Source organism: Salvia splendens, chromosome 11 (genome assembly GCF_004379255.2).
Source record: "Salvia splendens isolate huo1 chromosome 11, SspV2, whole genome shotgun sequence".
Classification (NCBI taxonomy): Eukaryota; Viridiplantae; Streptophyta; class Magnoliopsida; order Lamiales; family Lamiaceae; genus Salvia; species Salvia splendens.
Window position 1 is genome coordinate 3815090 of NC_056042.1, and position 72089 is coordinate 3887178.

The 72089-nt window shown below is 39.3% G+C and overlaps 4 protein-coding genes and 1 pseudogene across 5 annotated transcripts; 3 read left to right on the forward strand and 2 right to left on the reverse strand.

Annotated features, from left to right (window-relative positions):
* The first annotated feature begins 11275 nt into the window (after positions 1-11275).
* Positions 11276-14136, forward strand: LOC121756216 (probable protein phosphatase 2C 66). Of its 2 annotated transcripts, XM_042151708.1 has the most exons (6): positions 11278-11481; positions 11567-11818; positions 12064-12447; positions 12897-13014; positions 13200-13423; positions 13522-14136. In XM_042151708.1, the coding sequence occupies exons 2-6, from the start codon at positions 11804-11806 to the stop codon at positions 14041-14043; spliced, it is 1263 nt and encodes a 420-aa protein (XP_042007642.1). In that variant the 5' UTR covers positions 11278-11481; positions 11567-11803; the 3' UTR covers positions 14044-14136. The 2 variants fall into 2 exon arrangements, with proteins under 2 accessions (XP_042007641.1, XP_042007642.1); XM_042151707.1 differs by having other exon boundaries at positions 11276-11818.
* A 6596-nt stretch (positions 14137-20732) lies between these two features.
* On the forward strand, positions 20733-22480 carry LOC121756217 (scarecrow-like protein 18). The gene has a single exon (XM_042151709.1). The coding sequence runs from the start codon at positions 21077-21079 to the stop codon at positions 22265-22267; it is 1191 nt and encodes a 396-aa protein (XP_042007643.1). The 5' UTR covers positions 20733-21076; the 3' UTR covers positions 22268-22480.
* A 12880-nt stretch (positions 22481-35360) lies between these two features.
* Positions 35361-45050, reverse strand: LOC121756299 (peroxisome biogenesis protein 5-like). The gene is made up of 15 exons (XM_042151803.1): positions 44806-45050; positions 44060-44188; positions 43821-43977; positions 42386-42579; positions 41797-42045; positions 41017-41139; positions 40549-40716; positions 40178-40371; positions 38021-38267; positions 37679-37763; positions 37348-37457; positions 36982-37206; positions 36562-36627; positions 35864-35958; positions 35361-35792 (listed from the first exon to the last, which is right to left on the reverse strand). Exons 1-15 carry the CDS (start codon positions 44923-44925, stop codon positions 35711-35713), a joined length of 2244 nt encoding a protein of 747 aa, XP_042007737.1. The 5' UTR covers positions 44926-45050; the 3' UTR covers positions 35361-35710.
* A 3046-nt stretch (positions 45051-48096) lies between these two features.
* LOC121755141 lies at positions 48097-50498 on the reverse strand (annotated as a pseudogene).
* Positions 50499-65600: 15102 nt separating this feature from the next.
* On the forward strand, positions 65601-69642 carry LOC121753844 (COP9 signalosome complex subunit 6a-like). Its single transcript, XM_042149110.1, has 9 exons — positions 65601-65959; positions 66095-66183; positions 66617-66710; positions 67722-67783; positions 67858-67936; positions 68041-68133; positions 68354-68454; positions 68791-68846; positions 69307-69642. Exons 1-9 carry the CDS (start codon positions 65725-65727, stop codon positions 69386-69388), a joined length of 891 nt encoding a protein of 296 aa, XP_042005044.1. The 5' UTR covers positions 65601-65724; the 3' UTR covers positions 69389-69642.
* Positions 69643-72089: the final 2447 nt, after the last annotated feature.

Genomic DNA, 72089 nt, shown 5'->3' on the forward strand with positions numbered 1-72089 from the left:
AATTGGTGCCAAGAGCTGAACATTCAACAGCGGTTCACTTCGGTCTCCCATCCCCAAGCAAACGGACAAACGGAAGTAACGAACCGGATTCTGGTGAAAGGGTTAAAAGCTCGGTTAGAACAAGCCAAAGGACAATGGGTAGAAAATCTCCCTCAAGTCCTATGGTCCTACCGAACTACACCCAAAACCTCCAACGGTGAAACTCCGTATAGTCTGGTGTACGGCACTGAAGCCGTAATTCCGGTGGAGATCGGCGTACCCAGTCCCCGAACTCTAAATTTCTCCTCAGAAATGAATGACGACGGACTGAGAGCAGAACTAGATCTCGCCGAAGAAAGAAGAGAATTGGCGTGCATAAAAGCAGCCAAGTATAAGGAGCAAGTAGCCCGGTATTATAACCAAAGGGTGAAAAAGCTTCAATTTCAAGTGGGAGATCTCGTCTTGAGAAACAACGAAGTAAGCCGAGCAGAAAAGCTGGGCAAACTCGAACCCACATGGGAGGGTCCATATCGGGTGTCAGAAGTCCTCGGCAAAGGGTCTTATAAATTGACTCACATGTCAGGAGAACAAGTACCCCGAACATGGCACGTCTCCAACCTCAAGAAGTTCCACTTGTAAGAGACAAAAGTCCGGTCAGTCCGTCTCGTGTCTAGTTCGGTCATAGGGGTATATGTTTTTATTTGTTTGTTTCTTACTTGTACCTTTTACTTGTCGTTTTTTTAAAAAAAAAAAAAAAAGTTTAAAGTTTTTTTTCTTTCATCTTTTTCATTTTTTCTCTATGTGTTTTGTCTCTATGTGCTTGTCGTCTCTTACAAATGGTACCAAGGTATATCGTTCTTTAAAGACTGATCCCCTTTTTAGATCGATTATTAAAGACTATTGTGAGTCCAAGCTTCTAAGGAGGATATAAGACCACAATTCAGCTTAACAAGCAGTCCGTCTGAAACGAACTGCAATAAGCCAACGATTGTGAGTCCAAGCTTCCAAGGAGGATACAAGACCGCAATTCAGCTTAACAAGCACTTCGTCTGAAACGAACTGCAATAAGCCAACGATTGTGAGTCCAAGCTTCTCAGGAAGATACAAGACCACAATTCGGCTTAAGAAATAAGCACTTCGTCTGAAACGAACTGCAATAAGGGAAAGTCCGATCCACGCGATAAACCTCGCCGAATTAGGGCGACCAAGTTCGGTCAAAGAAGTTTACCTCATAAGACCGAGGACGACCATGTCTAGTCAAAGAGGTTTACTGCATAAGACCACTTCGGTTAACTGGGAAAGTCCGATCCACGCGATAAAACTCGCCGAATTAGGACAAGGGAAAGTTCGATCCCGGCGACAAAAATCGCCAAATTAGAACACAAAGACGAGTCCGGTCAAAGATGTTTATTTCATCAGACCAAAGACGAGTCCGGTCAAAGATGTTTATTTCATCAGACCAAAGACGAGTCCGGTCAAAGATGTTTATTTCATCAGACTAAAGACGAGTCCGGTCAAAGATGTTTATTTCATCAGACCAAAGACGAGTCCGGTCAAAGATGTTTATTTCATCAGACCAAGGACCAAGTCCGGTCGAAGAAGTTTACTTCATAAGACCAAGGACCAAGTCCGGTCAAAGAAGTTTACTTCATAAGACCTAGGACAAGTACGATGAAATTTTTTCGCTAAGCTGTAAATACACAGTGTTAGAAGCGAAAACAAAATTTCATTTTTTCAAATCTTGTTCGGCATACAACTCCGCTACCCTACAAAATGGCGTTACGCTATTACAAAGGACTATTCTACTGTCCGGGGTTGCTAAAGTTGAGCCACCTATTCACAAAATCCTCTGGAAGCCGAGTTCGGTTGTTCCGAGCAGATGAAGAATAAGCAGGTCGACGAGATGCTATCCTCGACCCAACACCTCTTCCGCGAGCCCCAGAAGCTCTAACCTCTCGGCGATGAAGAGTCTCTGCAATAAGCATCTGCTGATCTTGCTCGCTCATAGTCACAACTCCTCGGCGAATTTCAGTCCGTCCCTGTCTTGACGATTCCGGTTGCTCCTGAGCCCGTTCTCGTCTTGACGTTTCCGGCTGATCCGGAGTTCGTTGTTGACTTGGAGTAGGATTTTGAACAAGGGAACCAGAGGCTTGATCTGGAGTGCGAGCATCTGTTGGCGGGAAATGCCTAAGGAATCTCTCGATTGCGGGACTCCGGGAAAGAATGATGTCGTACCGAGAAGCCCAGCGCCGTAATGATTTCACAACTTGTTGGCAAGCCGAGCTCTCCAGCGCATTGTTCCTCCGGAGTACATGATATTCCTCCCACAGTTCGTCAACTCGACTCTGAACATCTGATATGGTCACTCCCCCGCGCACACGGATGTAATCCTCGTACGCAGTCCTCTCAGCAACGGTCGTATTCAGCTCGGCCTCCAGATCCTTCTTATCGGACTCTAAGTCCTTATTATCGGCCTCCAGCTTCACTAAACGAGCCAGAAGCTCGTCATTCTTCGTCTGATCGGCTATAGCTCTTTTCTCAGCTTCGTCTAAAGCCGAAGAGTACAGCCGTTTCCAGTGAAGTATCTCCATCTCCTTGAGTACAAAGCAGCTATATTAGTTCGGCAGCTGTACCGAGCAGATAGTAAAATACAACAGGAATAAAGGCGAGTACGAAAAGCTATACGAAGACAAGTGTAGAGAATTTTTCATTCACAAGGAAAATTTTTTTACACTAGGAGGGCTTCAAGGCCATTTTACAAGGAAGAAACTAGACTAAGAGAAGGGAGACGAAATCATACTCCGCCAGCTTCGTCTCCGGATCCTCGGTCTGGTTCAGCTTCTTTCTCCTGAGCTACCTCAGCCTCGGCCTCGCCTCCGCCTCCTGATCGGCTTCCTTCTCCGGATGCCCGGCCCGCTCGACTTCGGGCTCCAGCTCCAGCGGCTCGGCCTCACCCTCTCCGTTGTAAGTCGAAGCGGGTGAAACGGGTCCCACGGAGGCAAAGATAGCCTCCAGGTTCTCGTCCCGATCAGCTCGACAACTCCGGACTCGGTCTGCAGAAAGCAGGACCGAGGATGAAGCGAGCTCCTCAAGGAGCGGCAGATTCTGAAGCCGAGCTGCTATCTCTCGGCTGTACAGAGGCAACACGACGTCGGCCCCCTGCTCGCCCTTATCGGTAATTAGCCTTACCAGACTACCGACAAAGGCCGAGAACTGGCTGCTCAAAAAGAGTTTCTCCGTGTAAACACGGAGAGCCTCCCCCTGGGCAGCCACGGCGGCAGCCTCCTTCTGAGCCTCCCGGTGCTTCGTCTGCTCTTGCAGGATGATGAGCTGGTTTTTGGCTGACCGGGCTTCATCCTGAGCCGAGATCCTAGCAGCTCGGGCCCTCTCAAATTTGGCCTCAGCCTGTTCGGCCAGACTACGAGCAAGATGCAACTTCTTCTGCATCTCCTCGTAGTCGTGGGATGCTTTGGAGAGCTCCACGGAGACGAGCTTGGCTCTCTGAAGATGAACAAGGAAAAAACTCAACAGAATGGCCATCAAAAAATGTGGAAAAGAAGCCAAGTCAGAAAGCTTACCTCCACAAAATTCGTCGGCCATTGAAAAGGCTCAGGGACGTGTTCCGGGATGTCTGCAACCACCTCGGAGATGACCAGGTCTTTCCCCGGCACTCTTGGGGACTCATGAAATTTCCCCTTCCCTTTAGCCGAACACGGCTCCGGCTCTTTCGGATCCGAAGAAGAGGTTCTTTGCCTCTTCGGATTCTTCTCGGCTTCAGACGCCGAGCGAGGGGCTCTCTGCCTCTCCGGCTCCACAAGCTCGGAGGACTTTCGGATAGCCTTGTTCAGCATATACACTGCCAAAAAGCAAGAAAGCAAGGTTAGTTTTCTTCGTTAAAGCAGTAGAGCATAAAGATAAAGAGAAATCCTCACCCTCGGCCTCTTCGTCCGAAGACGAGATGTCGAACACGACGTCGCCCTTGACGAGCTCAGACTCCGTGTATTGTTTCCTAACTATGGGAATCTTGTTGAGCTCGCCATCGAGCTCGTCCAACGGTTCAGGCCGAGGATGACGGATAACGGACTTCGGCCCTCTCCAGGGAAAACTAGGAGCCGCGGTCCTATCATAGTAGAAGAAGCGGTTTTGCCACTTCGGCCACTTCGTTTTACAAAAGGCCCTAAAGGGCTGTACAGGGATCAAGTAAAACCAAGACCCCTTCCTCTTAAATTGAAAGAATTTAAGGATCGCCTTCAAAGACAAATCCCTTCCTAACTTACGGAGTTCGGCAGCGAAGGCCGACAAGTGCCTCCAAGAGTTCGGAGTCACCTGGCTTAAAGGAAGCTGAAAAAAATCTAGTAAATCTATAAAGGCAGAAGGGAGGGGGAAACGAAGCCCGCATTCTAAGCAGGCCTCGTACACGGTGGCGTAACCCTCCGGCGGGGAGTCAGCCCTATGATCACCGTCAGGTACCACCGCCTTCCCCCCAGGAAAAAAGTATTTTTCGGGTAGGGATATCACAGTATCCTTACTCAAAATACTATGGAAATACTCTACGGTCTTCTCCCCGGACTCTTTCTGGCCAGAAGACCCCTTACCGCCTCTCCTACCGATACCCGACTCCGAAGAAGAAGAAGAAGACATTTTTCTTACTTTTTGAAGGTGAAGAAAGTCTGAAGAAATTCTTGAAAGCGGAGAGAGAATTTTCGCAAAAAAGAGAGAGTGCAGAAGAAGCAGTCGCAAAAGTGCTTCAATGATGAAGAAAGGAGATATTTATCAGATTCGGCGAAGATTTCAAAATCGTCGCACCGTTTCGAATCCCACCTTTTCAGGATTCAACGGCCGGATTTTACTGTCGCATTTAATGCAAGGCACGTCCCCTGACATCAGCCTCCCCCTTGCCTTTATCCAGAATGCCGAAGTGACTCACTTCGCCGAAGTGATTCACTTCGCCCTTCGGGGGGGGTAGTGATGGGGTGCGTACTAAACAAGCCCAACAGCAATGACGGCCCATCAGCCCAAAGCCCAAGGAAGAGTATGAGTTCGGCATTACCAAAGAGTTCGGCCTCAGCCTACAGCTCGGTAAAAGCCAACCAATCAAGCTCTGCTCTCAGGTCGGCATCAAGCTCTGCTCTCAGATCGGCAACCAAAGCAGTTCGGTCTCAGTATTCGACCGAACAAGGAGTTAGTGGACCCATACAGGATTTCCACAACTTCCAACACACCCACTACCACTTGGTGTCAACTCAGGCCACGATCGTAGGCCATGACCTACGCTACATCCACGATCTTAGGCCATGACCTACACGACATCCACGACTTAGGGTGGTGATGCAAGCCACGATCTTAGTTCAATATATAAATAGAACTTAGATCAGATAGAAAAGGGTTAAGCTCTCTAGAGATACAATATCATATAGCAAGTCTGTGTTGTAAGCTGTAATCCCAGATCAAGCAATACAATCTTGCCCTCCCTTCTTCCCGTGGACGTAGATTTACTTCAGTAAATCGAACCACGTAAATTCTTTGTGTCGTAGTCTTTATTCTCTACCAGCATTTACTAACATCATAAATTCGCGGATCCATCAGTCAAATACCTTTGCTTTATTTTTTATTTGATGATCAGATTTGATGCTTGCAAAATGTGTTTTGATTATTCTGAATGCTTACATAAAGATTGAATAATGTTAATCATTTATGTTAAATATGTGCCAAATTATTATCTTGCATAATGTAACTTATTAGATTCTATGCGTAAATCTATTATCTATGTTGAAACAACACTATCAAAATACGCGCTAAATATAGTAGTTTTAGAAAATTGAATATGTTTTTTTTGTAACAAGATAGTAATAATTATCAAGGGAATTCATACAAATGAAAGTATTTCTCTAAAATGTTCTGGCTCAACACATAAAAATCAACAAGATAATTATACTGTTATATAAAGATTGGGAATAGAATTAAATTATTATTGTTATATTAGGGATGTTGATTGCAAGGGAAGACAATTTGGTTGGGTTTAATTAGCAGCTTTCTGATTTTATGCTATCTGTTCAACCTCTTCTACTTGTCATTTCCTCTTTCAACTTTCAACTAACTATTTACCTTTTTGTTTAACATCTACAGTTAATAATGGTCGCACATTCATAAATTAACTTCAATCATCAATAATCCGGTTGAGCAATCCTACTTTCTTTTATTGGTTCTACCATTCATACATCCAAGCATTTTCGTTTCAATTAAATAGGAAAATCGTTTACAATTTATTACTACATGATAATTGATCTAGATTGATTTTTAATTAAGTTTAACAAAAAAATTTATTGGACTACCTTACCATAATTTCATATATATAATTAAGTTTAGTTATTTCCACGGCCATAATATATAACGCACAGCTCATGCCATTTATATCATGCCGTTGATAGTTTACGAGAAGCAAATTCTCATTAATAACTTTTTTTTGCATAATTGGTTCTATCGTATTCATTCATTTATTTATTAATTTATTAGAGGATGTTTTATCTTTACTAATTTATTAAAGTCAATGCTTCGCTGAGGTACCAAATAAATGATGGAATTATATAAATTAAATGATGTCGACCTCCCTTTGTTCGTTTCTCAAATTGATTAATGCATAGGACTATTAGAGTTCTTTTAATCAATGGAAATTTTTTTATTATTTGTATGGATTCGAAGTTAATTTGAGTGCCCCAGTATTAATTTTTTTAATAATTTTACGTCTGGCTGATTTGGATTGAACTTATGTGACAAAAATATTTGGATTCGCATTGGATTCCAACCGGGAGCCACCAAGGAGAGAAAAAATATTGCATAAGTACTTACTCCACAAAAAATACCTAGGTGTATAAACTAGTACTTCATACACATTCATTTTTGGCATGTGGTTTAGTAAAATTGCGTTTAATGAATTAAGTGGAATGAGAAATAAAATAGGAGAAAAAAATAAAATACTAAGGAATATATTAAATATGTTATTTTTTTCTAAAAAATAAATGCTCAACTATAATTAGACAATAAAAAAGGAAAATGATTCAGCAATGGGATATATAAAGTACTTATAGTATTAAATAGGATCATATATTGGAAAGAAATATACTCCATACTTAAAATAGGTTCACTATGCACCATACACTCTAAAAAGTCTAAAACACACTGTACACTGTTTATAATATGCTAATAATGTGTTACATTAATTGGAAATTTATTACCACCACCAAAGCTCATCGACCTCCCCCTACTCACTATAAATTACGACAACCCAATTTTTAATCCATATTCCAAATAAATGGAGTAGTAAATGAAAGAGTTACTTATTGGTAAGAAATACTACTCTGTGTTATGATATTTAAGACAAGTGTTCCCATGAGAAATAGTATCATATTTTTTGCACAAAATTGGCATGTATTTCCAATAGAAAAATGTTTTGGAGACATAATGTCTAAGACATAATGAGGGTTAAATAGTAATATTACATTATATTCTACTTTTAATAAAATTTGAATTTTATAAAGGTACTTTTTTGCCCCTTACATCTAGAAAATGGAAATTTTGAATAAGGGGTATTAATTACGTATGATATCAATAAGATTCCTTCATTATGGGAAATGTATGTGGAATATATGGATTAATATTCAAATACATTCCTATAAGTTCGAAGATTATTTGTCTAAGGGAGTAATTTTTATAAGTAGTTGATTTTTTTTAATTTGCTGGAAAAATAAATTAATGAATGTATAAGTAAAAGTTTATCCATTTTTAGCTATTTATAAAATTAATAAATCAATTTAATTGCTTGAGTTCTTATAGCATCAAATAAAGATTCGAAATTTATTTATGCTTTATTTTATTAATGGACAAAATGTTAGGGAACAACAATTTAAATTTGTATACTAGAATTAAATAGTTACATGGTGTCAAAATAATGTGTTTTAGAATTTTACAATTTAGAAATTTAAACATTGTTATAGAAAAAAAAAGTTGTTGTGAGTGACTATTACTATTTCGTTGAACTATGACACTAAGAAATTAAGTATGTATATGCATGCAATCATTTTTATGATTCAGAATTTTAGTAATTATTTAATACTAATAAAATAATTTGACGCAAATGACTTTATCCTTTCATTAGATGGTACAAGTAGAAATTAAGTATATAACATATGTATACTACTGGAATACTATTTTACAATTTAGAATTTTAAACATTATTATAGAAGAAAAAAAAGTTGATGTGAGTGACTATTACTATTTCGTTGAACGATGACACTAAGAAATTATGTATATGCATGCAATCATTTTTATGATTCAAAGTTTTAGTAATTATTTAATACTAATAAAATAATTTGACGCATATGACTTTATCCTTTCATTAGGTGGTACAAGTAGAAATTAAGTATATAACATATGTATACTACTGGAGTACTATTTTACAATTTAGAATTTTAAACATTATTATAGAAGAAAAAAAAATTGATGTGAGTGACTATTACTATTTCGTTGAACGATGACACTAAGAAATTAAGTATGTATATGCATGCAATCATTTTTATGATTCAGAATTTTAGTAATTATTTAATACTAATAAATTAATTTGACTCAAATGACTTTATCCTTTCATTAGATGGTACAAGTAGAAATTAAGTATATAACATATGTATACTACTGGAGTACTATTTTACAATTTAGAAATTTAAACATTGTTATAGAAGAAAAAAAAAGTTGATATGAGTGACAATTACTATTTCGTTGAACGATGACACTAAGAAATTAAGTATGTATATGCATGCAATCATTTTTATGATTCAGAGTTTTAGTAATTATTTAATACTAATAAAATAATTTGACGCAAATGACTTTATCCTTTCATTAGATGGTGCAAGTATAAATTAAGTATATAACATATGTATACTACTGGAGTACTATTTTACAATTTAGAAATTTAAACATTGTTATAGAAGAAAAAAAAGTTGATGTGAGTGACAATTACTATTTCGTTGAACGATGACACTAAGAAATTAAGTATGTATATGCATGCAATCATTTTTATGATTCAGAATTTTAGTAATTATTTAATACTAATTAAAAATTAAATATATTTCTGTACGTATATACTTTTTACATTCTAGAACTTTAATGATTATTTAATAATAAAATAATTGGATGCGAATGAATATTTTTATTTCATTGGAGGATAATATTAAGAAATTAAGTATTCCTATATGACTATTAGATGATTGAATTCAAATGTGTTTATATAATGCAAATTTTGTAGAAAGTCAATTTATGATATGGAGTATCTTACCAATTTATTGGCTAGCGCTTAGAATCAGAAAATATAGACAATTGCAAAATTAGAGCATTGATTTGAAATGTTCATATCTTTACAATACTAGTGAATTAATTTGACAAATGCATTAGTTTCAAAAGTTTACATCTTACCATCCGAAAATGGTGAATAAAATCATAGAGTTTATATAATCGTTTATATGACTTAAAATTTAAATGTTACTATTTAATGGAGTATCATTTTAATTTATTTTATATTAGACATGAAGTATTTTTTATAACTTGCAAATTTTATAAATATTTGATAATAAAATAATTAGATGACAGTGACTAGTATAATTATAATTTACTTCTAATTTTTATAAAATTAAATTTAGTTTTTTTATTTAGAATTTTAAGAATTATTTAATAATAAAATAATTGAATATAAATATTATTTTGTTGGATATCAATAAGAAACTAAGTAGTGAAAATAGTTGAAATTTTGTTAAAATTTTGCTAATAAACGTGAATCTTAATTGATACTACTATGTATTAATTAGTTATAGATAGTTAATTTGATTAGATTTGACTTCCCTTCCCTAATAATCAATTATACATAACTACTAATTTTCCTTTTATCTAAAATAAGGGTATATTAGTACATATTTAAATTAAGGTTATGGCAAAGTGACATAGCGGCATTATGTCATAGAGACATTATGTCTCTAAATCACTACTCTTTCCAATAATACACTTTAATAATAGGTGGTTCATTTCATACTTTAGAGTTAAAACCGAACTATGTAGTTCTATCATCACGTAGGTGGTCCACTGCTGGACTCCACCCTTTAAATATAATCTGATTAAATTTTATTACTAATATTTAATATCTTAATTCTACCAATACTACTTTAGATTATATTATCTAAATAGACATATGACAAGTAATTCTAAAAACTATTGGACTATCTACCTTGCATTTCTCTGGACTTATGTGAATCGTGACATACTTTTTGTTGTTAAAAATCATTATAGAAAGATTGTGTTATGTTTTTTCTAGTAAGATATGAACGGTTGAACCAAACGGCCGTTAAAATAAATCACCGAATTCTCTTTTTGTAAAGTTTTAAATCATCGAAGTTGAAAGTTTGAAACTACCCAAGAAAGAATAAACTATTACTACTATTAATAGAATAATTGTAAAAGGGGCAATTGAAGCTAAAGCTCATATCTTTGAGTAAATTTTGATTTATCGATCTCATTATTTTTATGTTTAAATGAAAATTTATGAAATTTTGATTTTTCTGCTTTGATCTATCAAGTAAAATTGAAATTCGAGATTATTAACGACACTAAATTGACATTTACTACTGATTTCATCAATGATAAGAAACTCAACGTCGGCGACATCGTCTCCTTCAAGTGCGACATCTAAAAATTCCAAGACTAGCTCTTTCTCCGGCCTCGAGACCTTCCTCCACCTCTTCTTCCACTCACCATCTCATCTCCTCTTTTAAGCAAGTCTGATAAACTAATCACATTTAGGGAGAGATATTGCCGACTTCTCTACGTTTATTCTGTAATTTTTGAAAACTCAAAAGTTTCACTAACAAATTAAATTCAGAAATTTTTAAACCAACCTTAATCCAATGAAACATTGTAATTTTTACCTGGAGACGACGTTGTTTATATCGTTGAACATTTTATTCATGTAAACTTTTCTGTAAGTCTATCACATTTCATCAAAATTAGGGGAAATCATCATTCAAAATTTAAAAATATAAAATAATTCAGAATTAATCCAAATTGCGTCTTTTTAACATTAAAAAATAAAGAGGCTCTCTCGTGGCGACGTTGACATCCGTCCACCCTTTGATTGCAACAGTACAGCTCACAATTAGACTTCTCCAGTTTCAACTTTCATGATTTCAAACGCCAGAATCCTAAGCAATTATTTTTATCTTCAACTAGTATAAGATATTTTTTCAGTTAATTAGCAGTAAAAGATTGGTAACAAAAAGTCATAAAATCTACACCTACTTGCACCTTCACTCACCTGAATCCTGCCTTTATCCTCTCTCTCCAAACCCCCCCCTCTCTCTCCTCTGTAAATCCCTATTCCAACCACTGTTCTTTCCCCATTACCAATTCTTCTTGATTATGTTTCTACTTTGATCAATTGGGGGAATCTCTTATTTCCATTTTTATCAGGTATCTCGCAACTGGGCTGATAATTTCGGGCTAAAAATTGAATCTTTATTAAATGGGTATTTGCTATTCGTCGGCTCGTGGAAAGCGGAGCACGGGGTGGGAAACCGGCGACGAAAAGGCGGATTCCCGGCTGAAGAAGAGCAGCTCCGGCGATTTCTCCACCTTTATCAGTAAGTTGAGCGGCGGCGGCGGCGCCACCGCCCCCGTGGTAGCGGAGGAGCGGGCGTTGCATCAAATCCAGGGGCGGCTCTTCTCGAATGGGGCCAGCCGCATCGCTAGCTTGTACACTCAGCAGGGCAAGAAAGGGACTAATCAAGACGCCATGATCGTTTGGGAGGTCAGTTTTTCTTCAATCGATTCAATCTCTGTGTTGAAATTTGTTGGCTAATGTAATGTGTTTGGTGTAGCAAAGAATTGGGGCTATTCAAAATTCATAATTTTGTAGTTTAGTTGTGAATTGTGAGGAAGAAATTGTAGTATAGCATTGGGGCTGTGAAGAAGTGAAAGATAATGGTTTTGTTGTTGTTGTTATTGTCTATTTTGGGGTCAGTTTATGACTTGCTTGGGTTGTTTGTATGGTAGAATTTCTGCACGGGAGAGGATTCGAGGGCGACTTTCTGTGGAGTTTTTGATGGCCATGGCCCTTATGGTCACATGGTGGCAAGGAGAGTGCGGGATGCTCTTCCGGTTTTGTTGCGTTCGCAGTGGGAAAGTAAGGGTAAAGATGAGCAGAATCATGTGCAGGAGAATGTGGGGTTTGAAGGAATGAGGCGATTCGATGACTTCATGGATGAGGATGGATGCGAATCAGTGGAAGCAGAGGAGGTTGAGAGAGTGCCTGAGATGCATATTCCACTCAAGCATTCAATTCTAAAGGCTTTCAAGTTGATGGATAAGGAACTCAAGTTGCACCCTTCTATCGACTGCTTTTGTAGCGGTACAACTACCGTGGCCTTGATAAAACAGGTATCTTTCCCCCTTTGTTACACGATACTCCCCCTTAGTCTGTAAGAGTAGTTTCTAAGAAAATTTATCAATTGATGCCATCATTTTAGGTTGGAATTCATTACATTTAGCTTGTTAGCTAAGGCCTGAAGTTTCCTCATTATTCGTATTCAAATTTTTGTGATTTTTTGCTTAGCAGATGCAGTGTTTTATTGTGTTATCAATCTCTTTACATTTTACAGACATGTATTCAGCTTCGTCATTTGCAAGCTGGCTTTTTGGTACTTTGAATTCTCTTGTAGAAATTGATAACTTCTTTTGTGGATTTATCGAGTCCTATTTGATCTGAAATGATTGCTCTCAGTAGCATATAGCTGTTTCGGCCTTGCATTGTGGGATTAGTGCTATTGTGTTTATCTGCATTTGTAGATACTTGATGGATCTAACGACTTGTGATAACGATCATCCAGGATATGGATCTTATAATTGGGAATGTTGGTGACTCCAGAGCAGTACTTGCAACCCGGGATAGGGACAATGTTTTGTCAGCTGTACAACTAACCGTCGACTTGAAACCTAATCTTCCAAGTATGCCTATCTTCACTCTCAAATGCTATAGATATTTCTTTAGTGCTATATGGAATCTCTGCTACTTCGAATGCAACAAGACTTACTGTGAATATTCAAAAGCTTTTTTGAACCCTCACCCTTCCCCGCGCTCTCTTGTTAAGTCCATAGGTGGTGTAGCTCAATGCGTGGTTTTTTGATTTCAGGAGAAGCTGCAAGGATCCAGAAATGTAAAGGAAGAGTTTTTGCTTTGCAAGATGAACCGGAAGTAGCACGTGTGTGGCTACCCAATAGCGATTCACCTGGCTTGGCCATGGCCAGAGCGTTCGGTGATTTCTGTCTCAAGGACTTTGGTTTAATCTCCATACCGGATGTATATCACCACCACATCACAGAGAGAGACGAGTTCGTCATCCTTGCAACTGATGGGGTATTATTCTCCATCACCTTCATCTTTTTCAGATAAATTTGCTCACATTCTCCTACAATTCTTTCTGATTAACCTGCCTTAAATTAACATTTGTATAGGTGTGGGATGTTCTTTCCAATAAGGAAGCCGTGGACATCGTTGCCTCAGCTCCCGGGCGTGGAACAGCTGCCCGAGCCCTCGTGGACTGCGCCACCAGAGCGTGGAGGCTCAAGTACCCAACATCAAAGAACGACGACTGTGCTGCCGTATGTTTGTTCCTGGAACACGTGCCTCCGACAAACGAGCTCAGACCACCCCAAAACGATGTGTCATCTCTCCCTGAAAAGGAAAGCAAGGCTCCAGTAGAAGTAGAAACGTCCAAGGCTCCCTCCGAACAGGACCCCGATAGTCCCGCGAGAAAAGAGTCGAGCGAGATAGTCCCCATGCTGGAGGAAGTGGAGGAGAAGCGAACCGACAAGGGTGTTGGGCAGTCGAGGAGGAGCCTGGCCGAGTGCCTCTCAACTGCAGAGGACGAAGAATGGTCAGCGCTCGAAGGCATAACCCGAGTTAATAGCCTTCTTAGTCTGCCCAGGTTCTTGCCCTTTGATAGAAGAAGCACGAGTTGGAGAAAATGGTTGTGAAATAGGCAACTTTTGGCTTGAGAATTTTGTATCTTCTTACTCTGCCTATGTCTCAAAACTCTATATATTTTTAGATACTTCTCATTTTGCTTCTTTGCAACGTCTTTACAAATAATCTCATCATTCAAATTCTACCATTTGTTTATAGAGCCAAACACTTCCATTTTTAGCTAAATATTCATCTAAAATATATACTATAATTCAAGAAATTAATATTAAAATAAATCAAGTTGAATAAAGAATTAAAGCTCTTGCTTTTGATGAAATTGAATTATTTGAAGTGTGACGAGGACCGTACATTAAATGGGACAGCAGACATTTTGGACACAAATAATGGTGTGGACGACAAAATAATTTCTAGTAAATGGAAGCTGGAGAAGAAAACATGGATAGTTAATAATTTTGGATGGATTATCCAAACAAACTTGTAAGTCATTCAATTGGAATCTGATGACGAATTTACACATTTATTATTCCAACCAACTTTCATGACAACTTTTGACATTTAGATTATTTCAATAACTTGTTAGTGATACTTAGAGCATCTCCAATCTTTGTAATTTGTTAGTGATATTTAGAGCATTCTCGTCCATGCTCTTGTCAAAGAGTACGGATGTGGATTCGAACCCACTTTTATTACTTTTTTACTCTCTGCTCTTAGGCAAGAGCACAACACCCACATCTATACTCTTCCGCAGGACATGCTCAAGGGTCTCATCATTCTATTATTCAATTTAAATAAAAATATTTCCACAATATTAAAATGTATTAAAAATATCTGGAATACTATTACAAATTACAAAAAAATAAAAATTACATAATTAAAATACTAAAAATTTAAAATTACATAATTAAAATCCTAAAAAATAAAAAATACATAATTAAAGGCTAAAAAATACCCCCGTGGAAGGCTATTCCTCTGGCCCTATCCCCAATGTTCTTCGGAGACCCCGTATCATTGCCAAATGTGAATCAAGTTGCTCGGGGGTCATATTTGACCTATCGGCCAAATTGAGTTGGGAGAATTGAGAATTGAGAATTGTGTAGTGTGGTGTGAAATTTTTGGTGTGGAAGTGAGAGTATTTATAGATGAAAATGTGATTTTTTGGGGAAAAAAATTGAAAAATTAAAAGTGGAGAGAAAACGGATATAATTTATTGGGAAGTGGGAAAATATATTTTTTATTTAATTCAGATTTTTTAATTAAATCCGATTTTTTTTTAAAAAGAAAAAAGTGAATGCCGTTGGCCAATCAGGTGCCGCCGCGTCAGCTGCTCAGCGGCACGGATGTGCTCGATGCATGGAGCAGCGCCGTGCCAGCGGCGAGCAGGGGTTAGCCGCGCCAGCGGCATGGACGCCGTCCTTGCCAACGAGCACCGTTGCAGATGCGCTTATATCTCAATTCTCAACTTCTCTCACTCACCCATATTTTGAATTAAGCCGGATAATACCATTTCCTTGCTAATTTCACTGACTAATCATCAATTAATGGAAAGTCTCAATAATTACAACAAAGAAATATCATGAAAGTGGGAAACTTATAAGTAAATAATCATGTTTCCAAAATATATAGTCTCTATTTTGGAACTAAAAATACAAAAAAGGCTATATATAGAAGTAGATAAGAGAAGACAAGTTGAAAGTGGGGTAGGGGTGAATAAACTTAGTGAAAAATTTATAAATATGTCAAATCACTAACTACACGTGAATTGGATCAGCTTTTCAATTTTTGCACTCCTAATTGTACAATAAAGCCAGGTTGCTTCCCTTTCCTTTCCATGCATTTGTTACACCCCACAATCACATAGAGAGAAGGAGAGAGAGAGAGGGATGGAGCAAGTCAATATTCCAAACACTAACATAGATTCTCATTGAAGATGAGCATAATTTTGAACTTCACTTAGAGTGTCCATAATGGGGGAGCAGCGTCCTGCGGCTCGGTGCGCGGCCCCCCATTGCAGAGAGCCGAGAGGAGGGGCGCAGGGCCGAGAGCCGAGGGCGAGCCGAGGGCGAGCCGCGGCCCTCCACTGCAGCGGGCCGCCATTCGCGGCTGGGCCGCGGAATTTAATAATTTTTTTAAAAAAATTCAAAAATTAGTTATAAAATACTACACTTCCATTCCATTTTTCCAATTCCATTTTACTTCCATTTTCCTCCAATCTTTCCAATATTTCCTTCCAATTTCGATTCAACCTTGCAACTATGGATTCCGACGATGAACAATTCCAACAAGCGGTAGATCTGGAGTTCCAAAACCTTGTTGCAGCGGTGCAACGTGAAGCCGATGAGGTCTGGTGTACCACGTAGTAATGAATACATGATCCAGCGGTACACCGATATACGGAGCCAAATATCGCATACATCACTGCAGGCTGATATGGTTGAAGAGGTCTGGAACCGTAGAAGGGGTACCGCAGAGTAATATGGGTTTTCGGGTTGTTGTTTTTAAATTAGAAAACTTTCGTTGTATAATTTTCCTATTTTAATATAATATAACGAAGTTCTTGTTACATTTTAGTTTTAGGTTGGGAATTTTTTTATTTACAATCCAAATTATTTATTTTAATTAAATTTATAAATATCATAAATTTAAATTCTAATAAAATTTAATATAGTTAAATTAAAAATAACATTAAAAAAAGAAAACAAATTAATTTTTTTATAGAGGGCCACATTTGGTAGCCCTTGTTAATTTTGTTACTTTACCATTGCGGAGGGCCACATGAGAGCCACGAATGGTGGCCGAGCCACATTTGGTGGCCTTCAAGGGCCATCATTGTGGACACTCTTAATCGTACGTGATTGTATTACTCCATATTTATTCCAACTGTTCTCAAAGTGGTACCCTGAACCCCTATAGGTCATTGGAAGTTTTATGACATCAACTTCAAGTATGGGGTTTAGGGTTCAGCTAAGCTAATAAGTGCTCAAAAATCTGATAAAATAACATAAAATCAAGTTGGCCCAATTAACATCCTTTATGAGTAACAATAATAATTTTGATTTTTTAGCAAAAAAGAAAAGTTTTTTTTAATAGCTACAGATAGAAGAAAGAAGGAAATACAAAGGAATAATAACAACTTTGATGAAATTGGCAGAGGAACAACCCAGGGGATTAAAGGTTAACAGAAAACAAGGAAATGGAATAAGGGAAAGGGGAAAAGGAAATTGTGGTATCTTGTTTTAAGTTATCCTTAGCTGTTTTAATTAATTTATCATCCTCTTCTTCTAGTTTGGTGGGTTTTAAATATTCCCCTCAACTAGAGCCTAAAGGTCATTACAACAATTTTATCTTGCATATATATAGGAGTATGATCAGATTAATTTATAGTGACATTTGGAAGACTAAAATCAACTAGTAAATTAATGGAACATGGGCAGAGTCAATATCAAAAGTAAGGTAGGATGTCCCTAAATTATAGTAATATTTTTATATTTTTTTGTCCACTTTTTCTGAAAGGTATGTTTATTGATTTGAATGAAGAGAATGAGGATTTGTGTCAACCAGTCATCTTGGATTTTTGTTGGTGGTTTTTACTTACTACTATCAAATCCACTCTACAGTTTTCACATGCAATACTATTTCTTGCGATTGGAACTTATTCAAGGCAGTGTTGCTGGTCTAATCATATCATCTATATGACTATATGTGCTCACGCTTTTTTACTTTGTGTGTGTGTAAATTGATTTTTTTTCCCATTAATCACTCAATATTATAACTAAAACTAGGAAAATGGTTACAGATATAATCCGATAGAATTTACATCATATACCAAATTATTCTCTAATTTGTTGAAACACTATACCTTGATAACGATCAAACTCCTCAATTTGACCAAACTCCTTATGACGGCTGATTAAAGTGACTCTTCACCAAATTAAACTACATATTAATTTGGAAATTCTTTCCTCATACTATAAAATAAAGCACTGTTTGTGCAGTCTTCAAATATACCTAAGTCATTGATGTTAGTAACTTTTTTTTACCGCAAAACCTCACAAATATAATGGAGGAATACACACACACAATATTATGAGAGAGAGGAGAGAGGAGGGTATATATGAGTATATTCGTAAAGGGGAATCCAAAAAGATAGTATAGTAAAGCATTAAGGATTGGTTGTTGACCAATTCATGGATTGTGATCGATATCAAATTTTTCCAATTCACTAACATTGTGGCGTTGAAATCACAAAAGTTAATTAGAAAACGATATTCTATTGTAGAACTATATCCTAAATTCCCAATTCTATTTTGGTTAGTTTGTTTAATCAATTCTTGTATTTACACCCTCATTGAAATTGAATACGTACATGATTATGTATGCATGCATACTCTATCTAACATGGTGATCTCATAATCCCACTAGTAGATTTAATTTGTTGATTAAGTGGTTGTGAGAAATGAAAGAGTTGGAGGGTAATAGTAGGTGGGGGATGCACGTGGGTGAAGTGAAATGAGAATCCAATATAAATAGACAAACATGGAAAAAAATTAGGGTTGTCAGTCTAAAGACAAAGTGGAGGGCGATTCATGTGTTTTGTAGAGCGTAGCATGTAGCTTTCGACATATTTAAGGCTTTGCGTGTAGTTTCTGCAGATGTGGGTCACACCCCCCAACTCACAACAATTAAGGATTTATGGAAGAGCGATGTCAAATGGCCATATTATGGCCGGCCATAAATGGAAACCCCCTATGTTAATATGCAAATTCATCATCATGCATCTACTAAACATGCGCTCCTTTTACTTCTCACCTTCTCTAAATGAATCACTCATTTTTTTTAATTGAATGAAAAATGCTCGAGCCAAAAACTGGCGCGCAAGTACGTCAAGAACAATGACAATAGCAAAATCGATACAACACTAAGAACACAGATGTATCGACAAGGATGGAGCCAAGAATTCTATTTAGGTGGAGCAAAAATATATGAGTAAATTTCGAGGATTCGAGAAAGGGCATATATAAGGAAACTTAGAAAAAAAATCCAAAAATTAAATATCAAAATAGCATAAATGAAAATTTTTGAGGTGGGGCACATATTTTCCCCTTGTCAAGCTCAAGTAGCTCCGGCCCTGTATATAGATCTTGCAGCACAGCCCACATGACAAACGATACAAACTCCTCAAACCGAGATTGAATCAAGCCCTTACAAACGTGGACTTATTTCGAACATCGGAGATAAAACCATTTAATAGGAAAGTAGAATACTAAGCAAACCTCTAATTGGACTTTACCGTGCTTATGAAGACATAATTCATATTTATATGTCATTCTTAATTCTAACAAATATTTGTCATCTCAATGCCGAAACCAAATTAATAGTATTAATTTGATGGCTTTGTATCGAATGAGTTGAACCAAGAAAATAGACATAAGAAAGGTCGGGAGAATATTCAGTAGCATGCGAATAATTTGGATATATATAGATTTATTTGACCATTTTCTCATGAATTTTTTGATCTTCAGCTTGATCTCTTATAGACTTGTTCATGACCTCCACAAGTAATGTTTGACCCCCTTAAGTAATTACAAAACCAATATTTTCCGTAGCATCTTTGCTTCATCTAAAAGCAGCTATTTGCTAGGAATTATGAACAAATTAATAGGTCCATTTAAGAGGAAAAAGAAAAAAGAAGATACCAAAAATAGTCATTTTGGTTCATTACTTTCTCCATCCGAACATGTAATAAATTTCCAGCTTTCCGTATGTTGCCAATTTATAGCTTTCGGTGAGTGAAAAAAATAACGAAACTTACAATCCCAGGTCAAAAGGACAAAATGTTTTGACTTGAAGTGGAGGCGATTTAATTAAGTACACTTTGCAAATTCGAGGAATAATGTAAAATTTAGTGGCCTAGACATACTGCCACATGATGTGTTCAACCAATCACAATACGATACTAGTGTTACCCATTTTATATCTTCTTTTATTCCGAAATGAAGTAACCATGGAACACACTCCCGCAACCAAAGCCAGAACCCGAATGCCGGATTCGTGCATTTGTAAGGGTTCGAGAATTTGACCATGCATGAGAGATATCGCAGTGCCGCTGCGTGGTCAGTGATTCTATGGTAAATTGGGCAAAATCCAACACCAAATGTGTAGTGTGTGAGCATATATAGCATTATATTGGCTCTATTAATTAAGATTGATATTCCTCTCCATTTATTGTCTTAATTATAGATTGTGTGTTTGCGTTTCTACTAATTAAGGTAGGAGAAAGAAAAGATTGTTGTTGAAAACCAATACAAATGATATTATTGAAGTAAAAGTAGATGACTGAATCAATTAAATGTAGTGAATAATTAAGGATTTCAATATATACCGATTAAGATAGAAACCGTATTTCATTGAACAGAATGAGAGTAGAATCAAGAGAGACACAAACAAAAGAAGATGCATTTATGTAGCAATTCCCGCATGTTTATGAAAAAAATGTGAAGGTACGTGAAAGAGTGGATTACAAAATAAGCCGAAAATGCATGATAATTAAGTGATGAAAAATACGATAATATAGGCAAATATTCTCTTTTTCATCTGTTGAATCAGACATTTGGTAATGTATGTCGGCAACTCTTGGTTCCTCTCAATAACTAAAACTGTGTGTGTCTGTGTGTGAGAGCAAAACCAACCCTTCGTTTCACACACAACCCAACCCAACCCAACCCAACCCTACACCCTCCATTTCTTTATTCACTCACTCATCATATTCTCTCTCTCTCTCTCCAATATATATGCATTCATTGCATTGTCTCTACTGTTTACTAGCTACCTAGTCTCCAGTTATAACCATCTTCATTTCAATTTCATCATCACACCATCTGTGTTTTAATAACCCTCCAATCCAATCCACACAAAAAATGCTAAACAATATTGTCCTCTTCACCACCCCCTCCTATTCTACTTTCCCAAATTAATTTCTTCAATCAAACTCTACTTGATTCTTCTATTGATGCTCTCTCCCTAGGGTTTTGCTTTGCTTAGTAGTCTCCATTTGTCAGTGTGTGATTGGTGATTAATCATATAGCTATGTTAGGCTCATTTGGATCATCATCATCATCCCATGAAGAAGAGGAGGAGCACCGCCGCCGCCACCAGATCCCGCCGCCGCCTATCCACATGCGCCAGCTCCTCATCAGCTGCGCCGAGCTCGTCTCCCGCTCCGACCTCTCCGCCGCCCACCGCCTCATCTCCATTCTCCTCTCCAACTCCTCCCCCTACGGCGACGCCACCGAGAGACTCGTCCACCAATTCACCAAAGCCCTAACCCTCCGCCTCAATCGCTTCTCCGGCGGCGGCGGCGGAGTCAGCGCCGCCTCCACCGCCGTCGACGACGCGGTGATCCAATCATCATTCCTTTCCCTAAACCAGATCACTCCTTTCATCAGATTCAGCCAATTGACGGCGAATCAGGCGATTCTGGAGGCGATCGAGGGGCAGCCGGCGATCCACATCCTCGACTTCGACATCATGCACGGAGTCCAGTGGCCGCCGCTGATGCAGGCGGTGGCGGAGCGATTCCCTCCCCCGACGCTCCGGATCACCGGCACCGGCTCCGATCTCGACATCCTCCGCCGCACCGGCGATCGCCTCGCCAAATTCGCCCATTCCCTAGGGCTCCGCTTCCAATTCCACCCGCTGATCGTCCAATCCAGCGACGAATCGATCTCCGTGACCTCCTCCGTGGCGATCCTCCCCCACGAGACGCTCGCCGTCAACTGCGTCCACTTCCTCCACCGCCTCCTCAGCGACCGCGACCGCCTCCACCTATTCCTCCACCGCATCAAATCCATGTCCCCCCGAATCGTCGCCATCGCCGAGCGAGAGGCCAACCACAACCACCCCGTCTTCCAGCACCGCTTCGTGGAGGCGCTCGACCACTACGCCGCCGTCTTCGACTCTCTCGAGGCCACGCTGCCCCCCGCCAGCCGCGAGCGCCTCGCCGTCGAGCAGATTTGGTTCGGCCGCGAAATCAGCGACATCGTCGCCTCCGAAGGCGGCGATCGGCGGGAGCGCCACGAGCGGTTCCGGTCGTGGGAGATGGTGCTCAGAAGCGCGGGGTTCGGGAACGTGGCGCTGAGCCCCTTCGCATTATCTCAGGCGAAGCTGCTCCTCCGCCTCCACTACCCTTCGGAAGGATACCAGCTGCACATCCTCAGCAATTCGTTCTTCTTGGGATGGCAGAATCAGCCCCTCTTTTCGGTCTCGTCTTGGCGCTAAAATTCGGGAAAAACCCTAACCCTAATTTTCATGATCGGAGGAAGCTAGCTAACACAAACCTAATTTCTTCTTCAATCAGGTTTTCTTGGACTGCTCAAATATTTTTATTCTTATATATATATATATATACTAGTGCTGTTTGGGGTGTATTTAATTTTTAATCATATTTAATTACCAAACTTTTGATCATCAAAGATTCGGATCTTGAGGAGTCGCATTAACTACGATTATCTTTGTGGAAGGGGTGTTTGTTTTGGTGGCCATTACCTTTTGGTGTTTAATTAATTCTAAAAAAGCTGAACTTTTCAATAAGATGATGCTTTTATTTGTACTTATATGAATGATAAGTAATGGAAATTGGTTGTTTTGGGTTTCCCTAAAATTCCTCTGTCTATGGGTAATTAATTAGATAGATAGATATATAGATAGAGAGAGAGTCATTAATATTGGGAAGAAATAATTAGATAGTAGCCCTAATTTGTGCGTTTTGTCCCCTGAGAGCAAAAGCATGAAATTTGACAAAATACACATAAATTTTGACAAGCTTGTGTCTCATCTCTCCTACAAGTTGGCAATGGGATCTCTCTTGTGTCCGATGGTGTATTGCAATGGACCACTACACCACTTTTTTATTTTCCCTTTGTCCATACTTGTTGTTTGTTATAGCTATTCAACCATCCAAACATTTGCATACATATATTCTATATCAGTGAGGGTTGATGGACAAATTAAAGAATCTGACAAGAAGCAGGTGAAATCCAAATGGTAAGCAAATTGAGTGAGTAATGAGGGTTTTCCCTAAGTAGGGATGAGCACAAAATTCAGTGTGGTATTCAGCTCCACAAGAAGCAAAAGAAAGATCCTGAAATCTTGATATTCAGTGGAATGAGCATGATGATGAGGATGTGTGTGTGTGAGAGAGAGAGAGGTTAGAGGAGGGGTGTAGAAGTAGTAGTAATGTAGAAGTAGATTTGTATTGTGTGCAAGTAATAGTAGGGGTGGTGACAGTGATAAGATGGTTATCAGTAGTATTTGGTGAAGCCAACGCAACACCACTGGGCATCAACAATCTTTACTAATTTTTTTTTCTCTTCACTCCTTTGTTTTTAATATTTATAGTCTTCGGGATTATACAATTGTCTGACACCGCACGCATGCAATTTATAAATGGAACGTTAACCCCTCCATCACATTATTCGTTACTCACTTTTTCTAATTATAATTTCTGGATTCATGTTGCCTCTGTTAATTAACAGTCTCTTCGTCTCAAAGTAAATAACTTTTTTTTGTCAATGTGATTTTATTATAAGTAGTGGAGTACTAGTATTATTGCTTTATAGGAGTGTGTTTAGTGAAAAGAAAATAGAATATTATGAGAAAAAATAAAGTAAAGAGAATAGCATTTCTATTTTTAAAAACGAGTCATCTTCTTTTGAACAACTAATTAGACAGAGTTGTGTTAGTGTGCTAACCATCTCAATGTGCTACTTGCTAACTAAATCAACACATTATATTAAAAATGTCAATACATTGACATGAGTATCTCAATACAAATTTATCTTGACATTTTGTTTAATGTACTACTACTTGTTTAATAATCAACACATTATATTAAAATGCCAAAATAATAACATGCGTATATCAACATAAATTTATCATGACATTTACAAAATGTCAACACAAATTTGTGTTGACATATTCATGTCATTGTGTTGACATTTTTAATATAATGTATTGATTTAGTTAGCAAGTAGCACATAAAGATGGTTAGTATTTGATCACATCATGTAGTTATTATTGTGATATTCTGGACTTACAATGTATAAGGGAAACATGACATTACTTATTTAATTAAGGGATATAGATCTATAAAACCATGAACTTTGACCTGATTCTAGTGTTTTTAAAATAACGTACAAAACTTTACATTCTATGCGTATTTCCCAACTCGAGTCGAATAAGATGTTTTCAGCGAAAACTTATTCTATATGAGCAACCATGAAATACTTCTAACATTTTAAACCACTTTTAAAGTTCGTAGCAAGTAGGATAAAAGTCACGCTGATTCAACCGTGCCAAGTAGAATAAAAAGGTCACGTACACCAGTCGGATGACGATTAATCTATCGTGAAAATAACGTACAAAATGTAAAGCTTGTTCTATTAAAATTCGTGGGAAATACTAGAATTGGCCAAAATTTGTGATTTTAAAATCAATATCCCTTTAATTGATATTTGTTCAATTATTTAATTAGTCTCAAATAAAGGGTATTAGTATATACATACACTCATCAGAGCGGCTCAGGGTTTTAACAGAAGACGACCGACTTAGGGTTTTTAAAAATAGAATGATGAAATGATAGTTAATAGTACCATAAATTCGACTTTTGCTAGAAGAGTTGATATATTTAATTAAGGTGGTGGCTGTATATATACAGTCATATATACACGTCCAAACTCCAAATATCATAATGTTTGAATTAACCTTAAAGAGGCTTCGTTTCAGCAATAAAAAGGGGATAGTAAGAAATATTGCAAACATGTTGAATACATTTTATATAGTAAATCTCGATATATATACTACTAGTAGTATTTTAGAAGCAATAAGAAAGAAAAAGTATAAATGAAAGTGGTGATAGAGAGCTCGTGATCTGTGACGATAGATATTAATTCAATTATATCTACTCTGAAAAGAAGACAATAATGAAGAACAAGAAAAAGAATCTCCCCTTTTTCGTAAAGAGACTTTCAAAATTATTTTTCGTGACAGTACTCGGATAATTTCCAAATAAATGCCTCTATACCTGCTTTTACTCGTTTTGTTACGTTTGTGAAAAGATAATTTAAACTTGTCCAACTAAAAACAAAAGATATTGTAAACTTGTCTTTCTTTAAACTAAAATTGTTATGTATCCCATTTTAACCTTATTTTTGGTGAGTTGCTATTTTAATAATACTCTTTTTCTACAATTTCCATTGCTATATATCGAACTGACGATCAAGTTATGATTATAGGGGTGGGTAGGTACGGTATACCTTACCGAAACCACCATACCGTATATCTTACCGTAAATTCGGTATGCGAACAAATCATACCTTTATCTTACCAAAATTTTCGGTATACCTTATTTTCGGTATGACCAATTTCCTTACCGATGCAGTACCTCATTTTTGGTATACCGTACCAAAGTTCGGTACACCGTACTTTTGCGGTATACCTTATTTTCAATATCAATGAAAATAGATAATTTGAGTTTTTAGAATATTATTTATATTTTATTTTAAAAAATATATATATTACATATATTTTATTCATAATTATATTTATATTTCACAATAAATTTTATAATTTTAAAAATATATTTTATACTATTAAATTTATATTTTACGGTATATACCTTAATTTACGGTACATACCGAACTTCGGTATGAAGCGGTATACCGCGGTATATGAAAATCCATACCGTTACCTTACCGAAAGATTTCGGCAAGGTATTATACCGTACTGAAAATCACGGTATACCAAAAGTTCTGTATTTTTGATATTTTTTCGGTACGATAAGGCCGATATTTCGGTATTTTTCCCCAGCCCTAGTTATGATCCACAAAACAATTAAACGTAGTAGTAATAGTTAGAGTAAAGTTATCAAAATTTAATACAAAAACATAAATTCAAATATAAAAAATTCATTCTCTCTATATATACATATATATTCAAATATAAAAAAATTCATTTTCACTGTGAATGCGATTGCTTTGTACGTACAATACAAGCTAGTATTCTCATGTTATCATAAATTAAATTGATGTAATTCTAAAAGAATGTAGTACAAATAAATTAATTGTAATTTGTTGATCAACAAGAAACCTTTAATTTCTCACTGGTAGAAATAGAGATTGGATGTTGTTTGAGATTGGAAGAGTCGTTAAAGAAAAGAATCTTGAGCAAAATTTGTAGCAAAAAGTGTGAAATCCGAGATGTATTCACCACTTTATTGAATAAATTCATTGTCTACGTACGATATTTTAAGTAAGGTTAGTAGTCCAAATAGTCCATTGAGAGAAGATGGAAAGATTAAAGTAATGCACATATCAAAATATTTTTAAATGGTCGGTAAAGAAAAAGTGAGATTTTGATAATTGAATACTTTTCAGAAGGATATTCCTAATCAATTATATTAAATTGTGTAATGGGCATCTTTGATCCTATCTTGATTTGTTTTTTTGTATATTAAGTCGATGGACAATTCTCAAAGACGTCAAGTTGACTATGTAATACTATGTATGTATATATAATATATGTGTATAGACGACATAGAAATATATTTAACATTTTGTATTGTTGGAAATGAGTGTGTGTTGTGCGTGGTTTGAGGGAGACAGCAAAGGCATAAATCGCGTCCCCAAATTTAAATGCCTGCCAGAAAGAAAGAAGAAAAAAAACCTAACAATTTGTTGTACTAAGATTTTGTATCAAACATTGTTTTATTCGAGAAGCATTTCTTTGATTATATAATTAAACGACCTTCAAAAGGTCTCTTTACTTTTTCATATGGCCTTTTTATAAATTAATTCAAGTTATTAGGTCTAATCTTACTCTTTCAGCTGACGTTAAGGTCCCCTATAATTTTTTCTCTAAATACAAAACATCCTTATTATTTGATACTTATTCTTATGTATATATTTAGGGTTTGGAAAGTAATAGTTCAATAAGGGCTCATTGTGTTGTGGTGTCTAGTCAATCACAAACAATTTCCTAATTTATTCTTTTTTGTATTTTATGGTCAATATTATTCTTCATCTATTTATTCCTCATTTAATTAAAAAAAACTCTATTTTCTTAAATCTTGTGGCAAAGAGAAACGACATTAGTTAACGAGAGATGGAGGGGGTATATAATTTACATTTAAGCAGCTGATTGGATTGAAAATGATTCAACAATGTGACATTTCCATAGCATATAGTGATCCATTTCTCTTTTGAGGAAAATAAATGTGGGTGCAAGCAAGTGTATCTATATAAAGACACATAAAATCAATCATTCAATTGACTGGTGGAAATGATAGATCCAAAGTGAAAGAGAGATAAAGAAGCAACCTAATTTCTTTTATACAACCTTTATTTTTCTTGAAGAAATGCCTAGAAAAACAAGGAAAATCATTATATACCTCTGATTATTTATCCCCATCATAAAATGTTTCAATCATACAGCTACTTACATCAATCATTCTGCTCAATCAATAGTGAAACTTCTTAGGTCATCTGGAACGTTGTTTCTTATCCGTCTCTTAATCGTCTCATCCCTTAATTATTCATGGGTCTTACTATACTTTTCACTTCATTTCTTAACTAAGAGACAGAACCTGCAACCCTCCATCTCTTATCCGTCTTTTAACCATCTCTTAACTTACTATTCATTCAATTTCATTTTTATTTTTATTTCCTACAAATTCAACTAATAAAAACACATTTCATTAAATAAAATAAAATTACAACTTAAAATTCTTAAAAATTTTAAAAAATATATAATTAAAAATCCTAAAAATAAAAATACATAATTTAATTTCTTCTACCAAATTTTGCTCAAATGTGCTCCATTAGATAATCTTGGAGTTGGGCGTGGGCGGTAGAATCACGTGTCCTTGCCCGAATAGACAACCGATCTTGCAAAGACGGATGCACTCCACTGCGAGGCGGACTACTTGCGGTAGAGCTTCTGGGGGTTTCAGGGTCGAACCAATTTCCCGCCTCAGGTCCTTCGTAGGCGATAATCATATTGTGCAAGATTATGCATGTATACATGATGTCGACCATACTCTCCATGAACCACGTACGAGTCGGGGCTTTGATAATGTTGAAGCGCGCTTGGAGAACCCCGAACGCCCTCTCCACATCCTTGCAAGCAGCCTCCTGCGTCTGCGCAAATAGAGCCTATTTTTCGTTCACCGGCCTGTTGAACGTCTTCACGAAGGTTGGCCACTTCGGGTAGATGTCGTCGGCAAGATAGTACCCCATATTATACCGCCGGTTGTTAGCGATGAAGTTGATGGCCGACACTTTACCATCCAAAACTTCGGCGAAGAGGTCGGATTGGTTGAGCACGTTGACGTCGTTGTTCGATCCGGGGACCCCGAAGTACGCATGCCAAATCCATAGCCGGTAGTCGGCAACGGCCTCGAGTATAACGGTGGGGTGGGTGCCTTTGTGGCCGCTCGTGTATAACCCCCTCCACGCCACATGGCAATTCTTCCATTTCCAATGCATGCAATCGACGCTGTCAAGCATCCCAGGGAATCCGTGCACTTCTTCGTGAAGGTGGAGCAGAAACTGACAATCTGTCGTGCTTGGCTTCTGGAGAAATTCGTCGGTGAAGGCTGCACGGGCGCCTTTGCAGAATTGCATCAAGCACATTTTCCCAGTGCTTTCTCCAATGTGGAGGTATTCGTCGAACAAATCCGTCGTTTGTCCAGTCGCAAGCTGACGGATTGTTGCAGTACATTTCTGCAGCGCCGTGTGGCTGGGACGGCCAACGGTGTCGAAACCTTCTTGGAAGAACTCTTCCCGGGCTGCCAATGTAATTGCGATGTGGAGAAATAGCGGTCGTCGCATGCGAAAACGGCGACGGAAGTAGGTATCTCCCCATACCGGGTTATCACAGAAGTAGTCGCGTACTAACCTTGCGGCGGCTTCTTCCCGGTTACGATGGATGTAAGTCCGGGATCGTCTTTGGGGCGGCGCGGCTTCCTCCGCCTCCCTACGTCGATCTTCTTTGGAGCGGCGGGGTCTTCGACGCATTTGCTCAAATGGATCCATGAATGTATTAACTTTGGTAGAAGAATAAAAAAGATGATTTGAGATGAAAATTGGAGAGGAAATGAAGGTAATTTGAGAAGAATATATGTGTGTTTGTGTGTAATGAGGATGAAATAGGAGTATTTATAGAGTAAAAAAATAAAAAAAAGGAAATGACCGTTGAACGGTCATATGACCGTTTTAAATTTTTAATTTTTTTTATTAAATTTGAATTTAAAAAAATGATTTATTGCGTCAGCGTGACGAAGCCCACTCGCGGGTCGGCGAGTGGGCGTCACGCATGGCGCCGGAGCGCGCCACGTCGCGCAAGCACGTGGCGAGACAGCTCGCGCACAGTCTCGGAGGGACGGACGTCTCGGCGGGCTGGGGACGAGACGGGACGCTGCAACGCGTCCCGCCCCCGTTTCGTCTCAGAGGGACGAGATAAAGGACACCCGCGAGACGCGTTGCGGGTGCCCTTACTAATTCATCTGCCAACTATTACTCCCTCCGTTCCTTTTTAATAGAGACATTTCTTTTCGGCACGGAATTTAAAAATAGTGTTTAAATGGATGATGGAAAAAGTAAGAGAGAATAAAGTAAAAATGAGAATGACTTTTTGCTAAAAATAGAAATGACTCTATTAACTTGGAACTTCCAAAAATAGAAAAATGACTCTATTAACATGGAACGGAGGGAGTATTACTCTTTATTCCTTCCCATTTGCTTTACCGCTAATACAATAAATCTATATGACCAAATTTTGTACAACCAAAAATTGATTTATTTAGAGAAAAAATTGGTTTATATGCATTTAGTTAAAATATATGGGTGCATATATAATACATGGAACGTGCATAATATTATGGTCATATATTAATGAATTGTGTATAATTTTTTTACTTTTTTGGAACCATAAAATGTAATTAAAGCATACTTTAATTCAAATTTGAAAAGTAACAGAGAGGAAATTCAAATATAAAACTAAAAAATTGAAAATGAGGCAATTCAAATTTAATCAAGCCTTTTTAACTTATCTACTAACTACATTTATTATTTTAAAATATAATTAATATATCAAATTATTAATATAACCTTGTTTGATTGTACAAAATCTGATTGTTTATCATCACTCCCGCTGATAAATGGAGTAGTGCTCATTTGCAAATTTTATTTAAATTATTTGTCTATTTATTTAAATTCCCACCTGTCTTTTCATTAAAAAACAGGAATTTCCTCTTATTCTACATTGACGTGACATGATTTGTCATCTTGTTATTTACTAGTATAATTTTAGCATTATTGTGTTAAACTCCAATTTATCCATTTTATTATAATAAGCGATTTTAAGACATGTTGAAACTAAGTTTTTATACTGCATACTATGTGTACAAAATAACATACAAGTATAATAAGATGAGCAAATATATAAAAATATTAAAAATCAAACCTTTTAATATAAATGTGGTCCAGTTGCAGGAAGATTTGTTTCCTTCGATTATTGTACTTGTTTCAAATATCATTATATTTCCTCTGTTGTCAGGTTCATATCATACTTTTTTACGAAAAATTATGTATCTTTGTTACTTTTTAGTCGTTATATGCATCAGAATGCACTTACTAATTTTTATAATATAATTTATTTTTTCAATTCTATTGCACAGTTTATTGCATAAGAGCATCCGCAATGGCGGACTTCCGCGCGAAATTCCCACGGACGTCCCGGAATTCCGTCGCCGACGTCCGCCATTAGGCGTACCGGGCGAGGATACGGAATTGGGTTGAGGACGTCGCAGGTCCGCAGAATTTAGCGGAATTCTGTCCTGACGTCCGCCATTGCGTGGACTGTCACGGAATTCCGCACGAACGTCTCGTATTGTGCATTAAATGTTTTTTTTTCTATAAATATACCCCGTTGAACTTCATTTCATTCGAATCCAAGCCCCCTAGCTCAAGTGGTTGAGAAGGGTGGCAAGGATATGGCACCATCCTGGAGGTATTGAGTTCGACTCCTGGATGGCGCGACTTTGGGATTAATTTCCTTGTGGGCCTATTCAAGGTTGTTTCCTTGGGGCTTGGCAAGCTTTCGAGCCTGGACGCGTCTGAGGGTGGCGGGTAGTCTACCGGGGCTGAACTCGTCGGAGGGAGTGCAGTCTACGAGCCAACATTGGTTAGTTCACGCCCAAACCCGTCGGAGGGAAGCTAAAGTATTCGAGCCACGAGGGGTTGTGGCGGGCTAGTTCGCTTACAGAATGTATCTCGAACTCCTATGTATGAAAAAAAAAGTTCATTTCATTCGAGGAGTGAGGAGCCTGTTTTTATTTTAAAAATAATGTACTTGTTTTAGTAATTATGTAATTTTTTTTAATGAAGTAAGTTTTTTTTTAAATAAAGTGGTTGCATTTTCTTCGTATTCGCGTCAAAATTTTAATCCCGTAAATTGTTTACTTCCGGAAATTGTTTAATTTGTGAATTTGTGATTTTTTTTTAATTGTGGGAATTCCGTCAGGAATTCCGCAGGGGAAGTCCGCCACTGTGCAGTAGGAATTCCGTATGACGTGGCAGAGCAGTGGGAAGTCCTTATGAGTGGCAGAATGTGTTTTTGGGAAGTCCGCGGGGAATTCCGCCGGGACATCCGCACCACTGCGGATGCCCTAAGAGCATCCGTAGTGGAGCGGAATTCCCAAAAACACCTCATGTCACGTCATACGGACTTCCCACTGCCCTGCCACGTCATACGGAATTCCCACTGCACACTAGCGGAATTCCATGCGGAATTCCCGACGGAATTCCCACATTAAAAAAATTTACAAATTCACAAATTAGACAATTTCCGGAACTAAACAATTTACGGAATTAAAATTTCGACGCGAATACGGAGAAATGCAACCACTTTATTTTAAAAAAACCATACTTCATTAAAAAAATACATAATTGCTAAAAAAAGTACATTATTACAAAAATAAAACCGGCTTCTCACTCCTCGAATTCCTCGTCGCCATTCCTCTCGTCGTCGGCGCCGCCGCCTCCCTCGCCGTCGTCGCCGCCGCCCCCCTCGCCGTCATCGTCTGACATCCAGTCGAACCCCAAATCGCGGCGCACACTGTCGAGGAGGGGCTTAAGCTTCCGCTTGTAATGGGGGTCGGTCGCTTGGCGCCATTCAACCATCGCACGTAACAAGGTTTTATTTGCAGCGATGCGGACGAATGAGGGGTTCTCGGGATCGTTTTGGGGGGGGGTGTTGCCGATTGAGCCTCGGCGAATCCGCTGGTGCTTCCCCTCGACATCCGCGCCGTGAACTTTTGCCCAACCAGGCGACGGCGGCGGGCCGACGATGTGGGTGTAGGGAACTCTGCCTCGGCCGGGAGGAGTTCCGCGGAACCAGCACTGCTACTGTACTCTCTGGAGGCGCTGATCTTCGTCCGCTTCGCCAGCCAGATTCAACACCCGTAGTGAACTTGGGCGAAGACTGCACCACAAGAAACACCGGCCAATACTTGAATTCCCCGAAGCCCTTCTCAGCGTCGGGGAACTGCTGATGAGCCAGCAGCTTCACATCCTCGGCAGACATGCCGTTGGTTGCCGAGCGGAGGTTATTTGTGTAAATGCCGGCAAATCGGCTGAGCTGCCTCTTCAACCGTTCCCACTATTTCCGGCATTGCTCCGCGTTGTGCGCCTTCCCCCCTTGCGGTTTGAACTGGAGGTAGCTTTGGCTAATGCGTCACCACATCCGGTCGATGTGCTGGTTCGCCCCAACGTATGGATCCTCCACTACACTGATCCACGCCTTCGCCAGCGCGACGCACTCGTCCATGCTCCAGACGGTCCTCTTGTTCCCCCTGGATCCCTCCCCCACCTTGCCTCCGTACACCGGGATGCCCCGTCCCCTGCCCCTCATTCGCCCGGTCCTCTCTGCCCTCCCCGTCGCCGGTGGTGCGCTGGCGGGACTATCCCGGACCGGACAAAGCCCCAACTCCTCAAACTAGAACGTGTTGACGCCAGCGAATTGAGTCTCGAGAGGAGAGCTCGTCGGGTTGTCCGTCGATAGTAAATCCATAAAGGGCCGATAGAAGTTGTCCACCGGCAATTAGGGGACCCCTGCCTACTCCCCCCCCCCCCCCCCCCCCCCCCCGCAGCGTGATGCGACCCATGCATCTGGGGCATCATCCTCGGCATCTGGGGCATCATTCCCGGCCTCGCCCCGGGCATCTGGGGCATCATCCCATACCACTGCGGGTACATGTAGTACCCGGGCATCATTCTCGGTGGCATTTGAGACTGGGGCATCATCCCCGGCATTTGAGGCATCGCAGCGGACATCGGCGTACTCCCGCCGATGGGAAAATGGGGCGCCGGTGACTCGCTTGAGGCGGGGGAATCGCTGTCGTGGTGCTCCGTTGTTGATTTGAAAGAAAGGTATTTTTAGAGAGAGAGAGAGAGAAACTTGTTAATACAAGTGATGCAAATGAAATGAAGTTCAACGGGATGTATATATAGGAACCGAAAAAAAATATTTAATGAAAAAAAGCGGAATTCCGCGGGCGTCAACGCAATGGCGGACGTCCGCACGGAATTCCCCGCGGAATTCCGCGGAACGCCGCAGAACTGCAAATTCCTTCGCAGAATTCCGTATTGGTGCCTGGGACGCGCAATGGCGGATGTCCGCTACGGAATTCCCGCACGCCGGTGGGAATTCCCCGTGGACGTCCGCCATTGCTGATGCTCTAAGCAAGATTCACTTGGAATTTTGTTTCTTTGTAATTTGTTTTGGACAAGTGGTTGCATTTAATCAACATTACAACATTAGTTTCATAAATTTATCTTGCTACTAATTTTACTCCATATAGTTTATCTTTTAATTTTATTGCACGGTTTATTGCGGATTCGTTTGGAATTTTTTATTAGTAGATTGTTACGAACTCAATTCTTACATTGGTTGTGAGAACAACTAGTGTGGAATATATAGATTAAATGAGATCTCTCTTCTAACAGGCTAGTCTTTTAGGACGAGTTCTCATGTTTGGTCTGTATCAATTGATGTTTTCATTGAGAGCTCAAACGGCTCGTAGTGGTGGCCGGGCTACGAACTCGCTGTGACCAACGAGTACGTTTGGGGCTGACTCGGAGTGGTGACCCACATAGTGGTGGCCGGACAAAGAATCTGTCGTGACCAACGTGGCCGTGACCAACGAGAACTTGGAGTGGTGGCCCACGAAGTGGTGGCCTGGTAAAGAACCAGTCGTGACCAACGAGGGCGTTGGCCCTTAACAAGAGGGTCAAATGTTACGGACTCAATTCCCACGTTGGTTGTGAAAACAACTGGTGTGGTATATATAGACTAAATGAACTCTCTCTTCTAACAGGGTAGTCTTTTGGAATGAGTTCTTCTGTTTGATCTGTATCATATGTCTACTTAGGAGAAAATGAAAGTTTTCAACTACTTCTCTAGTACTTTTTTCCCTTCTGTCTTACTAATGATATGGACCACACATTTTACTAACACTACTCTTCCCTTTTCTCTTTCTAATAATATGGACCCCATATTCCACTAACATTACTTCTCTCTTACTTTTTTCCATTCTCTCTTACTTTACCAATTCTACATTAAAACTCGTGTCATTCACAATGTGTCATATTTTTCATGGAATGAGGGATTAATTTATTTCGTCCTCGCGTTGTAAAGCCCTTAACAGTAGATGGATCATGTAAGTATCTTTTTGTTGTAGTCTTAAAGGGCATCTTCAATGGTTTACTTACCAATAGTAAAATCTGCACATTATACAACAGGAGATACCCCTTTTTATTGCTAATATTGCATTTATTTTATATCGAACTATTGTAGTGTAACATCTTAGCTCATAGAGATGGCCTACGATAAAAATTAAAATAAAAATAAAAATTAGGTATGAAATCACTGATTAAATCTAAAAAATATTGACTTCAGTGAGAGAATTTGCAAAAAAATGAGAAATTAAAATTAAAATCTATGGGAGAGAATAACGAGATGTAGCTACGGATAGGGAGTAGGAGTGGTGTATAGGGCATGAATGGAAGTCTATAGTCTATAATGGAAATTAATTTAAATTGAATAAAGGAGCACTCTCACTTGTCTAATTGGTACCATCTCAACCTTGTCCTACTCAAATGATTTGGAGAGATAAACTAGAATAGAATCACTATCTTGTGAGATCGTGCATTAGATTCATCTCAAACCTAAAATTAAGTACACCCTCGAAAATGTTCAGTGAAGTACTTCCTACAAAGGGGAAAACATAGCAATCATCAAACCCAATGCCAACAACTTGTTCACTTCGAGACTTTGATACATTTACTAGTACAAATTAATAACATATCACCCTTTAGATGGATACATATAAATATAATTCTATCATATCCTTTTTGAATTGATGAGCCTTTTTGTATATATTTATTGCAAATAATCTACTATAATGATACAAATATGACCAGGTTTCATGAAAACTGTAGTATCCTGAACCATACTAATTTGCCCCAGCAGTTTACTTGAAAACCAACTCACTGGTTGATCTTCCATTCGTCGAGAGCGAGATTTGGTTATGGAGCGAGCGAGCGAGGTGATGTAAATCTACAAGGGAAAGGTGAATCTGAAGTTGTCACTGCTTATGGATCAAATTTATATCATGGGAAATTCTTTTTGCAGGATGTCGAGATTCCTTGAGTCGCAGGCTTCGAACATGTCATTTCGCGAGGCACAGCTGAAAAGTGTAGTGTGTAAAGTTTATATTCTTAGCAATTAACTAATAGAATTATATAATAAGTTGCTTACCTCAGTGATATTCTCAAATATTGCCAGGCATTATCTGCCTTTGGGTTCATTGCCAGTGCTCGGACATAGTAACGGATAGAGTCCTCATACATACCCTGAGAAGATTATATTGCAAGTAAATCAAGTTTCGAACATTATTCATACTCTGGAAATTCATATACATGACAACAAGACAAGTTTAAATGGATGTATGCATGTCTGTGTGTGTGAGAGATCGACAGAGAGTGGGTTTTGTAGGGAAAAGTTTGCATATCGGGTTCGGTAACAAATGCATGAAAATCCAAAAGGGAAGAATGAAATAAGTGGAGTATTAAGCATGGGATTCTAAAACTTCTCTTCGATGATCAATTAGATCACATCAACAATGCAGAAAAATATGGGTCTAACTCACATTTGTTTCTAGAATACAAAAATGAAAATCTCGTTCATCAGAACTTGTCATGAAGCATTATACTTAATTATTTTGCAGATCAGAACTCATCATCAAGTATTACTCTATTTTTATATGGTTTTGCTCATCAGAACTTGTGATCAAACAGTACATTTATATTGTTTAGAGAAGCATCAGAGTTTTCAATTTCAACTGCATGTACATCCTATTCAGCTATTGCCGCTAATTGCCATAGACATTAACTCTCCAACCAATATTTCTCTACTGTAAACTAGGAGCAATGTGATAAGTGAAGCTTAACCATTACCTGGTTGGCATAACTGATTCCCATGTTTGCCCATGCACGGACATAATTAGGCTTTAGATTTAGAGCCTGAAAGCCAACAAATATAAAAATATTAAAACATTTAACTAAAGAAGCGTTTTTCAGGATTACTGCATTTCGCAAGGACAGGACGCATGAAAGATTATTACATTGAAAGACATACATACAAGTAGTTAAGCTAGTTGCTGCAATAAAAAAATATTAAATTCTATTTTCAAATTTTGTTGATCACTTCCGACTTAGAGAACTCTCCATATCATGTGCTCCAGTCTAGTGGTAGCGGATGTCAAGCACAGGCTACAATTTTAATCTTTATCTATATTTACTTTCATATGCTATATAACAGCAACATCCAGATTATTTATGACATCAATCACCAAGTTACAGGACATAAACTATCACCTCTTGATAAGCTAGAATTGCATCAGCACTCTGAACACTATTAGCTTGTGTTGCACCAAGCTTATTCCAGAGTGAATAATCTCGTGGTTTGAGTTTCAAAGATGTCTGAAAAGCTTCAATGGCTTTGTCGTATTCTCTAGATAAGTTGTACAGCACCCCGAGAACTATATGTACATCAGCATCTTCAGGAGAGAGTTTAGCTGCATCATTAAATAACCTAGCCACCTATACATCCACAAGCAAACAATCAGAATGAATCTTACTCTGAAGATATTTAACAAATATAGGCAACTAAGGATGCACCATGAACATGTATCATAGTTTGTGCACATTCACGTGCATGTTGCAGTCCAGGTAGACACTTACATCAGCATAATACAAATTCTCGGGATGATCTGGAGGGGCTATGGCGCTATATCTAGGATGATGACGTAGCCAACTATACAGGTACTTTAGTGCAGCTGCCTGCTCCAGCTCTGGAAGTTTTATGAACAAAAGTGAAATTCATTAATCCACATTAATTATTGCTAGGGGACACAATATATTTTGGAGGTAAAACATAGTGTGAGTGTAAAGTCCTATGAGAGATCTATAATGACATCTGTGACCACAGTATGACAATCATGATTAACAAGCCCAAACAAATGAAGGGGAAGTTGTGACCTCTATTTTGAACTTCAAAGCTTTAGCTACTAACCATTTGTATGACTCACACCAAGAGCAAGAAGAACTTCCAAATTTGTTGGATCAACCTCATGTGCACGCATCATCGCTGCAATTGCCTGAAATAAGGTGAATTGTGTTAGTGATAATAAATGGAGGAAAACAATGCAATTAGAGATTACACCATCAGACTTTTAGTTATTTGTGGATTTCAGAATAGCTTCCTCATAAATTTTAACTGTTTAATGTAAATTGTAAGGATATTTCTCATCAATTTCACGAATATCTAGTGGTAAAATCATGAAAATATACCACACGAATTTCAAGCAGCACGAATTTATGTACAGTCCAGCAAAGGGAAAACAGAGGTAGCAACCTGCTGATCATCATCATTCTCTGCATGAGCTATACCAAGTAGTCTCCAACCCTCAGCATTATCTTGGTTCTTCAGAACCTCAGCCTCCAAAGCAAGAACAGCTTCACTTAAAAGCCCCTTACGGAAAAGTTCTTGCCCTTCCTTCATAGGATTAGGCCGGCCAACATAAGGATTTAAATCAGAGAACACATATACCCCTCTTGACGCATCTGATTTCTGCTTCAGTGCTGCTTGCTCATTAACATAACTGCAGGTTGAACCGGATTTATATCCAATAAACTTAATACGCATGACTATAATAGCAATTCTTAGATCAAAGCTGACACAAGTCCTCATACATGACATGCTATTAAAAAAGAAAACAATAACATACAAGGAAATGCTGGCAATGAGATAACACGGCATTTATTGTTCATGGTTGCGCAAATATGCAGTGAAGTATTCCTATTTCCTACTATAAAACAATGACAACCAACAAAAGTAAATCATGCCCTGCAATGCATTCATGTCCATGGGTGAATTTGATACCAGTGTTATTAATAACGTATGGCGGCTTATGGCGGTCGGTCAAAAAACCGCCGTAGGGATATGGCGGTCGGCATGGCGGTATTACGGCGTAAATGGCGGTCGATAAATTAACAAATAAATAAAATATAATACATAGCATAAGATGCAAAAAAATTAGAATAGTTATAGGAAAATTAGAAAATTAAATGGTGGAAGACAATAATTATGGAGACGCTTTCATCGAGTAGAATAGTTATAGGAAAAAAGAGAGAATTATACAGTGGAATTAATCCATGCATCGAGTAGAACAGTTATAAGAAAAGAGAGAGAATTAAATAGTGGAATTAATACAAACTGAGCATCCACAATAGTGGATTAGTGCCCGCCTTAGCCACAGGCTAGCGGCTGGGGCGGGCGTCTAGTCCACTATTGCAATCGGCTAACGGTAAGGACGAGCGCGGAGCGGACGAGAGGTTGGGCATGGACTAACCGGCTAGCTGATCGCTGGCCGCCTATTTTGCGGCGAGCAATAGGCTACCTGATTTATTTATTTATTTATTATTTATTTATACTCTATATTTACAACTCATTCCATTTCATTTTTTTAATATTTGATAAACACCAATAATTAAAATGAATTAAATCGTATTTGTCAATTTATTTGTTGGGCTAGGGCATTGGCTAGGCTATTGTTAGCCTATTGCTAGGTTGTTACTTGGCTAGGACAGTGGCTAGGCTGTAGGAAGTGCATGATGATGTGGCAGGAAAAGTTTTTGGCTAGACTATGCTTGTCTGATGCTATTGTGGATGGTCCAAGTAGTAGTACATAAAAATTTTCAGTTATCTTGAATCGTGAATGAAAATCTAGAATCTGGAGCCTTGTGCGTTTGGAGACTGGAGAGACGATAACTTGGATTGACAGCAGCGGTTATGGTTTTGAAGCCAGAAACTCCCATAAACCCTATAAATAGACTGTTTATAATGGCCAATGGGCTAGGTTACATGGCCAATGGGCTAGGTTACAAGGCAAAAAGGCATCTCGACCGCCATGAAAGCCATATACTGCCACGGCGCTTCGCGAATGGCGGCCGCCATTCAAAAAAGGGAGTAAACTGCCATATCACAAGGTGGCGGTGGCGTTGAGCCTAGAAACTGCCACCGCCATCCGCCACGGCGCCGCCAGCTCCGCTTTTTAATAACACTGTTTGATACCACAATTTCCAAACAAAGAACAAGACACAGGCAAAAGTGCAGATTGCAAAAACAAGCACATTTCCAAGTTCATTCAAACATAATTATTCTGTATATATTTAGAGTATAAAGACCTCATACCTATAAAAGAAGAGAGTTGAAAGTCATTTTACAAGTTAGTTTACATGGAGAGTTGGAAGTCATTTTACAAGTTAGTTTACATGGAGAGTTGGAAGTCATTTTACAAAGAGAGGTTCCTACTGAGGCAAAAACTGGTGCATTAAAAGGAAAAATACGTTAAAAAGTTCACTTTTGTATTGAGATATAACGGCAATAATCATTGATGTATATGTGCGGACAGACCAAGACAAAACAAATGTAAAAGAATGTACATCACACAAGCAACAGAAATGAAAATAAAAAATTTAACATCCCCAAAATTGTTTATGGTGGACTTACTCGTCATAAGCATTGGCCCAATTATCACCAGAAGAATCGCCAAGCACTCCATCAGCAACCTGACGCTCAAATTCATCTGACCAGTCATTGACATTTAGCTTGGAAAATTCATTCGCCCACTCATCTTCTGTTGAACCTTGTTGCCCACGTTCAGTAGCAAACTCATTTGCCCAGCCATGTGGTCCTTGAGAAAGCTGAATGGTAAGAACCGTAAGATCAGAAAAGATTTTAGCGGACTGGAAAATGTCAACCCTTATCAGTACAAGGAAATGAAGCAGGAATGTTCTAAGCATACTAGTAAAACTCCTAAACATTTTTTCCTTTTGCCATAAGCATGTGTTCATGGTGTCTTTAGGAAAGTCTGAACTTGCCTGTTCATTAGAAAACTGGTCAGCCCAGGATCTGCCCCCACTGTGCTGCTGTTCATATTCAGCAGCCCAATCTCCAGGTGCAGAAATTCCAGCAGGCTTGAATTGATTGTCCTCAATAGTGATTTCACCACGGCTCATCTTTGACACAAACTGGAGGAACTTTGAATTCTGTACGTCCAAATTAGTGCAGAAAAGAAAATCAGGAAAAATTTATGATGCAAGAAACCTGAATAATTAAGGACATTCATGTATGCAGATGTATACTCGACTAGACTTGTCTTGTCATACGTTGAACTAGCAATTGAACCCCTTAAACCATCATGGCTTAGTATTCAGTCATATATATTTCTCCTACAAGTTAGATCAGTAACTTGATTGTTGTCATTTCTCATATGGAGCTACTTTTATTTTTAAAGAAGTGTATAAAGAAGTATTTACAGCACGGACATATTAAAGATGGAACGTAACCTGAAACTTTGGGTCATTATTTTGAGCAAGCGTATGAGCTAACATGCGAGTCTGCTCCATGGCAGCAAGGTTAGGGACACCAGTAGCTCTCATTTGATCAACTGAAGCAAGTTGCAAGTGCTCCTGAAATTTAGCAAGGTAAATAAAACGAGCATATTCACCAGCATCAATATGAACTGCTCTCTTCCAAGAAAAGCTAGTGCAAAAGGAGATACTGTATAAATGGAGACTTTACAAGGATTGTTACTTTCCATACGAAATAAAAGAAATGCCGCAAATACCCCTCAAAAAATCCACCAGATAAGTGGAGGGCAGAGATTCTCCCTCAAAGTCTTAGTAAAGAGTGTCAGAGTAAGAAATGGCAGTCACTATAGCCAGTAAGATAAGCTCAAGACTACTAAACGTTTATTGTTCTTCAGAACATACACTATGGTAGTTACACCATCCAGGGGCTGTGATTCAGGTTTTACATATAAGTGTTCCTCAGTGATATAAAATTAAAAACTAAGAATATGTTTCACCAAGTTGAACAGAAAAAACGGATGCATTAGACACCACCCTTGAAACCCTAATTTCTTTATTTAGCAAGCAAAAAAATATTTTTCCAGACATGAATGTTGAAACTGGATAGATTGTAACACTCAGTCTTCCCATGGTTTTCTTTTTTTGAAGCATTAAGGCAGAGCTGACTTAGTCGCAAATAACCACCAAGTAAAATGCTGAAAATAAGCTAGAGCAAATAACATATTGGAGGTAATACAAGAAGAGATAATTCCTTACATGCTCAAATTCAGATGCCCAACCATTTGCACCATGTTGTCTTTCAAATGACTGAGCCCACATATTTGGATTGTCATGAGGCACTAGCTGTTGTGAAAATTCAGAGGCCCATCCATCTGCACGACCAGACATAGGTTTCATATGTTGTGACTCGGTCCAATATTCCTCTAGCTCCGGAAATCTTCCATGTATTGGGCCTCTGGCTCGGATATCATTATCAATGTCTAAAGCTGACAGCAGTGCATTAACCTGAAATGATGGTTAATCCAAATTATCTGAAATGCAATGCCAGATACCATCAAAATAGGAGCAATGAACTGTAAGGTTACACACTCAAAATTTAGGCACTACTAAAAGAACCACAGACAGATAATCTTATCATGGGCTAAAAATACACATTAGCATATTTTTTAGAAGATTTCCTATAACCGATGCAGAGCATATTTGCTATGTTTAGAAGTAGGATACCAAAATCCCATGTTAATACAATGATTACTTTGTAAGAGAAGATTCACGTTTATAAAGCTTAGAATATTCAAAAGGATAGACAGCAGTACACTTGCACATACTCTCATTTTTATACACCTACCTGTGTATGAATAAACTCTTCGCTCTTGTCTGCAAAAAGATGGCGAGCCATAATACTGCTACGATCACGTATGCATTGCTTGTCACCTTCAGACAGTCCTAAAACAGGAAGTGAAGCTGGATGGAAAGGTATGCTACCATGTCCGCTGTGAAGAAATGAGTGCAAAAAATTGGACAAAACTTTTTGAGGTGGCCCTGCAATCGACAAAATAAAATAGTTAGTTAAGAATACATAAGTCACTTCATGTTGCTTTAGTCTGGCAGACAGTATGAACCTACATGTGAGAGCGACTTAGTTGAAAAGAGAAAAATATCTTTGATCAAGTCAAAAAACACTCTCTGATGGGCATCATACATTAAATTCAAAGAGAAACAAGGTTTCACTCAACATTGCAGTTTACGACCCCATTTCCCACCAATATTTCACCCTAGGAGAGAACTTATATGATATTTTACCAACTCAACCAAAACCATGACACCATGTGTAAATTGGAACTTTGTTTGCTACCAACTCCATTTTACTGAAACGCTCAACCTATCAAGACTGAAGTTTCAACATTTCACATGATTACTTACACCAACAACTCATATCAGAACACCTATGTCACCACTCTAGCTATCCCCACAGTTGTGTAATACAACAACCAGACCACTGTGCTGAATGGCTTGGTCCAAGTCTAACTGCTGCTCAGAGAAGTCCAAGTCAATCACTGATATTATCATATTAGAGCAAAAAAAAAGATTGCACTATGCAAACGTATCTCATCAAGTCAGTCCGGATTTACCAAAGCCAAATTTAATGGTTGTTTTCCACAATTCAGTTCATTTGCAACAGAAAACGTACAGTCAAAACACCAATTCCACCCTGGGCAGAAGACAGAAGTAACTGAAATGCTCCACATTTGACAGTTCCTGCCCCACATTTGTTTTTACTTAATTCATAACTCCTAACATTAGTGGATGTTAAACATTACATACAAAAGAATTTCGTTATTTTTTTTTTTCCTTAGGTTCCTTTGTGGTTACATATATCTTCCATAATTGATTGGGGGTAACTCATGCGTTCTTGAATTTTCACATTTGGCTTTCATATATTTTCATTCACTGCATATTCCATTCCAGAGTTCTAATCAGAACTTCTCTACTTGTATGTACACATTAGTGAAGCGGCTGGATGCATAAGGGAAGCTAGCGTATATGAGGCCCATGTCAGGATGTAACTTGTAAGTGAACAACATGAAGGGTTCATGCTCTCCTTGCATATGTTAGATAGTGCTTAAAAATTGATTAAATTTGATAAATGGTGTTGGAAGGAATCAGCTTTGTTCATTAAGTGGCATGTAATTTACCAGTATAAAGAAGGCGAGAGTCAAAACAAAACACAAGTTGAAGAACAAAGATTTAATCATAATAATGATAAAAAAAATCAAAATTACCATCAAAATCTTGTTGAAGCCGGGCGTGCTCTAAAGGCAAGTTGGTTGGTCCAGCCCTTCCTTGAAAATGAGGAATCTGAGGCCTCTGAATGTCATCCCAAGCATCTGAAAACCTATTTTGATCCATTGAGTGAAAGCCTTGAAGGAATTCTGAACCCTGAAAATATAGCAGATTATGAAATTTATCCAATAGATCCCACCAGCAATCAGTAAGAAAAAGAAGAAAAAGTAATACCAACCTGCACATTAGGATGCATATATTCAAGCTCAGACCCTGGAAGCGTAGCATTAAAGGGTTCTCCCATCCCTGCATGCAAATTGCCATCTGATGCAGTAGCTGTTGCAGTTGGTATCTCTTGAAGCCTTTCCTGCTTGATGATGAAGAGAGTTCTTGTGAGCAATTATGCATGAGACATATGTATATGAACTCTAGTGAGCACCCAATATCAGGTAACTCCACATCAATTTTTGTCTGAATCTCCTATCCATAGCCTACCAATATAATGTAAAAGCTAGAACCTTTGACCCAATGCCATTTTTCCTGGATAAGTGAGATCAAAATAATACAATGATCATACTTCCCTCAATCAGTCTAATCTCTCAACAGTTACAGAGGCAAAAAAACCCTAATTGTCTCAATTAAATACTCCAGCAAGAATCATTACAAAGAAAGATAAGTGGTAGGTGAACACACAAAACCCTAAGTACTACAGCCCTAATTTGCACTATCCGCCCTAATCATAACATAATCTTCTACAATAGCACGTGTCAGCTAAGCCACACCGAGCTATGCAGCAATTGCTCGAAAAGAAATGCTCTATTGCTCGATCAATTATCTTAACCTGAGAATCGTGCTTCCCCTACTTGCGTGAAAACATGAAAAAATAAGTGCTACCAATCCAATAGAGAGAGGCATAGTCTTGAGCCATAAAATCATTATAAACGGCAAATTGAAGCGAAAAAAAGAAGATTATGATTGGAGAACCTGGGTTTTGGAGGATGAACCAATAAGGGCGTTGGCGAGAGCTCCGAGAGGGTTAGATGAAGAAGACGACCCCGGCACCGCGCAGGCGGCGCCACCGCTCACAAGGTCCCGCATCGCCATAGGAAGAGAATTCCGGTAAGGCTTCCTACGGCAGCACGGCGCCGCTTATTTTCTTCCCAATTTCAGTAGCTAGCTGAGAGAGAGAGAGAGAATCTTACAGCCGGAAATGGAATTATCGAAATAAAAGTTTTAATTTTGAGGCAGAGAAAGCGTTTGAGGTGATGAAGTAAACAGCATAAATAATTCTCAGTTTTTTTTTGGCTATATATTTTTATTTCGATTTTTTGTATGCTTAGATGTATAGATCATTTATTGGGATGTGGAAACTTATCGATAAGCCGTTATTTGCTTTTTTGGTTTATTGAATAAAAGTATACGGTACCGACCTATGTGGATGAAATCCAGTAAAAATAAAATCTACTAATAGTGTATATTTGAAAATTGACATTTTTAAAATTATGGAGTAATTTTAGTTTGAAGATATTAATTCTAATGATTAATTATTTTTAGATAAAATTGACAAGAATTACTAAAGAATAATTGGCTCACTAATAATATTTTCGCATCATAAGATTATTCTTTCAATGGCTCATTCACAATATTGTTGCATCATAAGCTTGTTTTTTCAATGGATAATTATTTGGCCATTCTATTTTGTTTTGTTATCGTTGTTATTTACACAAATAAAACTTACAAAAATGTAGCTATAGAAGAAAATGTGATGTATGATAACATTTAGGCCATCCACAATATGAATAGCCCAGCCATAGCCTAGCCACTGCCACATCATCAGCACTAAAAATCCTCATGCCACATCATCAAAACAAGCAAATAGCCCAGCAATAGCCCAGCCATAGCCTAGCCACATAATATCCACATCACTATTAACAAATATATACAAAATGAAATAATTAACAATCACACAATATACGAAATTTAATTTACGAGACATATACGGGAAACATTAATAATACTATTAAAATTTTAAAAAGTACAATAATTTAAAAAAAGTACAATAATTAAAAAAAGTTACAATAATTTTTAAAAAAGTACAATAATTCACTCCTCGTCGCCGTCGTCGTCTCCTCCATCGCTGTCGCCACCATCGTCTCCGCCTCCGTCGCCGCCGCCTCTACTCCCGTCGGCTTCCCTCCGTGCCGCCTCCAAATCATCCTGCATGCTCAGGAGCAATGTTTGAAGCAAACTCTTCTCCACGGGGTCCATTTACCGTTGTTGGTCTTGTACAGAAATTTAGATAGAGAGAGTACTCGTTAATACAAGTGGTGCGAATGAAAATGACAGGCAAGTCGCGTATATATAGTGTTTCGGAAACAAACAAAAAAAATTAAAAATTCGCGCTAAGCGGGTGCGCTAGGCGCTATTGTGGATGCTCTTACTCCCCTCCATTCCATTATAGTAGAGTTATTTCATTTTTTGCACTCATTTTAAAAATATAATAATAATAATAATAATAATAATAATAATAATAATAATAATAATAGTTAAAAGTGAATAAAGAGTAAAATAAGAAAATAAATAATATAGAGAATACTCTTATTCATTTTATGTTTTCACAACTTTAAATTTAGAGTGAACCACATTAATAATATCTGAACTTGTCGAAAAAAGCACCAATGGTCCCAATTTTTTTTTATCGTTTTTAGTACGATAAGAGTAAAGTAACCCTAGGCACCACTAGTATGAGTATTTAATGTTTGGGGGCATTTTGGACCTTTCTACTCTCCCTTTAATTTCTTTTATTTAATTTTTCTTCCATAATCATTTTCTTTTAAAAACTCAATTAAACCCTCATTTAAATAATATTTGATTGCAAAAATTTAAATAAGAAACCAAATGTTTAAATTATGTTGTATTTATTTTTATAATTAAATTATGTTGTATTTATTTTTATAATTAAATTATGGAGTATATACAACTCAATCAATCTGTATATTTGTAAAGAAAAAATTAAATCTAATAGTAACATTTTTTTAATAAAAAGAATAAAGTGAGCTATAAAAAATTCAACTTAAATTTTTAAAATTTGAGAGGAAAAAATTATTATAGTAAACTATAATAAAAAAAATTAAATGCTACTTAAATATTTAAATGTTACTCCCTATATTTAAGTGAAAAATAAATATTTTAATTACTTTAACTAAAATATAGTATAGTGAAAAATATTATTTAAGTAAAATAATTAAAATTTAAGTGAATTATATCCAACATAATTAAAGCGAACTCTTGCAAGTAACATTTTTTACTAAAAATATTAAAGTAAACTATACTAATTTTTTCATTATAAAGTTTAATCTATACGTTATTCAAGTAATTATTTAAAAAATTTAAGTGAATTAATTCAAAAGGTGCTTTTGTGTATGTCCAGAAAAATTGCATGATTGAAGAGGTACCAAAACTATAATTTTCAAATACCGAAAATGTCCTTTATGGCATTTAGGAGTTTTTTCAAATGTAGAGGGGTATAAAAGACTGACAGGTACTAAAAATGTAATTTCTATGGACCAAAAAGGCTATAAAAAAATTTTATGGACCATTGGTGCATTTTTCGACAAGATCAGAGACTATTAGTACAGTTCATTCTTAAATTTATTCTCATTTTCTGAAAATTAGAGTAGAAAATAAAATGACTTTATTACTTTGGAATATAGCATATACAATTTTAAGAAGGGGAGGAAATTCCACTTACAATTAAAATTTGATGTAAGATATGGTAATTTTAAGATTAATGCAATTAAAATCGGTGCTATAATATTGTGCTGAAAGAATTTATCGGTTGTGTTTCAAATTTTGACGAAGATGAAAGAAATTAAAAAAATTGTTACATACATGTATAATCATTTCTATACAACTTGGCACTTAGAAAAGTGTGCTTGGTATAAACTATAATGATCCTTGTCAGGTGATCTAAGTGCTTGGTATAAACTATAATGATCTTTGTCATGTGATAGTATCCATATTGCTTTCTATGAAATACCCTTCTATTGCTTTTCTAAACTCTATTCAAGGAGCATATCTAATTTATTTTTACATTTTTTATATAAAAATTAATATTTAAAAGTTGAAAGAGACGAGAGAAAAGACATGAAGTCACCAATTACTACATTATTCATTCTCTTAGTTTACTTTTTCTCCACTTTAACTATTTAGTATGATTTTTCTAAAACATGTGTAAAAAATGAAAGGGGCCGTCATCTTAAATGGGACAAATGGTGTACTAAACAATGAATAGGGGTGCCATTACACACAACTCAAACTTAGAAACTTTCTACAAACCAATATAGCGCCAATCGATATTTAGACAGCAGTTACATGGTCGTTATAAGATGAGTGGTAGGTAGTTTTGTCTCCCACGAGCCTCGAGCTTATTCGTCTCTGGGCAAGGATCACCTGCACAAACGAAGAAGATGAAGATGGAGATGACGCGAAAGAAGAGACAACAGGTATAATTTTTTATCTAACCTGTTTATCCCAATCAGTGGTGCTAATCAAGAAAGCAAGTATAATTGTTTGGACACCTATCCCAATTATCATCCCAGTCCAAACACCCTATCAAACATAATTTGTTAAGATAAGCAAGCAACAACAAACAAAACCTTAGCTTCATCAACTCACCTCAACTTGGAGGTTGAATACATAACCAAGAAGGACTCCCAATGGTACCCCAACCAAGTAATACGAACCAAGAAGGACTCCCAATGGTACCCCAACCAAGTAATACGAACCGAGGTTCACAAACGCGACAATGCCTTGTTGCGCAGCTCCAGACGCAACACCTAAACCCCAGAAAAATGATTTTATTATCGATTGAGACTTCAAAAAATTAATCGTTTAGCATAGCTCACCTGTGAGAAAGGGTTGAACGTTGTTCAAAAGTACATAAACGGCAACAAGAGGTGAGAGACGTGCAAATGCCTCGGCCACCTGCTCACTCTTGGTGAACAAGTAGGCCACATTCTCCTTGAACATCAAGAAAACAAGCATTAGCACCGCTCCGATGGAGACTGACATCACAAGCGTTGTCACAATAGAGAACTTTGCAGCTATGGTATCCTTCCTCCCCAGCTCATTCGAGACGCGCACACTGTTGAGAAGAGAATGGAATACATTAGTCCTCAAGACAACGAGCCAGACACGCACCTTAATAAGAACGATGGCTACCTTACTGCAGATAGGAAGCCTCCCGACACCACTGTAGTCCAGCCAGTGATGATAAGACTACAAGAACGCCACCAAACATAATTTGTAAAAATCAACCAATTAAACGAGATGAAAGAAGAAACCATACCAGATCGAAAGAGCATCAATCGCCACCTCTGCATTCTCCATCTTTCCAGTCAGAAGAATCAATATCAAGTTGTAACAAAATTCAATTCTGAAACCAAGACAAAACATACATGTCATATGACATACATAAACAGTTCATATGTTGGTTATGATAGAAGAAGTCTAACCAGATCATTACACCAGACGACACTACAAGCTTGACCGTCGCTTCAAGATCCCTGAACGCTAAGGCCGTGAAGCCTCTCCACGTCTCTCTGCAGCCTCCGACCACCATATACAAAAGTTGGCCTAAATTCATGATCAAGAAAGCCAAACAAGTGGATGACATGACTCCAGAAACGCCAAACTCCAACTTCACAACCAGAAACCACGAGAGGAGCACGTGCACGAGCAAGGATACAATTGCATAGCATGACAAGACGAAGTTCTTGCTCTGAGACTGCAGATAGGCATTGCAGCCGTACATTGCACCATACAAGAAGACGACAGCGATGAACCAGGGAGCAACATCCCCTGCCATGTCCGCAATGTTGTGGTCCTGTCCTAATGCTTTCAGAACCGGAGCAGCAAACACGAACATGGGTGTGACCAGTACACAGACAACGAGCAAGATGATGCACGATTGCTGAAGATAAATTCCAAGCTTCTCGTATTGTTTGGTGCCGTATGCTTGCCCACATAGAGTCCCCACCCCACCAACCATGCCTAGCTGCATATTTGTAACCAAAAAAGATCTTCATTTTGCTAGAAACTAAATAAATAGGGGTCAGTACCTGAATGCCAAGGACAAATCCGAAGAGCACGGTGAAGACGAGGGCGTAAGCAGCAAGGTGTGTGGAGCCAATGTGGCCCATAAAAGACTGCTAACTACATGTACACCAAATGTTGAAAAGGGTGTTAGGATAGCTGGGACAGCTACAATCAACACCTTTTTTTTATCTCACTCCATATTTTCTTCTCCAAAGATGACTCGGCTTCGTCTCCGGCTAAATCAAGTAGGCTTTCCTTCATGTCTCCTCCCATTCTGTAGTGATCAGGCTATTGCACCTACCCTTCTGCAATTTATACATGTCTGGTACATTAGTTTTATGAGTTTTAACATAATCTGCTTAAGAATTAGTGCATTCACATGATTAGCGATCACACAAACTAATCAACAGACAAAAGGGAGAGTGAGCATTTTCTTGAAGAATTGATACGATTTATATTCTTGCTATCAAAAACAGACATACACATACACTTACAGAATAACACAAGACGAGTTGCAACAATCTTTCAGACAAGAAACATTAAATCATGCTTTCACTAAAGAGAAGGGATGACTGAAGATGAAGAAATTAGTAAAATGAAATGAGTCCAAGAACTCACCTGTAATATCTTGTTTTATTTTTTGAGAGAATCTTCTTTCTTACTCTCATCGTATTCTTTGTGGTGTTTAATGCAAACTTTATACTATGTAGATAGTCCAAACAATGCGGTTGGTAATAAAAAAACACATTTATTTATTCATATATAAAGAGGAGATGACTATATATGTGACCACAATTTCTCTCACATTTTGATTCGTTTCTTAGATTTTTGTGTCAAAAGGAATCTGCTTAATATTTTATTATAGGATCTGTTATTTAACCATAGACCTTGTCATAATCACTATCACTGGTTCTATACTACGGGCTCGTTTGATTGCCATGATAGAAAATAGCAAGATAGTTATCTTAAGATAGCATTTTCTGGCCGAAAATGAGATAGTGTTTGATAGTATTTTTATGATGTTGTTTGATTGACAAGATAGTGTTTTATAGATAAGATGTAAAATGACAAAAATGTCCTCGTTACTAAATATATTTGTATGTAAATGTGTATCTCTATTTTATGATTAAGTTAAGTAAATGGGTGTTAATGATCATGCTATCAACAAAATTATTAACGATAATCAATATTGTAAGTACCAGACAGAATGCGAGGTTAATACAAATCATAATTAAAATGTGCCAAGAAAAGATGAACAAATTAAAATTTCCATTGAAAATTTGAAAAAAAGACTGATTTTAAGAAATAACATTCTGACTTCAATTAATGAGAAGCCCAAATCCAAAATTACAATGAAAACACCACCAAAATCATTCAATAGAATGAGCTTTGAAGATTAACAAAAATTACTGAATTTATCCACCTATTCAGCATCCTGATGCTGAATTTGTCCCCTGATTCCTTCAAATACGTCAGTGCTTAGGAGATCAGCCGCACCTCGCTCGTGATTCCGGTAGGGTACAACATCAGAAACGTGTTGTATTGCAGATCAGCCCCGACGGCGCATATCCGAATGCCTCCTTCAATTGGAAAAACGAGTATCTAACTATCTTAGTGATCATCGGTGAGGCGACCTACGACAGAGTGGAGGTAACCGGAGATCTGACGATTCTGGCGAGGCTGTGGAGGATCTCGAGCAGCGCAGCTGACTACGCGAGGATGAGCGGCTTCTCGACGCAGGCGTACACAGATTCGTGGTCGTGGCAATCGCGAAGATGCGAATGGCCAATTATTTCCACGATAGTAACAAGATTTTGCCAAGTTATTGTGGTGCGACGGCAGCCGCGAAGATGTTAATTCTAGATTTTAACGAAATCGGCCAAAGTGAACCATTGCTACCGCCGGTGGCAGCCGCTACCGTAGAGAGGGAGAGGAGAGAGACGGTTGAGAAATCTAGTGGGGGTGAGAGAAGAGTTGCAGAAGAGAGAGAAAGTGAGTAAAAGTGGGAGAGAGGGGGGGGGGCAATAGTGACTATCATAATTGGGTGGTATAGTGTATTCACAAATTTGTGGATAGTCTACCGGGCATAGGCAGGCTTTTAGCAAATTTTCGGGCTTAGAGATAGTAGTATCATGGCAACCGAAGCATAGATAAAATGGACTATCTAGGGCTAACATGGCAACCGAATGAGGCCTACATATACTGAAGTACTACTAACAAATTAACAACACAAAATAATTCATCACGTGCTTGATTCACGCACTAAGTATATATGGTTGGGAAATGGGCTCTAAATAATCTATTTAAACTTTAAGCAATTCATTTGTCAGGGTCAGACTTAGTTTAAATTTTAAATTTATGATATACTCCCTCCTTTAGCCATTAGGAATTTAGGAATCTCATTTCTTGAAGGCACATGATTTTAAAAATGTTAAAGAAAAATAAGTAAAAAAAACTCAATGTAATATAAGTCGTACTAGTACTATATATTAATTTTAAATAAAATATGAATAGAATAAATTAATTAAATGTAAAATCCGATTACTATTTATAGTAAAAATGAATTGAAACTTCTATTCACGGATACACTAAGTTGAAAAAATGGGATTAGTATTAAAAACATAGAAAGTATTACTTTTAATTTTATCGATTTGACTTGCTAAACTTCCATAAACTAAATCATGGCGTGAATGTTGAGGGACGAGAAAACTAGTTAAGTTCTTATATTTCATGTACTCTATTATCTACGTCTATTATGCATGTAAAACATTTACGTTTTAAACACTTTTAGACCTTTCATGGACTGCAGTTACAATCCAGTATTAAAAAACGGAGAGGGCGGAATATATATTACTCCTAGTTTGGCTTAAGGCAAATATAACTATTTTTTACAATCTTCAGGGGACGTCAGAGGCAAACGGAGGGGACCGACATAGAAATTTTATGTTCGGATAAGTGGAAATTAGTCGCAAGGAGGGGCGATCGCCCCCCTAGATCTGCCAGTGATTAAATATGTTGGGATTTACGCACACAAGGATTTCACACACTCAAGAAGATCACACACACACTCACTGTTGTATGAGATCACACAATGCAGAAACACACACACTCACACTTTGAGTATTGAAGATGATAATCTTGGAGAGAAACTGGAAAACTCTTTATTGATTAAACTCTGCTCTAAACTACATACACGGTGAGCTATTTAAAGCTCTACAATCAAGTAGCAACTGCTACGAACTAACTACAAGAAGAATCAAGAAAGCAAGAAGAATAACCGCTACATCTCAGCTAACTAACTGCTGCTCCAACGGCTAGTTCGGCTAGGTTGCTTCTTCCTTCTCGGTTCAAGACCGAACTCCTTCCTCGGCTCAAGACCGAACTCCTTCCTCGGCTCAAGACCGAACTCCTTCTCGGCTCAAGACCGAACTCTTCCTTCTCGGCTCGTTCCAGCTCAAAGCCGAGCTTCCTTCTTCTGCCTTCTTCTTCTCGGCTAGTTCCAGGCTAGTTCCAGCTCGGTAAGCCGAGCTTACCGAACTCTGCCTTCTTCTTCCAACTGAAATGAGCACTCCATTATTACAAAATATAATAAGGAGGGAATGAGCTGAGGATGAAAATGGAATGACAAATCCATTCTTATATTTAGTAAGGGCAAGGAATACAAAATAATGAAATTGTTATTTTTTTTATTGATTCCATTTCTATATTTGGTAACTACAAATAGTAGAGGGTTGGAATGAAATATGAATAGATAATTATTTTAGAATTTAATTTTAATTTAAATTAAAGTGGAATTATTTCCGTCAAAATTATCTTTCAAACAAAAGTTTATGATATTTCATGCACGCTACTTTAAGTTGACATAATACAAAACTGTGTGTAATTTTTTTTCGATGATTAAAAATTTTAAAATTTTAGTTTATTATAAAATCTAAAAATTATAATATTAAGCACGAGCTTAATATAGCTTGCAGGCGCAACACAGTTGGTTCCGAAAGGGTAAAGTTGCAAGAAGCATGGACTTAATATTTTTCACATTCATTATATTTTTCCTTTGTTATTGTGAGATCGCAATAATTATTATGATGGCCAAGTCGCCCCAATCCTGATACCCGAACCAATTGCCTCGGCCTGGTGCTCCAATATGCATGTTTTACAAATAGGGATATAAGTTTCCAAAATTAGGCTAGTATATTGATGGGGTACGTACTAAACAAGCCCAATAGCAGTGACGGCCCATCAGCCCAAAGCCCAAGGAAGAGTATCAGTTCGGCATTACCAAAGAGTTCGGCCCCAGCCTACAGCTCGGTAAAAGCCGACCAATCAAGCTCTACTCTCAGATTGGCAAAAGCTGCTCGGCAATAGTTCAGCAGTTCGGTCTCATTATTCGACCGAACTGGGAGATAGTGGTGTCAACTCATGCAGGATCTCATGCAGGATAGCGGACCAAACAAAGAGATAGTGGACCCATGCAGGATCTCATGACCTCCACGACATCCACGACCTAATTAGTGGTGATGTAAGCCACGACCTAATTAGTGGTGATGTAAGCCACGACCTAATTAGTGGTGATGTAAGCCACGACCTAATTAGTGATGATGTAAGCCACGACCTAGTTAGTGGTGATGCAAGCCACGATCTTAGTTCAATGTATAAATAGAACTTAGATCAGATAGACTAGGGGGGAGAGCGCTCTAGACATCAAATATCATATAGCAAGTCTGTATTTGTAAGCTGAAAACCAGATCAAGCAATACAATCTTGCCCTCCTTTCTTCCCGTGGACGTAGATTTACCTCAGTAAATCGAACCACGTAATTCCCTGTGTCGTGATCTATATTTTTTACCCGCATTCACTACCATCAAAAATTCGTCCACCCATCACTGGCGCCGTCTGTGGGAAACAGAGAACCAAATTTGTGATAAAGCGAATTTTTGACCCTTTTTCCACCCAAAAAAAAAAAAAAATGCATACCAGATCACATAACACCCATAATACCGTTCGTGATAACCCTGAGGAAGCTAGTCCAGCCCGCAGGTCTGGAAAACAGCCTCGGGAGAAATCTACTTCCAGTTCTCACGGAGAAGGAACAAGCCGCTCAAAGACTCATCGCACCGAGTCTTCCCAGCAGCCCGATTTGAACGAGGCTGTCAAGTTGTTTTTGGCCGAGAAGCAGGAAGAGTTCTTAATTTTCCTGCAAAAGGGCCAAAAGCCGGAGACGAAAACGGAGGATTCTCCCTCCTCATCCAGACATGAAAGTCACTACCGCAGTAGTGCCGTGTCTTCCAGGAAGAAGAATCCTCAACCCCGACATGTTCCTGTTCCTCCTCGGTACCGGAATCACAGGAGAACTCCATCTCCTCCATACCGAAGAGATGTCGGGTTCGCCATGTACGGAGCATTGAAGACTCCGTTCTCGGACGATATCACCCGAACTCCCTTGCCACAGAACTACCGAACTCCGTCGATGACTTATGACGGGTTAGTGAATCCTCATGACTTCCTGGGACGCTATCAGTATAACATGGCGAACCAAGGTCTCAATGAGGTCCATATGTGCAAGCTGTTTCCCGAGCTGCTTATCGGGAACGCAAGAAGGTGGTTCGATAGCCTCCCCCAAGGCAGCATTAGATCTTACCGAGATCTAATGGATGCTTTCCACAGGAGGTTCTTTCAGAAAGCGGAAGCCCGAATCACTTCGGCTCAGCTGCTTTCTATACGTCAAAGTCGCGACGAAAAGATCAGCGACTTTATGACGAGATTCCACAAGGAATGCCTACAAGTAGATGATCTCAATGATCTACTTGTCATTTCGGCATTCCAAAATGGAATCCTGCCCGGAGCTCTCTACAGAAAGCTCGTGGAATGCAGTCCGCAAACAGCTCAAGAGATGTGGGACATTGCGGACCAGTTCTCCCGTGCCGATGAGGCAGACCGTCGCAAACGGTCTTTAGACAGCTCATCCCGAGGAGACAGGAGGAAGCCCGATCATAGCGATCAGGGACATCCTCGCCGAACTCCTTTTGGCGATCAGGGACATCCTCGCCGAACTCCTTTTGAAAGGATTCAAAGGACTCCGGTGCAAGACCGATTGGGGCCACGTCTCAATCCTGAGAAGCCGCCCGCTCAGTTCGTACCATTGAACAAGTCGAGAGCGGAAATTTTCGAACTGCATTCCGATATGTTCGAAAAACCAAAGCGGATGACGAAATCGGCCGCGCGTCGACCTCAGGATCAATATTGCTCCTTCCATCAAGACCACGGTCACGATACCGAGGAGTGCCGACATTTGGCTGCAGGTATTGATGCTCTTGTGAAAGCAGGGACGTTAAAAAAATACCAAAGCAAGCAACCGAAAAAGAACAAAAAGCAGAGAGGTGCAAACTGCGCTCCTCAGGATCTGAAAAAGCAACAGGACCCCGAAGACGATGACGAGCTGCAATATGATGGAGTAATCCTGACTATTGATGCTCTCCCTGCCGGGAAGACTAAATCGTCCCTGAAGTCAGAGCGCAGAGGCTTCAATCGAGAGGAGCCAACGCATAAAAGGCTGAAGCAGGACGAAGTGATTACATTTTCAGATGCAGATCCCGTCCCGGCCATCTCTCCTCATCAAGACGCTATTGTCATCCAAGCCGGAGTGGCAAACAAACTGATCCACAGAGTGTTTGTGGATACCGGAGCGTCAGTCAGCATTCTTTTTAAAGAATGTTTCGATAAACTAGAAGTGGATCCAGCTCGGCTCAGTCCGGCTCCACTTCCTCTGAAAAGTTTCGCCCAGGAGGACACCCGCCCTGAAGGTATTATCAGCCTTCCGATCACGGTGGGAAAAGCGCCTACAAGCTCCAGTACGATGATCGAGTTCTTTGTGGTAAAAGCTCGGTCCCCGTACAACATCATCTTGGGAAGAGACTGGCTCAACGCAGTTCGGGCCGTTTGCTCTACTTATCACCTCACCATCAAGATTCCCACTAAAGGTGGGATAGCGGTCATCCGAGGTGATCAAAGAGAGCAAAAGAGTGTCTGCAGATTGCGCTTAAAAGTGCCGAGCAATCAGATCGGCATCATCAAGCATAGCAATCACAGCAGCCGGAGTCAGAGGCAAGCGAAATGACCGAAGTCACACCAGAGTCGAACTCAATGACCGTTCAGTTATACGAAGATGATCCATCCAGAACGGTCAAGATCGGTTTCGCGGGAACGCCTCTACTCCGGGAAAAGACCATCCAGCTCCTCAAGGAGTACAAAGATGTCTTTGCATGGTCTCCGTTGGACATGACCGGAGTGCCCCCTGAGGTAATCACTCATCGGTTAAATATTGATCCTTCAGTCCGGCCTATAAAACAGAAGCAAAGACTCTTTGCGGCAGAAAGAAATCAAGTCATCCATGACGAAGTCCGCCAATTATTGAAAGCGGATGTATTATTCGAGGTGAAATATCCTTCTTGGGTGGCCAATCCTGTGATGATCAAGAAAAAAGAAGGAGGATGGCGGATGTGCATAGATTTTACCGATCTAAACAAGCACTGTCCTAAAGATTGCTATCCCCTTCCGAACATAGATAAAAAAGTAGAAGCTTTGATCGGCTTCGAAATTTTCTGTTTTCTTGATTTATACAAAGGCTACCACCAAGTTTTAATGGATGAGAATGATGCTTCAAAAACGGCTTTCATTACTGACTTCGGCATCTTTGCTTATAAAAAGATGCCATTCGGTTTAAAGAATGCCGGAGCCACATATCAAAGGATGGTAGATAAGCTTTTTCGGCATTTGATAGGAAAAGAGGTTGAAGTGTATGTTGACGACATAGTCGTCAAAAGCAGAAGCACTTCGGAGTACGAAGACAACCTCAAATCCACCCTCGACGTGCTCAAAAAAGCCAACCTCAAACTCAATCCCCAAAAATGTACCTTTTTGGTAGATTCGGGAAAGTTTCTGGGTTGTTGGGTTTCAAAGGACGGACTCAAGGCAAATCCCTCAAAAGTTCAAGTTGTTCAGAACATGGCGATGCCGAAGTCCATACATGATGTGCAAAGGCTAACTGGATGTCTAGCCGCACTGAATAGATTCCTTTCCCAAGCAGCCGAAAAGCAACTGCCGTTCTTCAAAGTGTTGAAAAAGGCACCAAAGTTTGAGTGGGGAGCCGAGCAGAAAAAGGCTTTTGACGAGCTCAAAAGTTATTTAGCCAAGCTTCCAATTCTCTCTGCTCCAACCGATGCCGAAGTGATATTCTTATACTTAGCGGCATCAGATCAAACCATTAGCGCGGTGCTTGTACGAGAAGAAGGCCTAAAGCAGCTTCCCATCTACTTTACAAGCCGAGCATTAAGAGGTCCAGAAACAAGGTATCAACCTCTGGAAAAAATTGCTCTGGCGTTAGTAAATGCAGCAAGGAGACTGCGGCCATACTTCTATGCTCACAAGGTATGCGTCTTAACCGATCTGCCACTTCGGCAAGTTTTGACCAAGCCAGAAGCATCAGGCAGAATCGCCAAATGGGCCATAGAGTTGGGAGAACACTCAATCGAATACCTACCTCGGAAAGCCATCAAGGGACAAGCCTTGGCAGATTTTCTTACAGAGGCAAAGTTCGATCAAGTAATCCCTGTCATTGCCGAACAGAAAAATTCTGCCAATACCGAACTAGCACAGCCCCTGGAATCCGAAGTAGAGCCGCCGGATTGCTGGAGCGGATTCGTAGATGGAGCTTCGAATAAAACTGGAAGTGGAGCTGGTATTCTACTTATCGCTCCCGACGGACACGAGGTAACTTATTCACTTCGGTTCTTATTCCCAACTACTAATAACGAAGCCGAATACGAAGCCCTCCTTGCCGGACTTCACTTAGCGCAAAGTCTATTTGTCAAATCTCTCAAAATCCATTGTGATTCACAAGTCATAGTGAATCACATGCTGGGTACAAGTGAAGCCCGAGATGAGAGGATGAAAAAATACTTGGACAAAGCGCAAAGCATTAGCTGAAGTTTCTCTTATTTTCGGATAATCCGCATTCCCAGAGCGGAAAACAGCCGAGCAGATACTTTAAGTAAGTTGGCCTCATATCCGAGCTCAAAGGTGGAGGAATTACTACACCGAAGCATTGATGAAGCTGAGGTACATTCAGTAACCAGCTCGCCGAACTGGATGACGCCGATCTTACAGTATCTAGATCAAGGACAACTGCCCGAGGATAAGAGAGAAGCTCGGAAAATCACATGCCGAGCACTTCGGTATGAACTTCATGAAGGAGTCCTATACAGAAAGTCCTACCTTCAACCGTTATTGCGATGTGTAGGACCAGAAGAGACGGACTACATCCTTAGAGAAGTTCATGAAGGATCTTGCGGTAGCCACATCGGAGCTAGAGCTTTAGCTAAAAAAGTTCTGAGATGGGGATATTATTGGCCAACTTTGGTACAAGAAGCAGTGCAGCTCGTCAAGACATGTACGAAGTGCCAAATCCATGCAAATATCCCAAGGATGCCGCAGACCGATCTATGTGCTATGCAAAGCCCTTGGCCTTTTATGCAATGGGGCATAGACATAGTAGGACCACTACCACAAGCTCCTCGGCAAATGAAATTCCTTATCGTTGCCGTGGATTACTTCACGAAGTGGGTGGAGGCTGAACCATTAGCTACGATAACGAGCTCGAAGGCATTGGATTTCGTCTGGAAGAACATAGTGTGCCGATTTGGCATACCCCACATCCTCATTTCGGATAATGGGACTCAGTTCACCGACAAGACATTCAAGAATTGGTGCCAAGAGCTGAATATTCAACAGCGGTTCACTTCGGTCTCCCACCCACAAGCAAACGGACAAACGGAGGTAACAAACCGTATCTTGGTGAAAGGGTTAAAAGCTCGGTTAGAACAAGCCAAAGGACAATGGGTAGAAAATCTCCCTCAAGTCCTATGGTCCTACCGAACTACACCCAAAACCTCCAACGGTGAAACCCCGTACAGTCTGGTGTACGGCACTGAAGCCGTGATTCCGGTTGAGATCGGCGTACCCAGTCCCCGAACTCTAAATTTCTCCTCAGAAATGAATGATGACGGACTGAGAGCCGAACTAGATCTGGCCGAAGAAAGAAGAGAATTGGCCTGCATAAAAGCAGCCAAGTACAAGGAGCAAGTAGCCCGGTATTATAACCAAAGGGTGAAAAAGCTGCAATTTCAAGTGGGAGATCTCGTCTTGAGAAACAACGAAGTAAGCCGAGCAGAAAAGCTGGGCAAACTCGAACCCACATGGGAAGGTCCATATCGGGTGTCAGAAGTCCTCGGCAAAGGGTCTTACAAATTGACTCACGTGTCAGGAGAACAAGTACCCCGAACATGGCACGTTTCCAACCTTAAGAAGTTCCATTTGTAAGAGACAGTCCGGTCAGTCAGTCTTGTGTCTAGTTCGGTCCTAGAGGTATGTGCTTTCTTTGTTTTTTTTACTTGTTCTTTGTGCTTGTTTTATAAAAGTTTAAAATCTTGTTCGTCCTTTTTATTTGTCTATGTGCGTTTTGTCTGTCTATGTGCGTGTCGTCTCTTACAAATGTTACTGAGGTATCTTGTTCTTCGAAGGCTGATCCCCTTTTTAGAACATGTATAAGCCAACGATTGTGAGTCCAAGCTTCTAAGGAGGATACAAGACCACAATTCAGCTTAAGAAACAAGCAGTTCGTCTGAAACGAACTGCAACAAAGGGAAAGTCCGATCCACGCGATAAAACTCGCCGATTTAGGACAAGGGAAAGTCCGATCCACGCGATAAAACTCGCCGAATTAGGACAAGGGAAAGTCCGATCCACGCGATAAAACTCGCCGAATTAGGACAAGGGAAAGTCCGATCCCCAAATTAGGACAAGGGAAAGTCCGATCCGAGCGATAAAACTCGCCAAATTAGGACACAAGCTTAGTCCGGTCAAAGAAATTTACTTCATAAGACCAAAGACGAGTCCGGTCAAAGAAGTTTACTTCATAAGACCAAAGACGAGTCCGGTCAAAGAAGTTTATTTCATAAGACCGAGGACCAAGTCCGGTCAAAGAAGTTTACTTCATAAGACCAAAGACGAGTCCGGTCAAAGAAGCTTACTTTATAAGACCGAGGACGAGTCCGGTCAAAGAAGTTTACTTCATAAGACCGAGGACGAGCACGATGAAATTTTTTCGCTGAGCTGTAAATACGCAGTGATAGAAGCGAAATGAAGATTTCATTTATTAAAACTTGTTCGGCATACAACTCCGCTGCCCTACGAGAAGGCGTTACGCTATTACAAAGGACTATTCTACTGTCCACGGTTGCTAAAGTTGAGCCACCTATTCAAAAAATCCTCGTGAAGCCGAGTTCGGGTGTTCCGGGCAGCTGAAGAATAAGCAGGTCGACGAGATGCTCTGATCGACCTACCGCCTCTTCCTTGAGTCCGGGAAGTTCTGGCACCTCGGCGGCGAAGAGTCTCTTCACGAAGCATTTGTTGATCTTGCTCACTTATAATCACAGCTCCTCTACGAACTTCAGTCCGTCCTTGTCTTGACGTTTCCGGTTGCTCCTGAGTCCGTTCTCGTCTTGACGTTTCCGGTTGCTCCTGAGTCCGTTCTCGTCTTGACGTTTCCGGTTGCTCCTGAGTTCGTTGCTGATTTGGAGTAGAATTTTGAGCAAGTGGATCAGAGGTTTGAGCTGGAGTGTGAGCATCTGTTGGCGGGAAATGCCTAAGGAATCTCTCGATTGAAGGACGCCGGGAAAGAACGATGTCGTACCGAGAAGCCCAGCGCCGCAATGATTTCACAACTTGTTGGTAAGCCGAGCTCTCCAGCGCATTGTTCCTCCGGAGTACATGAAGCTCCTCCCACAGTTCATCAACTTGATTCTGAACTTCAGATATGCTCATTCCCCCGCGTCCGCAGATGAAATCCTCATACGCAGTCCTCTCAGCGACGGCAGTATTCAGCTCGGCCTCCAGATCTTTCTTTTCGGACTCTAAGTCCTTATTGTCGGCCTCCAGCTTCACTAAACAAGCCAAGAGTTCGTCATTCTTCATCTGGTCAGCTATGGCTTTTTTCTCAGCTTCGTCTAAAGCGGAAGAGTACAGCCGCTTCCAGTGAAGTACCTCCAGCTCCTTAAGAGTTAAGAATACAAAGCAGCTATGTCAGTTCGGCATTTCAGTTTACTGAGCAGGTAGTAAACCACAACAGGAGTAAAAGAGAGTACGAAAAGCTATACGAAGACACAAGTGTAGAAAGAAGAATTTTTTCATTCATAAGAAAAAAAATTTTACACAAGGAGGGCTTCAAGGCCATTTTACAACAAGGAAGAAACTAAACTAAGAGAAGGGAGACGAAATCATACTCCGCCAGCTTCGTCTCCGGCTCCTCGGTGAGGTTCAGCTTCCTTCTCCTTGTCTGCCTCAGCTTCAGCCTCGGCCTCCCTGCTCCCCCCAGCCTGCTCGGTGCCCCCATCACCGATCAGCAGCACCTCTTGCTCGGCCTGCCTGTCTCCGGTCTGCTGATCAAGCTGCTCGGTCTCACCCTCTCCGTGGAAAATTGGAGCGGGTGAAACTGGCCCTAAGGAGGCAAAGATAGCCTCCATATTCTCGTCCCGGTCAGCTCGACAACTACGAACTCGGTCAGCAGAAAGCAGGACCGAGGACGAAGCAAGCTCCTCAAGGAGCGGCAGACTCTGGAGACGAGCTGCTATCTCTCGGCCGTACAACGGCAGGACGACTTCGGGCCCCTGCTCGGCATTATCGGTCATCAGTTTCAGCAGATCACCGACAAAGGCCGAAAATTGATTGCTCAGAAAGAGTTTCTCCGCGAAAGCACGGAGAACCTCCCCTTGGGCAACCACGGCGGCAGCATCCCTCCGTTTCGTCTGCTCTCGCTGGATGACGAGCTGGTTTTTGGCAAACTGGGCTTCATCCTGGGCCGAGATCCTAGCAGCTCTGGCCTTCTCAAAGTCTGCCTTAGCCTGTTCGGCCTGGTGACGAGCAGCCGCCAACTTCCTCTGCATCTCAGCATAGTCGCTGGACGCTTTAGAGAGTTCGACCGCGACGAGCTTGCTGAGCATGCTATTCCTCTGAAAATGGAAAAAGGAAAGAGTCAACAGAGGGGCCACCAAAAAAACATAGGAAAGAAGCAAAGCCAAAGAATCAAGAAGAGAAGTTACCTCGGCAAAGTCCGTTGGCCATGCAAAAGGCTCACAGACATGCTCCGAAGGGGGCGCCAAGACGATGTCTCTCTCCGGCGCTCTTGGGGGCTTCTGGGTCTTCCCCTTCCCCTTTGCCGAAGTCGACTCCGGCTTTTTTGGATCCGAAGAAGAGGTCTTTTGCCTCTTCGGATTCTTCTCGGCATCAGGCGCCGAGCTGGTAGCCTTCTGTTTCTCCGGCTCCTTAAGCTCGGAGGATTTGCGGCTAATCTTATTTAGCATGTTCACTGCCAAAAAGCAAGAAAGCAAGGTTAGTTTTCGCCACAAAAGCAGTAAGGCACAAAAAAGAATTCCTCACCCTCGGTCTCTTCGTCCGAAGACGAGGAGTCGAACACGAAGTCGCCCTTGACGAGCTCAGACTCCAGGTACTGCTTCCTAATCATAGGAATCTTATTGAGCTCGCCCTCGAGCTCGTCCAACGGTTCTAACCGAGGATGAGGAATCACGGACTTCGGCCCTCTCCAGGGAAAGCCCGGAGCCGCTGTCCTATTATAAAAAAAGAAGCGATGTTGCCACTTTGGCCACTTGGTTTTGCAGAAGGCCCTAAAAGGCTGTAAAGGGATCAAGTAAAACCAAGATCCTTTTCTCTTAAACTGGAAGAAATTAAGGATTGCCCTCAGAGACAGATCCTTATCTAGCCTACGCAGTTCGGCAGCAAAGGCCGATAAGTGCCTCCAAGAGTTCGGAGTCACCTGACCTAAAGGGAGTTGAAAAAAATCAAGCAGCTCTACAAAGGCAGGGGGAAGAGGGAAACGAAGCCCGCATTCCAAGCCGGCTTCATAAACGGTGGCGTAACCCTCCGGCGGCGAGTCAGCCCTATGAAGGTCGTCGGGAATCGCAACCTTCCCCCCAGGAAAAAAATATTTTTCGTGTAGGGATATCACAGTATCCTTACTCAAGATGCTGTGAAAATACTCTACGGTCTTCTCCCCGGATTCTTTCCGGCTAGAAGACCCCTTATCCCCTTTCCTACCGCTACCTGACTCAGAAGAAGAAGAAGAAGACATAGTTCTTACTCTTTGAAAGTCTGAAGAAATTCTGAAGAAATTCTTGAAAGCGGAAGGAAATTTTTACGCAAAAGAGAGAGAATGCAGAAGAAGCAATAGCAAAAGTGTTCAAATGATGAAGAAAGGACGTATTTATCAGATTCGGAGAAGATTTCAAAATCATCGCACCGTTTCGAATCCCACCTTTTCAGGATTCAACGGCCGGATTTTACTGTCGCATTTAATGCAGTCACGCGCAAGGCACGTCCCCTGACGTCAGCCTTCCCCGTACCTTTATCCAGAATGCCGAAGTGACTCGCTTCGCCGAAGTGATTCACTTCGCTTTTCGGGGGGGGTAGTGATGGGGTACGTACTAAACAAGCCCAATAGCAGTGACGGCCCATCAGCCCAAAGCCCAAGGAAGAGTATCAGTTCGGCATTACCAAAGAGTTCGGCCCCAGCCTACAGCTCGGTAAAAGCCGACCAATCAAGCTCTACTCTCAGATTGGCAAAAGCTGCTCGGCAATAGTTCAGCAGTTCGGTCTCATTATTCGACCGAACTGGGAGATAGTGGTGTTAACTCATGCAGGATCTCATGCAGGATAGCGGACCAAACAAAGAGATAGTGGACCCATGCAGGATCTCATGACCTCCACGACATCCACGACCTAATTAGTGGTGATGTAAGCCACGACCTAATTAGTGGTGATGTAAGCTACGACCTAATTAGTGGTGATGTAAGCCACGACCTAATTAGTGATGATGTAAGCCACGACCTAGTTAGTGGTGATGCAAGCCACGATCTTAGTTCAATGTATAAATAGAACTTAGATCAGATAGACAAGGGGGGAGAGCTCTCTAGACATCAAATATCATATAGCAAGTCTGTATTTGTAAGCTGAAAACCAGATCAAGCAATACAATCTTGCCCTCCTTTCTTCCCGTGGACGTAGATTTACCTCAGTAAATCGAACCACGTAATTCCCTGTGTCGTGATCTATATTTTTTACCCGCATTCACTACCATCAAAAATTCGTCCACCCATCATATATAAAAATACTACTAGTATCTTGGAATTAATATTAGTATTAAGTAGAATAGAAAAAATACTAGTATCTTGGAAATAATATTATTGGTAAGTATAACATATATATTTATATTATATAGTAATTTTTCTCATAGACTGAAGCATTTGTCCTCTAATTTTTAAGTGCCGAAATGAATAAAGCTGGCAATGTAGTATTTTTTTTAAAGTATATGAAAAACAAATTTGTTTTGTCATTTTTTGAATTATGTACAAGTCTATATCACGCTTCTAATAGAATTGGATTATCACATAAGATTAAATTTGACTACGTTAGTTTTCACGGTCGAAAATATAAAATTTAATCAATAATTAGAGTTCATAATTCTCAGAATTAATTTTATATTTATAAAATACACTGTGTGAGAATTTGGCCAAAATTCAGGGTATATTTAGAACTACTAACAATTGCGAAAAAGTAAAAAAGAGAAACAAAGAAAATAAAATAAAACGAAGTCTGCAAAACCCTTCTTCAAAGTTGAAATTAGCAGTGTAGGTTTCCGATTTCAATCAATCAAACAAAGGAAAAGGGGAGAAGGAGAAGATGGCGTCGTCGTCGAGCAGCGGGCTTACCTTCAAACTCCACCCTCTCGTCATTGTCAACATCTCGGATCACTTCACTCGAGTCAAGTCCCAATCTCATCCGCGCCGCGTTGTCGGTTGCGTCATCGGCGTCCAGTGCGGCCGCACCGTCGAGATCTTCAACAGTTTCGAGCTTCTCTACGACGACTCCACCCACTCTCTCGACCGCGCTTTTCTCGAGAAAAAGCAAGAGCTATGTGCGTATTATCCCTTGCCTAAATTACATTCATATTTTTGAGATTTTAGTGTGCTAGTTTCGGCAGTGCTTACTGATTAGGGCTTTTTTTGGGGTGAGGGGATTGGAAATTACTGATATCTGATATGCTGAACAGATAAGAAGGTTTTTCCTCAGTTCTATATACTTGGATGGTATTCAACGGGGAGTGATGCTCACGAAACCGATATGATTATTCACAAATCTGTAAGCTTTTAAATTCTACTCTACATGTCTATGATTGAGCAATTTTCTAGTATTTGATATCATGACCTGTGTTTTCAGATCACTTTCTAACCCTAGTAAGTGAAAAATATTAAAATTACATGGGATCAGAAGGTATCATCTGAAGTGCTCTAAGTTATTTTTCATAATTTTTTCGGTAGCTTTCGCGGTGATACTCACAAATGCGGCGAAACACTGTTTCGGTTTTATATTTTATTGATCTCCATACCAGCTGTGTATATCTTCAGACTTTCAGAGTGAGGACTAAAAGTATTCTGAACATAGATGTAATTAGTTGTATTTAAACATATATGAGTTCATTGTCTAAGCCGGCATACCTTACATTTTATACTTTTATTGCACAAGTAAAATACTGTATGTTACCTGATTAGTGAGAATCATTTGTTCCCCACAGTTAATGGATATCAATGAGAATCCAGTTTATGTTCTTCTAAATCCTTCAATCAATCCTGCCCAGAAGGATCTACCGGTTACTATCTATGAAAGTGGTACGCATTTATCATCTGCTATCACCATTTTGACTGGGATTGATGTTATTATTTATTTATATATATTCAGTGCTTGGCTATGAGGAAGAATTCCTATTATGTGTTTGTTGAATTCTGTTTCTGAGGAGTAGCCTTCGGTGTAGATTTACAATGTTACATGAAATACATTAACCACATTGTTCTTGTATTGATGCCTTTGACTCTTTATTCAGAAGTCTCCAGTTGTTAGGGATATCTTATTTACTCTACTAGAAGCAAGCAGAGCATCTGCTTATTTATTTATTTATTTATTTATTTTATATTTTCCATTTTCACATTGCCATTGAGAGAGGAACATAGAACATATTGATATAAAGTAAAAATTTGTAGTTGGTAAGGGTTAGCCATATGACCAATATCTAATTCTTTAGGCTTGTGATCTTGTATGGACTTTAAGACTGCCATTTAAATCTAGCCCTATTAGAGTGTTAAAGTGAGTTAGTGAGTAATTGTGTCTGCAATCTGCCTACATGTGGTTGATATATTCTAGCCCGATTTTAGATAACTTCTTCCCTTAGCTGGTTTCATTTCAGTATTAACAGTTTAGGACATTGTCACATTGCCTCATATAGGCAACTAAAAGATTGCTAATACGACCTCTGTCCCACAATAAGAGTCACATTTTGCCAATTCGGTCTGTACCACAATAAGAGTCCTATTTCACTTTTACCATAAATGGTAAGTAGGTCCCACATTCCACTAACTCACTTCACTCACATTTTATTATAAAACCAATATAACAAGTGGGCCCCATATTCCTAACTTTCCATGCTTTCCAACCCACTATCCTTTATATTTCTTAAAATCTGTGCCCACAAATGTGACTCCTATTGTGGGATGGTGGTAGTATGTTGGAAGTATGTACATCAAGAACTATATGTGAGATCATAGATTTTTAGTTTAACCCCTTATTTACTCATGAGCTTGATTTCTGTTTTTTACTGTTTTTGTTCACGATCATTACCATTCAAGAGTTGCATGTAATTGATGGCAACCCCCAGCTTATTTTTGTTCAATCAAGCTACACCATTGAGGTATGTTTTTTTTTAATATTTAATACTGAGAAAATTTTAGCTGTATGCTGCAACTTCTTTTATCCTTGTACTAGACAGTGGAAGCAGAAAGAATATCTGTTGATCATGTTGCCCACCTTAAACCATCTGACGGGGGTTCTGCTGCAACTCAGTGTGAGCCTTTCACTCTCACATGAATTAAATCCTCTTTTTATATTATTGTTTTTCTTATCAAGGATGCATAGGATTTCAACCTCTTTACCTTATAATATTGGCAGTGGCTGCTCATCTTACTGGTATACATAGTGCCATCAAAATGCTAAATAGTAGAGTCAGAGTGCTTCATCACTATCTTCTAGCCATGCAGAAGGGTATGTCTATTTATTTTCTAAAATTTCAATTTTCTAAATGGAGAAGTCATCTCATTTTCTGTTTTCGTTGGTTGAGTGAAACAACTAGGTTTACTTGTTTGAAAGATGTCTGTAGCATGATTTTCGATCTGTAAATTAAATGTATTGTTGTTTGGAGTATGGAATAAGTCCAATAGATTGTTAAGTATATTTAATCTTTATGTTCTATTTACTGCTGCAGGTGAGATTCCCTTGGAGAATTCATTGCTGAGGCAAGTTTCTAGTCTCTTGAGAAGGTTGCCAGCTATTGAATCTGAAAAATTTCAAGATGACTTCTTGATGGTGAGTGCATCATGTAGTATTTGGTTATGTTTCGAATATTCTTTTTAGTACCATTCACTTTAAATGAGTATCATATAGTGTAGGTCTTTTTTTGTTTGTTTCAAACCGAGGAAAGTATAGGCAAAGGAGGATTTCAAACCTCTCAAGCTCACCGTTTTTTAATTTATTTTTTGAAAAAAGATCTTACCTTTATTAACGAGGGGTAAGTTCGAACTCTCCCCATGAGAGTTGGCTCTTTGGCTTATACTGACTGATACTGTTATATATAAATTTGTTTACTTAATTCATTTTCTTCTGCTCGATACTTTCATAATGACTTAATATTGTTATTTCCAGGAATACAACGACACATTATTGATCACATATCTTGCCATGTTTACCAATTGCTCAAGGTATGGCTTTTATTCCTTTGTCCTGCTATTATCTTTTCTGAATAATACTTTTAGTCGTGTATGTGCTTTAGAAGCAGGATACATTATTAGATTTGACATTGTTGGGATTTGTTGAATTTGGTTTATGCTTACTTGATGGTCGTATCAGGCGGATTGTGTCTTAGCCTTGTGTGGCTGATTCTGTGTTATGCTATTAGGAGAGACGTTTGGAGTCGCCTGGAATCCTGGATTGGTTTAATGCATTATGATTCTACCATGACCTCAATGCTTGAACTTATAGTTCATTCACCACTTAGTAGTTTAACTGCAGTTGTTGTCTACCTGATATATCATTTCCTGGAAACTCAAGCATCTGTCTTGTAGCATATGTAGAAATTTGAACTAATTATAATTCGTTTCTAAGTGTAAATAGAGAACTTTGATGTCAGCTCTGATCATTGGCTGTAAACTTCTTATGCAGTACAATGAATGAATTGGTGGACAAATTCAACACTGCTTACGACAGGCATAGCCGAAGGGGTGGCCGGACTGGTTTTATCTAAACGTTTATTCTTTTTCATTGCCCTTGTTATTAATTTGACCTCTGAAGAATGCAGACTACATTATCTAGGAATCTATCGCAAGTATAAATGAACCCCGAGGTGATGAACTTTTGAATGGTTTGTCTGTGTTCATGCATTTTTGTTTTCCAGACATACATATGTAGTTTGCCATTTTTATTTTTGTTTATACTCAGGTCAGGTAGTGAATTGGCATTAAATCTATGAATGCACCTCATTATATTTCATTAAAAATATGTCACAGCTCAGTTCCCATGAACAGCAGTATGTTGAATCAAATATATTATGACCCTCTAGAGGTTACTTCAATCTGAGTATATGTTTTAGAGAAGTACTAAATCATAGTGTGGTAAAAAAATTACTGTGAATTTTGAGAATTGCAATCGAACACAACGATGATGATTAATGAATCTATATAATTATGCTCGAGTATATTTTGACTTTATTATGTAATCATGAGGTTGAAATGGACTATGGAATTTATATCATAATTATAGCTTTTCCCGTCGATCGTGTAAGATGATTGGAATTAATGGTTTTGCTGTTTAGATTGGTAAAGAGAAAAACTTACCTTTGAATATAATGATTTTAAAAGTCGCGATGGAACAAAAGCATACGGCTCTTCCTTTTTTTGGATGTTGTGAAATTAGTTTTTCATTAGCATGCATGATTCATTTAATTTCTAAATTTTAAAATTAATTTTTGTTAAGCTCATAAACTTGCAAATAATTACTCTCTCCGTCCACTAAAAATAATAGTTCTGTGGATGGATGATGCGGGGTATATGAGAAATTGGTAAAGTAAAGACAAAAGGAGAAAATTTGGATAAAGTATGAGAGAGAAGTAGAAAAAAGTAGATAAAATAGTGTTAATAATTTGTGAGAAACTTTCTTTTTCTTAATGAGATTATTTATTTGTGGACACTCCAAAATGAAAAGATAAGATTATTTTTTGTAGATGGGTATTTTATTGTTGTTCAACTTGGTTTATGGACTCTTCATTTATTTTCCTTTATTCGTTCTCTTTTTATGCTTAAATGAACGGAACTTTAAAGGCCGCGTTATAGTGGAATTATACACAAGACTTTTGGCTTCGAACATCCAATATTCTATTACTTAGCCAACATATATATGCGCACTCTTTGTTCCTCTCTTGATAGTTGGCCAAAAAAATACTGGATCTGTTTCTTAAAATTAGAAATTATTTCCTTTATAGTTTATTTCTTAAAATTATAAAATTTTCATTTTAGTAATTTTTTTTCTTTCTAATGAGGCGTGAACATTATTGACTAACTTACTTTTTCTTTTTATCTTTCTTATTTTACCAATTTTTTACACCTTATAACTCATGCCATTTCAAAAGTGTCTATTTTTAAGAAATGAAGAGAGGATACTTAAAAGTTCATTTTTACTATAAATGGTGATATGATCTCAATATTCGACTAATTCATTTCACTTCAATTTTATTCAATACTAATACTCCATATGAGACTTATATATCATTAACTTTTTTCTAGCCACTTTTCGTAATATTAATCGTGTCGAAAATAAATGAAACTCTTATTCGCGGATTGAGAGAGTATTGTGCTTTGTCTTTCTCTTTGGCAAGAAAGTGTAGCTTAGAGCATCAGCAGTTTTTGGGAATTCCTGGCGGAATTCCCCGCGGAATTCCCAAAAACACCTCCTGCCACGTCATACGGACTTCCCACAGCATAGTGGTGGAATTCCCCGCGGAATTCCCGACGGACTTCCCACAATAAAAAAATATTCACAATTTTCAGAATTAAACAATTTACGGAATTAAAATTCCGACGCGAATACGGAGAAAATGCAACAACTTTATTAAAAAAAGCATACTTCATTAAAAAAAATACATAATTACTAAAAAAAGTACATTATTATTAAAATAAAAACCGGCTTCTCACTCCTCGGATTCCCCGTCGCTAGTCCCCTCGCCGCCCCCTCGCTGTCGCTATCCGACATCTCGCCGAACCCCAAATCACACCGCATACTGTTGAGGAGGGGTTTAAGCTTCCGCTTGTAATGGGGGTCGGTCGCTTGGCGCCATTCAACCATCGCACGTAACAAGGTTTCATGTGCCGCGATGCGGGCGAATGAGGGGTTATCGGGATCGTTTTGGGGGGGGGGTGTTGCCGATTGGGCCTCGGCTGATCCGCTAGTGCTTCCCCTCGACATTCGCGCAGCAGACTTTTTCCCAACCGGGCGACGGCGGCGGGCCGACGATGTGGGTGTGGGGAACTCTGACTCGGGAGGGGGGAGTTCCGCGGAACCAACACTGCTACTGTACTCTCCGGAGGCGCTGATCTTCGTCCGCTTCGGCCAGCCAGATCCAACACCCGCAGTGAACTTAGGCGAACACTGCACCACAAGATACACCGGCCAATACTTGAATTCACCGAAGTCCTTGTCAGCGTCGGGGAACCGCTGATGAGCCAACAGCTTCACATCCTCGGCAGACATGCCGCTGGTTGCCGAGCGGAGGTTGTTTGTGTAAATGCCGACAAATCGGCTGAGCTGCCTCTTCAACCGATCCCACTGTTTCCGGCATTGCTCTGCGTTGTGAGGCTTCCCCCCTGACGGTTTGAACTAGAGGTAGCTTTGGCTAATGCGCCACCACATCCGGTCGATATGCTGGTTCGCCCCGACGTATGTATCCTCCACTA

Excerpts from the sequence above, each read along its gene's own strand:
- LOC121756216 (XM_042151707.1), top strand. The coding sequence starts at position 11,534 with ATGGGTATTTGCTATTCGTCGGCTCGTGGAAAGCGGAGCACGGGGTGG. Across the intron at positions 12,448-12,896 it reads CCGTGGCCTTGATAAAACAG|GATATGGATCTTATAATTGG; the intron begins GTATCTTTCCCC and ends ACGATCATCCAG. Across the intron at positions 13,015-13,199 it reads CTTGAAACCTAATCTTCCAA|GAGAAGCTGCAAGGATCCAG; the intron begins GTATGCCTATCT and ends TTTTGATTTCAG.
- LOC121756217 (XM_042151709.1), top strand. The coding sequence starts at position 21,077 with ATGTTAGGCTCATTTGGATCATCATCATCATCCCATGAAGAAGAGGAG.
- LOC121756299 (XM_042151803.1), bottom strand. The coding sequence starts at position 44,925 with ATGGCGATGCGGGACCTTGTGAGCGGTGGCGCCGCCTGCGCGGTGCCG. Across the intron at positions 40,717-41,016 it reads ATAATGACCCAAAGTTTCAG|AATTCAAAGTTCCTCCAGTT; the intron begins GTTACGTTCCAT and ends TTGGACGTACAG. Across the intron at positions 36,628-36,981 it reads CAATTCTAGCTTATCAAGAG|GCTCTAAATCTAAAGCCTAA; the intron begins GTGATAGTTTAT and ends GTTGGCTTTCAG.
- LOC121753844 (XM_042149110.1), top strand. The coding sequence starts at position 65,725 with ATGGCGTCGTCGTCGAGCAGCGGGCTTACCTTCAAACTCCACCCTCTC. Across the intron at positions 66,184-66,616 it reads ATATGATTATTCACAAATCT|TTAATGGATATCAATGAGAA; the intron begins GTAAGCTTTTAA and ends TGTTCCCCACAG. Across the intron at positions 67,784-67,857 it reads AATCAAGCTACACCATTGAG|ACAGTGGAAGCAGAAAGAAT; the intron begins GTATGTTTTTTT and ends TCCTTGTACTAG.